The sequence below is a fragment of the Sphaeramia orbicularis genome, chromosome 21 (genome assembly GCF_902148855.1).
Source record: "Sphaeramia orbicularis chromosome 21, fSphaOr1.1, whole genome shotgun sequence".
Taxonomy (NCBI): Eukaryota; Metazoa; Chordata; class Actinopteri; order Kurtiformes; family Apogonidae; genus Sphaeramia; species Sphaeramia orbicularis.
In genome coordinates this window covers 43,421,199-43,491,006 of record NC_043977.1, presented here as the reverse complement: position 1 = coordinate 43,491,006, position 69,808 = coordinate 43,421,199, and the positions used below count along the sequence as shown (strand labels likewise).

The window sequence follows — 69,808 nt, the reverse complement described above, 5'->3', positions numbered from 1 at the left end:
CCCTATGCATGTGTAGTTCAGATGACCGTAACTCTGTCATTATTTGTCCGATCAGAAAAATTCCAACGGTTTCTGAAACCTGAGACTGTGCTTTATGGACATTCTCGGGTCAGTGCGAAAATTTCACGGGCACCTGTCCTAGAAGACGCAAAATAAGCCATTCGGTGACTGGGGACGCACACAGCAGAGTGGATTCACGGAGCGAAGAACCGAAGCGCACAACGGAGTGGATAACGGATTAGATCTAGTTTTGGAAAATGTAGGCAAGACGGATATCCCAAGTCCCATGACCTCCCTGGAGATTTACAGATAGATTTATGACCGAAGGAGCGACTGATGGAGCAACATCTGAAGAAGAAAGGTAAAGTTCACCCAGTTCCATTTAGTGGATTTTCTACATGACTGAAGCACTGTCTGGTTTTTTCTATGGAGTTTTTACTTGTTTCACTTTAGTATATGTGTAAACTGACGATTATACTGCATCGTGGTTTTATAGAATAAAGTACGAACCGTGTAGAGTATGTGTTAGTTTGGAGTATGTTGGACTTTCTGTGCATAAAAGTGCGCATGACAGTCTCCAAAATAAGAGCGCATACGCTGATGTTCGGTGACTTTTTTTCTTCAATAGTACAATTTGACCTTGTTTTGTTTGTCTAATACATTGTTCTATGTGTGTTATTTTTCCATGTGTCCACCGGTAGTTACATTCAAGGATGAAGAGAGAGAAGTCACGGTGATGCGCAAAGGCTCTGGTGATGAGAGCAGAGACTGAAGACAGTCCACACACAGATGAAGGATGGAGGAAGAGCCTGATGATGATCAGTCCAAATACCACAGACATTCAACACATCCACAGGAGGATGGACTTTTGGTTTCAACAGACTATTTTCCATGTGCGAACTGTGCCATAGGAGCACTGCCTTGATCAGAGCTGTGAACTGACACAACTGTTTTTGCAGAACCACGAACATGAAGGCACTCTGCAGCCACAGAACAGACAAATGCCCTGTGTGTGGTGGTGGTGGTGGTGGTGGTGGGGGGGGGGGGGGCGGGACACCTGTAGAGTTTGGATTTTTACCCTGTTTTTGCACAATAAAAGGCAAATACTCACACAGCTTGTTTTAAACACTTTTTATACTTTTAAAGTTCATATTTAACTTTCAAATGTTGTATCCATGTCTAATTTCAGTGTTTTTCTGCTAAAACTAAAAAAACAAAAAAAAACTAATTCCGTTTTTGTGTTTTTTGTCATTTTAAATTGTTATTACAGTATTAAAACAAATAGTGATTGCAAAATTGAACGTTCGAAGTGGTCTGCAAAAATTGACAAAACGACTCAAAGCATATTTTCCGACCTTTTTATGATCAAAATAAGAAAACCAGTCCAGGTGGACCATCTGAGGCTCAGGAGTGTAAAGGATTTTAATACAATGTGCACATCCTCCTTCTCATGCGCAGATCATTCACACTTGGCGCACATACATCTGTATCCATGAAGCTGCACACAGACATGAAGCTGGGCAAATAGGAATTTAATTCAAAAACCGTTGGAATTTTTCCGATCGGACTAATAATGAAAGAGTTATGGTCATACTACACAGGACAGGGGGGCGTGTCAGACCTGGCACGGTCGGACCCGAACTGGATTACAATGTATTATGTACGGACCTCAATCAAGAGAGAGCATATATGATTGCGTTATAACGCAAAACTATTGCGTTATAACGCAATACTTTTGTGTTATATCGCAATAGTTTTTGCGTTATAACGCAATACTTTTGTGTTATAACGCAATAATTTTTATTTTTTGCATGTCCCCTCCTGGGCTCCGTATACTATATCAACATAAAAGGACAAAAAACACACAAAAAACAGAAAATCCGATCTGAAAAATTTATATAATTTATTACAGACATATCACAAAGATGCTTAATGAACCTTTTCAAAGACTTTAAAAGTGAATACTGCTTCCAGATAATAGGTATATTTAATTAAAATGGTAATAAATTAAAACTATACTCAAATATTTGACATAAAATCATATCTTTACATAAGCTGTTTTCTCAGCCCCCCTTTTAGCTTCCACTCCATAGAAAAGGTTTTAAAAATATATACAGAGTTTTGCATTGCCTTACATCCCCAGACTTTGAACCAGGGCCAGTATAACATATTAAACACACTATTGACATAACTTCAAAGTACATGCATATATTTCTCATGAAAAACATGTGATTGTGAACATGTAACTTTTTTTTTGCAACTATATACCATGCATGTGAGACACACTTTTGAACACGACATTAGGTAACAAACTCACAGCTCTACTCAGAAAAATATGAGAAATGAAAAAGAAGACATAAATAAGTGGTTTTTGACCAGTGTGTACTTGTGTGTCTCTTACCAGTTCATGAAATTCTGGAGAAACACACATCATAGGCTCAAAGTGACCAAACAGCTTCTCTTCATGTGAAACACTCAAAAATGTCCTTTTTACCTGTTTCTGTTCAATAGTGTTGGAAAATAAGTTTATTATTAGGGATGCACCAATACCACTTTTTTCCAGACCGAGTACTGGTACGAGTACTTACATTTGAGTACTTGCTGATACCGAGTACCGATACGAGTACTTAATAATCCCATTCCAGTTCTTAGCTCCTTTTGTAAATGTGCTTTATTGTCGTTGTCATTAGTCTGACTGGAACAAGGTGCTGCTACTGACATTTAATGTGTTGGAATGAGCGTTTGTCAATTAATCCACCAGGGGGTGCCGCTCTTAATTAACCATACTGGACAAATACCATGAAGAAAAGTAAAGTTTTTTGAGAAGAAGAAAGTCAGTAATAACAAACATGGAGATGACAGAGGTAACACTAATGTGATACTAATATTGCAGCGTTTTTGCTGGTAAGGTTTAAAAGCTTAGCTTCAGCAGGTAGAGAAAAGAGAAATGACTGACAAGTTTCATTTTCACTTCGGCTGGCGGCGGTCCGCACTGTTCCATACCTCCATAGTATTATAAGTAGGATGGAAACCGGCCAAGCCCTGGGTAGCTGTCATAAATATGTCAGTAGTTTTTAGCTTATCGGCCGACAGGACATAAGCTATTATCGTCATGTGGCATCTGACGTTGTCTGTCGTCGTCGTCTGTCACAAAACTTTCAATCGTCTTCTTCTCAGAAACTACAATTCTGATTGACTTCAAACTTGGTATACAGCTTCTTTATGATGCTGTCAACACAAGGTATTGAAATTATTTTGATCTGGATCTGATTCTGGATTTGGTGCGACTTTGAAAAATTTTCCCATTATAAGAGATAGGAAGTGGATTGATCCAATAAATCAGGAAGTATCAATGATATCAAGTTGGAATTTGAATTTTTTACAGATCTGATTGGAATATGACCAAAACATGGGCTATTTCTGTAATATAATAAATACATGTAACTGGGTGATAATAAATGGCATCTGGATACATTTCCCAAAGCTTTTAATTTGGCCGGTAAGCTACAGGGCCATTGGTCCTATTTTTCTGTAATTCACACAGTCGCTCTTTGAACAGATCCTCTACCTCCATGGTTCTCAGTGGTATTCTCCATCTGGGCACACATCTGTGAGCACCTGGAAAACGGATGGAATGTATGCAGAGGACGGACAGAACGCTCCATCCATATCTGTCTGTGTCCTTAATGTTCCTTGCAGTCATTGTTACTTTTATCACCATCATTTATTTTGAAAAATCTCCACACTCTTCACATTCTCGACACATTATTCCACCGCCACGTACCTGTTGCACTTAACTGTGAATGTCACACGGCTGTAAGTGGTATCGGTGCAGTTGTATCAGATTTGTTTTACGAGTATGAGTACATGTACACACACTGAGTATCGGAGCCGATGCCTGATAATGGTATCGGATCAGTGCATTCCTATTAGTATGGTCACAAGTGTATGATATAGTGAATATCAGTTTAACTATGCCACTTTTCAAAACAATTTCTGTCTGCAATGAGACAGAGAGCCACATTACAGCCCCTGCATTTTCAGGGGGTGAGGTTTCTTTTTTGTCCACTGTGCTGCAGTGGTGACAGACCCTGCGGCCTTGGGTTCCAATCAGGCTTGGATCTGTTGGCTGGGCGATGGCAACAGGAATGTGGTCACATTTTCTGTTTTTCGGCCCACCTGTGTTGTCCACCTCACACAGCTTAGACACCAGTTCAGTCATGAAGTGATTGTGTGTTAGGGGTTTTGCAAGTTTCAGGGCACTAATGTCATAGTGGAGAATGTATGTATCAGGGTAGAGACTGCGATCTGGTAGGATCGGCGATTCTACCAGTAGAGACTTTGATCGTAGTCTCTACCAGTAGAAACTCTGATCAGAGTCTCTACTGGTAGAAACTCCGATCCTGCCAGTAGAAACTCCGATCGGGTTGGGTTAGGGTTAGGGTTAGGGTTAGGGTTAGGGTCACAGACTCTGATCGGAGTTTCTACTGGTAGAGACTACGATTGGAGTCTACTGTTAGAATCGCCGATCCTACCATATCGCAGTCTCTACCCTGACATATGCATTTGTTGTGTCAGTGTCAATAAGATGTAGGAACAGGGTACGTTACCAACGTGCTGTTCTGCGGTGGGTGGAATAGTACTCAGCAGCTGGTCTGAGAGATCAACCCCACCCATGTGCTTATTGTAGGCAATGATGAGGGTGGGACAGGGTATGCTTTTCACTGTCCATTTTCCACCTTCTTTCACTCTCCTCTTGATCACTCCCCCAGAAACAGCTGTATGGATTGTAGAGCACACTGACGCCTCCCTTGTGTCCATCCACTTCACAAAGACCAGTGGGTCCTCCCTGATCCACTTCACATCACTTGTATCTGACTTTCTGGTCAGGGCATTTCCTCTTCCAGTGGGACACCCTTTCCTGTTCTTTCTGTATGTCCTTCAAGCTCCAAATTTCTTTCTAGCTGTTGAGGAACAACTGGGGGCTTGTGTAAAAATTTTCCATATAAATATGGTAACCAGTCCCAAGATATGATGGCTGTATGAGGTTCATCACTGCATCATTAAACAATCTATGAACTGTTTGTTGTGTGTGTTTTACCTACATAAATGTTAAAATTTACTGTGTAGCCATTTCTTGACTCCACCAGCACAAAAAGTTTGATCCCCCACTTTGTGGGTTTGTCCTTCATATACTTGGTCATACCACTTTTAGTCTTTGTTGAAACCATCCTCTCATCAATAGCTAACTCTGTCCTCAGATGGTAGCAAGCTTGGTAAGCGTTGCGGATGTCATTCAAAAGTGGCTGGAGCCTGAACAGTTAATCAAACTCCAGTGTTCCCTTCTTCTGGTCATTTTGAATTGCTTCCTCTGGATCACTGGGGTGAATGTTCCATCCATGTGTCTCCCCCTACTTCCCCCCTTCTCCTCCTCTCTCCCAGTCTCTATCTCCATCGCTCTCTCTTTTCTATTTCTTTACCCTCTCTCTTTAACCCCAACTGGTCAAGGCAGACGACCATCTTCCAGGAGTGTGGGTCTGCTCGAGGTTTCTGCTGTTAAAGGGAAGTTTTTTCTCACCACTGTCACCAGTCACAAGTGTTTGCTCCTGGAGGATTCTGTTGGGTTTCTGTAAATTGGCTTAGGGTCTGGTTTTTGACCAACTCTATATATAAAGTGTCATGAGATAAGTTTTGTTGTGATCTGGCGCTATATAAATAAAATTTTGATTGATTGATTGATTGATTGATTGGTTTTCCCCTGTAAGTCACTTTGGAAAAAAGCGTCTGCCAAATACATAAATGTAAATGTAAATAACAGCACCCTGAATCTATCCCTTGGCATCACAGTGGCTGCAAACAGAACATATGTGATCTTGTTCGTTGTCCAGAAGTCTTTCACACTTGACAGGGATACCAAAGAGGTATAATCTAGGAGCCCAAGGACCTTGTAAAGCTCCTCTACTGTAGTGTCAGCCCATTTATTTTTCTTTCCCATTGCTAGTTGTCTTGCTGCATGTTTGTTGGTGTTCTGGCAGAGTGTCTTCATTGTGTCGGTGCTGAAGTACAATTTGAATAAGTCCAAAGATGAGTGGTCTGCATGGGAGTCCATCCTGGTTTCTGGTGTTTTTCAGGGTGTGAACCTGCTGGTTTATGGGGCAGTGTCAGGGTCACTTACTGTTCTCCAGGGCTCTGCACTGTGATTTTGCTGATTATGTGAAGACCTAGACCTCATCTGAGTCCCCCTCCAGTGCTCTCTTTGTGCAGGCCTCCGTGTTGAGGGTCTAGGCCGCTCTTCATCTCTGTGCATGACAATGGCAAGTGTAAAAAGATTAGCTAGCAATTGTTCAGGGTACAGTTTATCCACCACTGTATTTACCATTTCAGTCATTCTGTAAACATTTATAGATATTACATTATTATCCTTTGAACAGTTCCACATCACATGCTATTTTTCTACACTTTATTTATTTTAGCATATATTTCCTTCATTCTGTGTATATTGTTATACATAATATGTAAGTTGTCTGCATATATTGTGCATTTACTAGTGCATTCTGGAGTCACCAACAAGCACACATTCCCTATGTGTGTTTACATACATAAATCTGATTCCAATATGCATAAATAATAATAATAATAATAATAATAATAATAATAATAATAATAATAATAACAATAATAATAATAATAATAATAATAATAATAATAATGTTAAAATAACAACAATACATTTGTACATAAGAGGTCATAAAGTTCACAACAGAAGCAAGACAAAACTAATAAATGTTTGCCTCCTTACCTCTTTGTCATCAACTTCAAATGCTAGACTGTCAGCAGCACCATCATATGGAACGAGGTGAAACATAGATCATTTATATAAAGTGGAAACAATTATGGCCCCAAAATAGATTACTGGGGCACACCACAAGTGATGTGCCTCCAAACTGATATACAGTCCTCCAGGTGAACAAACTGCTGTCTTTCAGACAAATATGACTTAAGCCAGTTTTGTGGAACTCCACAAATACCATTCTTTAGCAGTATTTGATGGTCCATGGTATCAAACGCTTTTTTTCGGTCGATGAAGATTCCCAATACATGTAATTTTTTAATCTATATTGTATTTTATTTCCTCGATTACTTTTCTCTGTTAGAGCCATAGCTGTCGACATGTTTTTTCTAAATCCATATTGTGCTTCATTAATTAGATTAAGCTCCTCTATAAACTTATCAAGATGTGCTGAAAAGAGCGTTTTGAGGATCTTGGAAAACTGAGGCAAAACAGATGAAATGTCGTGACTATCTCCGTTATTGAATATGGGTCTAACCTTTGTAATTTTCATTAAATCTGAGAATCTTCCTGTTTGGAAGGATAAGTTACACATGTGTGATTATTGCAATTTCATTAATTACTTTTTAAATTATTGTTATGTCAGTTTCATTCCATTCAGTTGACTTTTTGCTCATACATTGATTTACGGTGTCTTTTATTTCTTTTTCATTTGTCAGTGTCAGGAATTATGATTTTTTATTGTCGAAAGCCTCACTTAACACACCCCATTTGCCACTGTCTGAATTTGTGATTTCATTTGCCAATTCTGGTCCAATATTAACAAAGTAGTCATTAAATGTGTTTACAATATTTCCCATATTTTCTTTTTTTCCCCCATTTTCTATGAGGTAATCTGGGAGAGTTTTTTTCCCCAGTATCCTGTCTAATAACTCTATTTAATATACTCCAAAGTCATTTCATGTTGTTTTTATTTTCTTCAAGTAAATTCCTATAATAATCTTTTTTTTTCCAATTTCTTATTGTGTTAGTTAATTTGTTCCTATAATTTTTATATTTAGATTCTGCCTCTAGAGTTCTTTTTCTATAATTTTTTTTGTATAGAGCACTTTTCTTTTTGTAAATTTTGATGGGGCACTGTAAATCATACAGAGGTTTAAATATTTGTTGGAACTTAGCCCACAAAAAAAAACAAAAAACATCCAAACTTGATTTTTAAGACACACCTTAGGGGAAATACATATATTTTGTAACTGGTCATAGAAACGGAAAATTAACTCCTATAAGCCCATTGTAATTTTAAAAACAACTAATGACTTCAAAAGTATTGGTCATATCAATACGCTGTTTTGGCCTGTCTGATTCTTGACCCAAAATACATAAATACTGCAAAAGACAAAGGCTAATTCTGTCCAGTTTTTCAGTTATAAGGCAGATACACATACATGCACGCATGCACACAGAGGTCACTTGGCTTTTATAACATAGATGTTAAGTGCAAATGGCCATCAGTCCACTGTTTTTTTTTTCTTTGACTTTCTGTGTGTGTGTTTGCTGTTGTTTCACTGATAGAGAAAACACTAGTTGATTTTATTTGTATTTCTTTCATCTGGTGAAATGTGACCAGTCAGTAAAGGCATCTTACATGAAAATCACAAAAGGCAGCTCCATTAACAAAAGCATGACATAGAGATATTTTAACACATAACCTTCACTTCCTGGAACAATTTCAGCACTGAAAAATGAATAATTTAGTCACTGTTCACTATAGAAACAGAACAAAAAATACTGTTTATAGTTAATAGGCACAATAAGTCATAGCCAAACATGAATTTGAAGTTTATTATTTTAATTCATATAAAGAGAGTATGCCTGAACAGAAGTTGAGATGTCCATGACTGTAAATATATACATATTCTTCAGTAACATAATCATTTCAGTACATATTTTCTTGCATTCCTCTTTGTGATTGTTTAGGTTAAACATTATGTGTCACGGTCCGCTCCGCGGTGGCTGCCAGCTTCTCTCTCTATTTTTCCCTCCACTATCTCACTCGCCTGTTGCGTGCTGCATGGCTGTGCATCTCATTCAAGCCAAAAAAGGATTGTTTGTTTGTTCGTCTGATTGTGAGCAAGATAACTCAAAAAATTATGGACGGATTTGAATGAAATTTTCAGGAAATGTTGATACTGGCACAAGGAACAAATGATTAAATTTTGGTGGTGATTTGGGGGGGGGGGGGGGGGGGGGGGGCACTGATCTGCCTTGGCGGAGGTCTATGCTCTCAGAGTGCATTTCTAGTTCTGGTAAAACATCCTTTCTCCCTTCAGCACTGTGCGCATGAGTGCTATCTTTCACACCACCATCCCTCCTGACATTATCAATGATGTTTATTCTTTGTAATCGACAAACAACATGTATTTTAAATACTGCATGAAGAATTTAGTTAATATGCACTAGTGTAAATACATTAACCCATTCTAGATGGACAGAACAACCTCTTGAGGTGTTTGGAAATTTCTGTCATTTTTAGTCCATATATGATTGGATTAAATAGTGGATGATACGAAACTACTTGTAACGTCATTATTAAACGTGCAAGTTTTGGAAGTTCAGTCTCCAACCGAGGTATACTGACATCAAATACGCATAAACAAGTACAACCGACTAAAACAAGCAAGTGGGGTAAACAGGTCTGTGCAGCTTTTTTCCTGACTTCACTACTACTTTGAAACGATATTATAAATATTTTAGAGTATGTAAAAATTATAAAAAGAAGAGGAAACACTACAATGTTTGAAAAAGTAACTGCACCAAATATAGACCGTACTTTGGAATTCACACAAGTAAGTTGGTAAACTGAATTGTTGCAAAAAATTCCTTTTAACGTGAACTCACAAAGTTTCATATCAGCACTGAGTATCACTAGCACTAAAATCAAACACACAGGTAGAAGCCATGATAAAACCAGGACAACAGTGACTGTTGTTTGTGTCATTATAGTTATATACTGCAACGGTTTACATATAGACACATACCTGTCATAGGACATGGCTGCCAACAATAAGAATTCTGAAGCACCCAAAGAATAAAACAGAAAAAACTGAAATAGACAGGCTGAATAAGTTATGACCTGTATTTCAGATAAAAAGTCAATCAGTAGCTTTGGATAGATAGTAGTGCTGAAAAGAATAGAGTTCCATAACAGAGCTGCAATAAACATATACATCGGCTCATGGAGGTTTTTGTGAAGGAATATAAGACATACAATAGTAGAATTACAACATATTATTAGAATATATGTTATTAACATGATCAGAAAATAAACATATCTGTATTTTTCCACTTCAACGTGCCCAGTAAGAGTAATATATGACAAATTATATTCATGATCCATTAATGCAAATGTTAATCAATTAAACAGGTGAAAAACATAACCAGGTGCAAAAAATAAACTTCTAAAGACTCAGTTTGGACAAACACTGTAGCATCTACTGTGTAGTGTGACCTTTGCTGATACCTGACTCAAACGTGTTTGTCGTATATGCACCTCACCTTCGATCTGGAAATGGAACTGTATGAGGAAAGTTTTATTTATAACTGCGTCATCCTCATTACAAAAAAAAAAAAACAGGAAGAACATCACTGGAAGCCTGAAATCATATCCACACTAAAATGTTTATTTTTCTATGCAAATGTTTACCCCCTATATAAAAAAATCAAAAATAAATTTAAATAAATCTGTCCTTACAGTCTTTGTATTAAAATATGCCCATCCACACTACAGTGCAAGCACAACAACAATAAAATCCTTGTACAAATACCCAGAACATTTATTGTTTCTGTTGGACTTAAAATGTGGACACTACAGACTTCTAGATAATACTGGACATTCCAGATGCAGAGGTTTTCATCTGTCATGAAGTTTAACTACAGTGATAATTTAAGTTACCTTAGATGATGGACAAGATCATCAAAGTGCACTCTTTATTCACTATTCAAAAAGGTTTTGACACTGTGAAATGTAAATAAAAACAATACAAAGCTTAAGTCTCATAAACCCATATTTTATTCACAGTAGATCTAAAAAACTGAAATGGGAAATTCTACCATTAAGAGAATAGTAAAATGTAAACAAATAAATAAATACATTTTGGATTTGTTAATGGAAACACATCTCCAAAAAGTTTTGACAGGGGCAACTAAAAGCTGGAGAAGTACCTGGAACTAAAAAGAAACAACTAGATGAGCATTTTTGCAACTAATTCCGCTATTTTCCTGGGCAGCACGGGGGTGTAGCGGTTAGCACTGTGGCCTCACAGTTAATCTGAATCCATAAACCCCATATTGGGGTCATGGCCTTCCCTTCTGTCTAGTGTATAATAATGCCTCAGTTGAAACAATAATACGAAACTACTTGTAACGTCATTATTACACGTGCAAGTTTTGGAAGTTCAGACTCCAATCGAGCTATACTGACATCAAATACACATAAACAAGTACAACTGACTAAAGCAAGTGGGGTAAACAGGTCTATAGATAATAAACATTTGATATAATTTATGATTTGTACATTAGAAATCCATGTTACACATAATTTTACATTATGTTTGCTGATAAATTAATGAGATGGTTGTGTTTTATGTAGAGATGGTTTACTTCATTCCCCTGGATGAATATACATACATTCACACACACATACACAGTTCTGGAAATAAATTAGAGACCACTGCAAAATTATCACATTCTCTAATTTTACCATTTATAGCTGCTGGCGGAATTGTACCTGTGGTGCCATTGTACAATAGTATGATAAGTAGAAATTGTCTGCCACCACTATCCATTTGTAAACTACCATTTAATCATGCATTGTGCAGGTACTAATTTGAGCCAACGTGCGAGGCATGAAGGGAAGAGGATGCATTTGTTTGGCCTGTCAAGCATGATGAAATTCATACAGCGGTAGTGAAGTGCAGCCTTCACATTGTAGCATGGTCTGGTAGGAGTAGAAATGTCATGAACGGCAGCATAACCACCAGCACTGGGCAAATGACTTCTAAAAAGTAATTAGTTATAGTTACTAATTACTTGTCAAAAAAAAGTAATAGAATTAGTAATGGAATGACTCCTTCACAAATGTAATTAATTACCAGGGAAAATAATTATTGTGTAAGTTTTTTTAAAAACCTTCAAATATGTAAAAGGAAAGGGATTTTTGAGCGTGTTTCATGGCCCGTTGCAGAGAGTAGAACAGCAGACAGGTACTTCATACCATAACTGTGGTGAGGCTGGGGTCCACCAGGGCCCGGCTTTTCTACCACATGAATGCATTTGTGCATTTACAGGAAGAAGATTCTCCTCCAGTTAATCCCACAGCTCCACTTTTTTCAGTCGCTCCTCCTGGATACAGCAGTAAATGTCTTCAGTCCAGTCAGTCGGACTCTCACTGATTAACTCCTCCCCTAAATTAGCTGCGCACATAACTTCGTTCAAGTGAATCGGCTGTGCTGCAGACAACTCAAACTCAGACATGTCATTAGTCGTTCAGGTGAAGGCAGTGTGGACAATTCAGACTCGTGGTACACAGGTGAAGCATGAAGGCAGTGTGGGCAATTTGAATATAAGAGCAGCACGTAAATGAACGGCTCGCAACGAATCGGTTGTTATCGTTCACTTAAAAGAGCCGTTCAAAACCGTCGACTCGTCCACAAATGTCACATCTGTCGTGCCTGGCTGAGTGAGCCAGGATGGATAAAATTGCCCAGAATACCTGACAACATTTGAATACGGACATAAAATTGTGCTTAGTAGATAGCCGGGTAATGTTTCTATTCATTTGGCGAGTATGGTGGCGATGGCGCCTGTGAAGGCAGAGGAAAACGCATACAGACGCCCTCCTGTGCTGCAACAAACATCGATCACACATTGATGGGACACGGGGCGGGGCCGAAACGCGCATTATATAGTAGGATGTGTTTGAGTAAAATGAACATTTTTGTTTTATTCTCTAAACTACCAACATTTCTCCCAAATAAAAATACTGTTATTGAGAGCATGTATTTGTAGAACACGACACATGGTCAAAATAACAAACAGATGCAGGTGTTTTCAGACCTCAAATAATGCAAAGAAAACCAGTTCATATTCATTTCTAAACAACACAATACTAATGTTGTAACTTTGGAAAAGTTCAGACATCAGTATTTGGTGGAATAACCCTGACTTTCAGTGACAGCTTTCATGTGTCTTGTCTCTCCTCTATTACTGTTGGATGACTTCATGCAGCTCCTGGCAGAGAAATTCAAGAAGCTCAGACATGTTCGATGGCTTGTGACCAGCCATGTTCCTCCGGAAGTTTTCAAAGTGGGTTCAGGTCTGGAGATTGGGCTGGCCATGACAGGGTCTTCATCTGGTGGTCCGTCATCCACACTTTATTGACCTAGCTGAGACTAGGAGCATTGTCCTGATAGAAGAACCAGTCCTCAGAGTTTGGGAACATTGTCAGAGCAGAAGTCCAGTAGTTTTCAATACTTATTTTTGAATTCCAATTCCTTTTACAGTACTAATAGTACTGTTTTTAGTCCTATTGTAAGAAGATAGTGATGGCCACAGTAGTGGTTTTTATACTTCTCCGTCTTAAATAAGACATGGATCAGGTGTTTATTCAGTAGAATAAAGTGTGTTTGTGTTGGAATTCAGCAGACACAGGAATGGAATGGCTGTCATACATGCAGACATGCTGATTTCACAGGAAATTGCAGTGGTCTCTTCATTTTTTCCAGAGCTGTATATTCTTCTGATACATGTAGATATTTTCTTCAGACAATCAGGTCCAAAAGTATCTTGATGTTGATAAAAAACTTTTTAATTTTACCTTTGTACTTCATCACAGTAGTTTTGAAATGAAGCAACCAATGTGTGATTGAAATGTCGAAAACTCAAGAGGTTTAATAAAGACATTAGGCAAGGCAGGTTTATTTCTATAGCACATTTCATGTACAAGACAATTCAAAGTGCTTTACATAAAACATTAAAAGCATTACAACAGAAGCAGTAAATAGTATGGGCATGAGAAAAACAAACAAAAAATCAGATAAATGGATAAAACAGATAAAACAGACAAGCAGATAAAACAGATAAAAACTTTTATCTTACAAGGAACAGTGCAGATCTGAACTGATGAATAAAAACTCTATTCAAATGCAGCTGAGAACAGGTGGGTCTTTAACCTGGATTTAAATAAACTGAGGCTTTCAGCTGATCTGAGGTTTTCTGGAAGTTTGTTCCAGACATGTGGAGCAAAGAAGCTGAATGCAGCTTCTCCGTGTCTGGTTCTGACTCTGGGAACCGACAATAGACCAGATCCAGATGACCTGAGGGGTCTGGTGGGTTCATATTGGGTCAGGAGGTCACTGATGTATTTTGGTCCTGAACTATTCAGGGCAGCAACAGAACTTTAAAGTCTATCCTCTGATGGACAGGCAGCCAGTGTAAGGACCTCAGAGTTGGACTAATGTGGTCCACTTTTCTGGTCTTAGTGAGGACTCTAGCAGCAGAGTTCTGAATGAGCTGCAGTTGTCTAATGGATTTTTTACATAGACCTGTAAAGACACTGTTACAATAATCAAGCCGACTGAAGATGAATGCATGGACTAGTTTTTCCAGGTCCTGCTGAGACATCAGATCTTTTATCCTTGAGATTTTCTTAAGGTGATAGTTGGCTGATTTTGTAACTGCCTTGATATGTTTTTCAAAATTTAGGTCTGAGTCCATCACTACACCCAGATTTCTGGCGTGGTTGGTGTTTTTTAGGTCTGTAGACTAAAGCTCTGTGGTGACCTGCAGTCATTTCTCTTTGGCTCCAAAGACAATTACTTCAGTTTAGTTATTTAGGTTTTTACATTAACCAAAAACCTAAATACATCTTTCAGAGAGATAACAAAAACTTTAGGAGTGGCCAAATCAACAAGATTGGTAGATGGAATAGGTAGGCAGGAATTTAATGCATTCTGCAATGTTATAAGTGAAAGCAACTAATGAAAGACAAGGAGGCAACTTTGAAGAGTTCTGATCTTTACTCTGTAGTGTGGTGCTGTAGTGCAACGGTGCATCATACTGCTAATTAACATATTGTCCATCAACAACACTGGAAATACATAAATACAATACAACATTGTAAATATATATAAGTGGTTTGTCACTAATATTCAGTTACAACAGGTTAGTATCCACTGGTTGTTCCTATTTGAAAGAACCAAACACAGACCTACGCCGGTCTGTAACAAATGAATTGCTTGCAGGCTTCTGTCAGGTCAGTGTTGTCCAGTTTTTCCTGATGGACATGGTACACAGCATGATTGTTCAGTCTTACTTGTGTCATGGTGGTTCTAAGCTATATTTTAAGTCTCCTAAGAGCACTGAAACTTCTTTCAGTCTCAGCTGATGAAACTGGGATGATGTGATGTCACTCACACTGGTGTATGGATGCGTATGAATTTTTGGTGGTGGTCAGAGGGGAGGTTGGGTGTGTAAAGGCAGCCATGCTTCTGTCAGCCTGCCCCAGGGCATCTGTGGCTATAAATTAAGTTTACCACCACCAGAGTGAGAATGTGAGAGTGAATGAATAATGGATCAATAATGCAAAGTGCTTTGGGTCCCTTGAAAAGCGCTATAGAATTGAATCCATTAAAAATGTAAACAATTGCAAATTTTAAGTAGAAACATTTCGAGAAAAAAAAAGGTTCAGTTACACTTTGAATGTATAAAATAATTGCCAATGGGGGGGGGGGGGCTTAATATCAAATACCACATTAGCCCTGATTTTCTGATGCAACAAGATGGGTTTAACGGGCTGGGTCTGACCGGGTACTGATGTTGTGGAACTGGGCCACAGTAAGAACCAGACTGACCTTATTAGTATGTGATCACAGCTGGACCCGGTACTGCAAAAGGCAAAGGCTAATTCTGTCCAATTTTTCAGTTATAAAGCAGATACACATACATGCACGCATGCGCACAGAGTTCACTTGGCTTTTATTGTGTAGATGTTAAATGCAAATGGCCATCAGTTCACTCTTTTTTTTTTCTTCGACTTTCTGTGTGTGTGTTTGCCGTTGTATGTTTCACTGATAGAACAAACACTAAAATGAGTAAACATCATCACACTAGAGCACTGTGGTTTAAGTTGATTTTATTTGTATTTCTTTCATCTGGTGAAATGTGACCAGTCAGTAAGGGCATTTTACATGAAAATCACAAAAGGCAGCTCCATTAACAAAAACATGATATAGAGATATTGTAACATATAACCTTCACTTCCCCATGGACCAATTTTAGCACTGAAATATGAATAATTTAGTCACTATTCACCATAGAAACAGAACAAAAAATACTGTTTATAGCTAATAGGCACAATAAGTCGTAGCCGAATGTGAATTTAAATTTTATTATTTCAATTCATATAAAGAGAATATGCCTGAATAGAAGTTAAGATGTCCATGTGACTGTAAATATATACATATTCTTCAGTAACATAATCATTTCAGTACATATTCTCTCAGATTCTTCTTTGTGACTGTTTAGGTTAAACATCATCAATAGTTTTCATTCTTTGTAATAGACAGAAAACATGTATTTTAAATACTGCATGAAGAATTTACTTAATATGCACTAGTGCAAATACATTAACCCATTCTAGATGGACAGAACAACCTCTTGAGGTGTTTGGAAATTTCTGTCATTTTTAGTCCATATATGATTGGATTAAATAGTGGATGATACGAAACTACCTGTAACGTCATTATTAAACGTGCGAGTTTTGGAAGTTCGGACTCCAGCCGAGCTATACTGACATCAAATATGCATAAACAAGTAAAACTGACTAAGACAAGCAAGTGGGGTAAACAGGTCTGTGCAGCTTTTTTCCTGACTTCACTACCACTTTGAAAAGATATTATAAATATTTTAGAGTATGTAAAAATTATAAAAAGAATAGGAAACACTACAATGTTTGAAAAAGTAACTGCACCAAATATAGACCGTACTTTGGAATTCACACAAGTAAGTTGGTAAACTGAATTGTTGCAAAAAATTCCTTTTAACGTGAACTCACAAAGTTTCATATCAGCACTGAGTATCACTAGCACTAAAATCAAACACGCAGGTAGAAGCCATGATAAAACCAGGACAACAGTGACTGTTGTTTGTGTCATTATAGTTGTATACTGCAACGGTTTACATATAGACGCATACCTGTCATAGGACATGGCTGCCAACAATAAGAATTCTGAAGCACCCAAAGAATAAAACAGAAAAAACTGAAATAGACAGGCTGAATAAGTTATGACCTGTATTTCAGATAAAAAGTCAATCAGTAGCTTTGGATAGATAGTAGTGCTGAAAAGAATAGAGTTCCATAACAGAGCTGCAATAAACATATACATCGGCTCATGGAGGTTTTTGTGAAGGAAAATAAGACATACAATAGTAGAATTACAACATATTATTAGAATATATGTTATTAACATGATCAGAAAATAAACATATCTGTATTTTTCCACTTCAACGTGCCCAGTAAGAGTAATATATGACAAATTATATTCATGATCCATTAATGCAAATGTTAATCAATTAAACAGGTGAAAAACATTAAACATAACCAGTCACAAAAAACTGACTTTTAAAGACTCAGTTTGGACAAACACTGTAGCATCTACTGTGTAGTGTGACCTTTACCGATACCTGACTCAAACGTGTTTTGTCGTATATGCACCTCACCTTCGATCTGGAAATGGAACTGTATGAGGAAAGTTTTATTTATAACTGTGTCATCCTCATTAAAAAAAAAATACAAGAAGAACATCATTGGAAGCCTGAAATCATATGCTCTGTCCACACTAAAATGTTTATTTGTCAATGCAAATATTTACCCTCTATATGAAAAAATCAAAAATATATTTACATAAATTTGTCCTTACAGTTTTTGAATGTCCATCAACACTACAATCCAAACACAACAACAATAAAATCCTAGTACAAATACGCAGAACATGTATTGTTTCTGTTGGACTTAAAATGTGGACACTGCAGACTTTTAGGCTATGTTCAGACAGCAGGTCTTAATGCACAATTCAGATTTTTTGTGAAATACGATTTTTTGTGTGCTCGTTCATATTCCAAATTAAATGCGACTTCTATCAGTTTTGAGTCTGAACTGAATGCGACCCTGAAGTGACCTGCATGCACAAAAGAGATTCTGACATAATACGTGACCACGCAGCACGCACTGTGTTTACGGAAGTAAATACGGAGGCATCTTGTATCGGCTTGTGTGTGGCACTGATAAAGTTTCTCTACAACCAAAATCAGCACCATTACAGTCAAATCATTTTAAGTAGAAGATTAAAAAAGAGGAGAGCCAGGTTTTTTGCTCTGGCCTTTTGTGGTGCAATGGCTGCTACGTCTGTACAACAGAGTATTTGGATGCAAAGTTGGAGTCAGGAGTGGTGGGATAGTGATGTTTGCAGCTTCACTGAAACAGACTTCATTCATAATTTTCAAATGAGAAGAAGAACATTAAAATATATCTGTGACCGCCTCTCCTCAACACTCTCACGACAAGACACTCATCTCCGGCAACCTATATCCGTTCGCAACCATGTTGCAGTCAGGCTGTACTGGCATTTCAATGACGTAAGGTCGGATAAATGTGACCTGACCATTCAGACTGACGTTGCATTGCAAAATATCCAATCTGTATCGGATTTAGGACCACATATGAAAGTGACCTGGGTCGAATTTGAAAAAATCGGATTTGTGCCGCTCAAACCGTCTTTAACAGGTCAGATACAGGTCAAATAGTAGCAAAAAATCTGATTTGGGCCACATTTGGCTGCAGTCTGAACATAGCCTTACATAATACTGGACACTGCAAACAGAGGTTTTCATCTGTCATGAAGTTGAGCTACAGTGATAATTTAAGTTACCTTAGATGTTGGCTAATGTTGTCAAAGTGCACTCTTTATACACTATTCGAAAAGGTTTTGACCCTATGTAAAATGTAAATAAAAACAATACAAAGCTTAAGTCTCATAAACCCATATTTTATTCACAGTAGAAGATCTAAAAAATGGAAACAGGAACATCTACCGTTAAAAGAATAATAAAATAAAAAATAATAAATGTTGGATTTGTTAATGGAAATGCTTCTTCAAAAAGTTTGAATGGGGCAACAAAAAACTGGAAAAGTACCTGGAACTAAAAAGGAACAACTAGATGAGCATTTTTGCAACTAATTCTGTTATTTTCCTGGGCAGCACGGTGGTGTAGTGGTTAGCACTGTGGCCTCACAGTTAATCTGAATCCATAAACCCCATACTGGGGTCATGACCTTTCCTTCTGTCTAATGTATAATAATGCCTCAGTTGAAACAATATTTTAATAAGTGGACTTGTTTGCTTCATTAGTCCAAATAAAACTGATGCAGTTACATTGTATTGTATACAGTCGCAGAAAAAAAAATATTAGACCACCCTTGTTTTCTTCAATTTCTTGTTCATTTTAATGCCTGGTACAAATAAAGGTACATTTGTTTAGACAAATATAGCCTAATGATAACAACAAAATAGCTCATAAGAGTTTAATTTCAGAGCTGATATCTATCCATTTCCATGATTTCTTGATAATAACCAAAATTACTTCAGTTGTGCTCCGTGATTGTTGGTCATTGCGGGGCTGGGGAGGGTGGGGTGCAGGGGTCAGATATTGTCGTCTTACTATTCCTCTAACTCCATACTCAGCCATAGGTGGCAGTATGGATCCAAGTTGTTATTCCAAGAATGACCGGCTTCCACGACTCACGTCGGAGAACACATTGCGGGTTCAAGTTTGAGGCCGGGAGTACCTCCAGCGGAAGAGTTTTCCCCACCCTTCCTCTGCGTCTTGTCGGCCAGAGCCATCGCAAGCGAGACCAAGAGTCTTCCCCAGGGGTTCGCAAGACAGAGCTGCCCTCGCCTCCGTGTACTCCTGGTCCTGCTCTGAAAAATCAATCTCATCCACTATTAATCGATTACGATTTTTTTACCCAGCCCTACCAATGTCCCTGTATTTCACTAGCATGTTCTATCTAGAATCAACAACAATTTGAATTTGCGAGGTTGTCAGGTTTTGTCTGTATGTTAGAGTCCTATGGTTTGGATGCAGGAGATCAATCTCCCAACAGAAGTGGGTGGTACTTTGACTGGAGGAGAACTCGACTAATTAAATGAAAGTCCATGTTTGACTTCCTATCAGTGATCAATAATAATTGATCAACTGATCGATAATTGATATCTATAACTATTTGTATGGTATAAGCCATAAAAATATGGCCCATTATAAGTAAAGCCATGGACACAACCTCATTAGTGTAATGTAATGTTGTGTTGGACCACTTTCCTTTTTTAGCTCATTGGCTGACAGACTATGAGCTCTTGTGAAGGCGTTGTGTCTCACGTGGTTTCAAAAAATTCCAAAATCAAAGTCTCTCAAAACCTTGAACAAACTTTGTAGACATTGTCCCAAGGAAGACACATATAATATTTGATATTTGAATGGACTCTATGCACAGCCTCACTACTTCCTGAACTTCAGGTGGGTCCTCTATTTCCTGTCTTTTATTTTTGGACAAACTGATTAATCCAGGTGTGCCTAATTAATCAGTAGTCACAGTCAGAAGTAGCAGACACACCTGGATTAATCAGTTTGTCCAAAAATAAAAGACAGGAAATAGAGGACCCACCTGAAGTTCAGAAAGTAGTGAGGCTGTGCATAGAGCCCACTGAGTCTCAGCAGTAGTTTTTTCAGAGAAGATGTTTGAAGAAATTGCTAACGAAGACGAGGACAACAAAGCCGATGCTGGACACAATGCCTTCACACTAGCTCATAGTCTGTCGGCCAGTGAGCTAAAAAGGCCAATGGTTCAGCACAACAACATTACACTAATGACATTGTGTCCATGCCTTTACTTATAATAGTCCCTATTTAGATGGTTTATGATATCACTGATAGGAAGTCATATATGGACTTTCATTTAATTATTTGAGTTCTCCAGTCAAAGTGCCAGCCACTTCTAGATTCTAGATTGATCTCCTGCATCCAGACCCCAGGACTCTAATGCCCGGGTTCCACCATGTGGTATCGGCTTGACTCGACTCGACTCGGCTCGGTCTTTTTGCATTTCCATTATGAAAAAGGACCTGGAATCTGGTACCCGGTACTAGTTGTTTTAGGTATCACCTCCGCTTAGGTTCCAGGACCAGATACTAAAACGTGACATGTAAACACTGCAGACCACTGATTGGTCAGAGAGTTGTCTCTGTGACCCACCATGTCACAAAAAACAGATGTGGAAGTGGACAGTAAATATAGTGATACATTAATTCACATAATAACAGCCCAAAACTACACCATGGCCGGTCAAGGAGATTCAGTCTTTGGTGGCTGACGTAAAAATTCAGACGAGACAACACGCAACGAGCGAGTTTATCAGCAACTCTATGAGCAGACGACACGGAAGTAACGTGCCGCATCGCTATGACGTCCAGGTACTATAAAGTCGGTAGTATCTTGTAATGGAAACAGTCTCCAGGAATACTGAGTCGAACCGAGCTGAGCCGAGCTGGTTCCACATAATGGAAACGCGGCATAACATAGCAGCAGAACCTGACAACCTCACAAATTCAACTAGTTCTTGATTCTTGGTAGAACATGCTGGTGAGATACATGGACATTGATCCTATTTTTAGCTTACCGGCCGACGGGCCGTAAGCTATTGTCGTCATGCGGCATCCGCCATCATCGTCGTCGTCTGTCGTCCATTACAAAACTTGCAATCGTCTTCTCCAAAACTACAATTTCAATTTACGTCAAACTTGGTATACAGCTTCTTTATGATGATGTCAACAAAAGTTAGTGAAATTGTTTGGATCCGGATCTGATTCTGGATTTGGTGCGACTTTGAAAAATTTCCCCATTATAAGAGATAGGAAGTGGATCGATGCAATAACTCAGTAAATATAAATGATATCCAGCATAAATTTCTACAGTCCAGCCCTGATGGGGAGATGACCAAAACATAATGGCCACATGCTGATCAGGATCTTCTTCTGGATCCGGGAACTTAAAAAATTTTTTAACATGGGCTCTTATGGGGAAAAAATTTCAGTCGTCTTTTTCTCCCAAACTCCAGTTCTGATTGACTTCAAATTTGGTATACAGCTTCTTTATGATGATGTCAACACAAGGTATTGAAATTATTTGGATCCGGATCTGATTCTGGGTTTGGTGCGACTTTGAAAAATTTTCCCATTATAACAGATAGGAAGTGGATTGATCCAATAAATCAGTATCAATGATATCAAGTTGGAATTTGAATTTTTTACAGATCTGATTGGAATATGACCAAAACATGGGCTATTTCTGTAATATAATAAATACACAGAACTGGGTGATAATAAATGGCATCTGGATACATTTCCCAAAGCTTTTAATTTGGCCGGTAAGCTACAGGGCCATTGGTCCTATTTTTGCTATTGTCAAAAGGTTAGAGTTCATACGAGTTTGTGACGTCATTAGTGAGTGCGAGTGAGAAGAAAAAAAAGAAAGAGCTGCATAGAAAAAAAACTGTGTGTTAGTGGGTGAAATAAGATACCTAATGTAAACTCCAACACCAAACTGTGAGCAATAAAGTTGCCAGAAGGAGGATAAGTTGTGTCTCTTTGAGGGTGCAACACATCATTAACAAGTTATTTACAGATTAGCAAACAATTCTTTACACTTGACGGAATGGTAATGAGATCCATGGAGGCTGACGACATCTGATAAAAAAACAAAAAAACAGACGCACATTCAAACCAAACCAGTTTTCCATGTTGATGTGTGCTTGTAAATTTTATTCAAGGCTCAGATCATTTTCACTGAACAAGGGAGTCTAGTATACACTCACGCAATTCTGTCTTAGTCTTTTAATTGACTGTACCATTCATCATAATATTATATTAATATTTGACTTTGATAATGGATGAAGAATTAAATGTCACATATATAACTTTGGGCGGGTATGTGAATGTGCAGCAGTACAGATATGTTTATTTTCTGATCATATTCATTGCATATATTTTAATAATCTGTTGTAATTCAACTATCATTTGTCTGATCTGTATTCACCGAAACCTGCATGAACCTATGTACATTTTTATTGCAGCTCTGTTAGTGAATTCTGTTCTTTACAGCACTGTGGTCTACCCAAAACTATTGATTGATGTTTTATCTGAAAATCAGGTCATATCTTATTCAGCCTGTCTGTTTCAGCTTTTTACATTTTATACCTTAGGATGTTCAGAAATCCTCCTGTTGTCAGCCATGGCCTATGACAGGTATGTGTCTATATGTAAACCTCTGCAATATCCAACTATCATGAGAAAAACTACGGTAACACTTCTACTGGTTTTAGCTTGGCTGATTCCTGCTTGTCACGTTGTAGTGTCGGTAATATTGATTGATAATCAGAAGTTCTGTAGATTTACTTTGCAATCTTTTTTTTGCAATAACTCAGTTTTCAAACTCCATTGTGTAAATTCACAAGCATCAACAATATATGGTTTAGTTGTTTTGTTAAATGTTTTCCTTTTCCCAATGATATTCATACTTTTTACCTACACCAGAATATTCTTAATAACCCATCAACGTTGTAAAGAAGTCAGGAAAAAAGCTGCACAGACCTGTTTACCCCATCTGCTGGTTTTAATTAGCTTTTCTTTGTTAGGTACATATGATGTTCTAATAGTTCGACTGGAAGCTGATATTCCAAAAACGGCACGTTTAATTTTGACTTTACAGCTTGTTCTGTATCATCCTCTCTTCAATCCAGTCATATACGGACTAAAAATTCAAGAAATTTCTAAACACCTGAAGTATTTGTTCTTTTCACCCACAGTGAAATAATCGAATTTTGTAACCTCATAATTTTGCAGAGATTGAACATAATAATGTGGTACTCAGTAGAAGCTTTATATTTATGAACTGTCACAAATTTTGAGACTGTTAAGAAACAGATTTTCTTTTTTGTTTTTTCAGGATTTTAATTGTCAAGTTTAAAAATAATACCACAGATTATTTTGTGATCAGGTGGTCACAAATTTCTTGAATTGATACTTTTGTTGTTTTTGCATTGTTGTGTCTTGTGTCTGCCTGTATCAGCTCCACCTTGAAGGTTTATCCTGTGCTGCCATAATGAACAGTCATTTGTCGCAGTTTTCTGGGTCAAATTTGGACATATTCATGAGTTTTGGGGTATGCAGCTCACTACATGTATGACAGTGGTTCTCAAACTTTTTACAGTGGAGTACCCCCTGAAATATACTTTTTTTAGCCAAGTACCCCCGACTCTTGCTTCAGCATTTTTGATTGGAAAAAAAAAAAAAAGGCAACATTTGTTCCTGTGTCAAAGGTGTCTGTTTTTATTTTTAAAACTTTGTAGGCAAACAACACATATTGAACTGTACTATATAAAAAACACATTTTTATAAAGTAAATTGTGTGTGCAAAATATAAACTGAAAAGCGCCCTCTTTCATTGATAAGAAAAATAAGTAAATTGCTCATTTATCCATAAATGAACCTTTCATCAACAAAAAATAATTACCTAGCTATTCAAACTCATTTAAATAATATAAAATAAAAATGATCTTAAAATGTTACCAAAGCTTAAACAAGATGATTGACAACAAAAAATATTATATGTATGTATTTATTGTTTTATATTTCAGCATTAATTCTCATTTATTTTGTATTTTATACATGCTGACTTATTTAATGTATTTTTCCAAACAAATTTCAAGTACCCCACTTTGGGAACCCCTGATGTATGATACTGATACGTGGTCGATGGTATCGAATCTATACTATTACCATATGACAGGGGTGTCAAACATACATCTCACAGGCGAAAACCGGCCCGTCAAAGGGTCCAATCCAGCCTTTGGGATGAATTTATAAAATGCACATTCAGTCCCATTTGGTTGCATGTGGAACAGACCAGTAATATAATAGAATAATAGCCTATAATCACAACTCCAAATTCTTTTCTTTAAAACTGTAAAATTACATGAAAATATTTACTTTTACAACCTATGATGTCACAAAAAATGTTAACCTGAATGAATATGAAGTATCTGAAATATCTTAAGAGAATTAAGGGCAATTTTAACAATATTCTGCCTGTTACTTAATGTTTTGTACATTTGTGTGTCTACTGTGATCTGTAAGTTGGAATGCATATGTGTAAATGCGCAACTGAGCTATAATATTGTTAAAATGGCACCTATTTTTCTTAAGAAATTTCAGGTTGTTCACGTTATTCACATTTTTAAAGAATAGTTTGCAGATGTGAATATTTACATATTGTAGTTTTGCTGTTTTCAGTTTAGAGCTGACATTATTTATAGGCTATTATGCTATTATTTTACTGGTCTGGCCCACTTGAGATCAAATTGGGCTGTATGTGGCCCCTGAACTAAACTGAGTTTGACACCTGTGGAATAGATGATGAAATTAAGATGACTGGCATGTTTGTGTACATCAACATACAGCACCTCCCAAACTAAGCCAAACACAAAACACTTGAATATTCTGTAAATTCTTTCCTGAAAACTACCTTCAGGGCCTTGATACACATCTTTGGAACTGCACCATACTGATTAATGTTCTGGATAGTAGGCCTGTAACGGTACACAAAATTATCCGTTTGGTACGCTTTCTGTTTTGAAAGACACAGTTTTTTTTTTTTTCCCCAGTTCGGTACGGGAAGAAAGAAAACCCCTCAAAATGTCTTTAATGCATTTATTATGAATTTTTGAACATTTTTCCTAAAATTTTTGGAGACAGTAGAATATAGAAAAACAGCAGTAATATAATTGTGCTGCGACAAATTAAATAAAAAATAAAATAAATAAAATATTATTAAATGTATTTTAAACATTAGTATTGCACTTTTCCCTGAAAGGTAGTTTCAGGGATCACATTTAACAATGCACTTTTTCTCATTAGCTTTTAATCAGTGAGTGACATGTCTGTTTTTTTTTTTGTTTTTGTTTTTTTTTATGCTGTTTTTAACAGATTTTAATTTGTCTTTGTTTTTATGATGTTTGTATTGCGTTGTTCGTAGCCCACTTAACACCCTGTGATTTCACTAGTTTTATTACCTCCGCCAAGGAGGTTATGTTTTTGCCAGGGTTTGTCTGTCTGTCTGTCTGTCTGTCTGTCTGTTTGTTTGTCTGTCTGTCCGTTAGTGTGCAACATAACTCAAAAAGTTATGGACAGATTTGGATGAAATTTTCAGGGTTTGTTGGAAATGGGATAAGGAAGAAATGGTTAAATTTTGGTGGTGATCGGGGGTGGGGGGGCCCACGGGGGGGGGGGGCACTGATCGTTAGTGTGCAACATAACTCAAAAACTTATGGACAGATTTGGATGAAATTTTCAGGGTTTGTTGGAAATGGGATGAGGAAGAAATGATTAAATTTTGGTGGTGATCGGGGGTGGGGGGCCCACGGGGGGGGGGGGGGGGGGGGGGCACTGATCAGCCTTGGCGGAGGTCTGCGCTCTCCGAGTGCTTCTAGTTTACTTATTTAATCCCTTGTTTTATGTTTGGTGTACGGCACTTTGGCCAGCTGTAAAGTTCTTAAAGTGCTTTATAAATAAAGTTGGTATGGTATGGTATGGTATGGTAGTTTTGAACAAACAACAAAAATTATAAATACCAGTTCTGTCAGTTCACATGCTGCATAAAAATAACAACCAAAAAAAAAAAAAATTCCACATGAAGTGCAACTTTAGCCCTTTCATGCACTGTCCACTCCAGTGGACAGTTCTTCTCCAGCTGTTCTCTTATATATTAATGGGTTTTGTTGTTTTAGTTCCATATCAGCCAACACAATGGATGCTTATGCACCATCCCATACACTGTAATTCAGATCATTACTGTAACTTTACTGTTCTTGATAAACCTGACCTGCACTAACATGTTTGAGTGTGAATCAATTGTTATTTGTTAGTCAAGAAGGTTTTTTTTTTGCATATTATCTCCATGAAGTGAGTAATTACTAGCATTAGAATATGTTAAAATGTGAGAAGACATCAGATTAGCAGCATTAAAAATGTTTTTATTTCATTGTCTTCATATCCCTTTCTGATATTGGGTTTTAAACACATGTTTCTTTACTTCAAAAATTAAATGCATGGATATTTTTGTAACTCCATAGAAAAAAAAAACTCAATCGCATTGTTTTTTTCATGGCTAAACAGTGAAGAAAAAAATCTTGACGAAGGTTCTCATAATTCGTGCATGAAAGGGTTAAGAAGAGAGCAAACTTGTATTCTCTTTGAACAAATTTAAGAGCAACACTGACAACAAAATTAACCAAATTATTTATTTTAGGACAGTGAGCAAACTGTTTAGGCCACTTTGTGTATTTGTGTGTGTGTGTGCAGGGTGTAATTTGTCAAAAAAAGGGTCGGGGGGGTATTATTATTATTTTTTAATCGGAGCGGGGGGGGGGCAGTTATATATGTGGTAGGTTCGGTTCGGTATGTGTACTGTTACAGGCCTACTGGATAGTATTCATGTCCAATGCATTTTTGGATAAATCCACCATTTATCTCTGTAAGAACATGTGTCTGTACACCTGTCCATTTTACTAGGTGATGTGTCCAGAGCTGTTTAGCAGAACATTGTAAAATTTGTCAATAATAATCTATTTGACTCAGCAATGAACTGAGATTCGGTAGCTAAATGTCAAGGTTATTTTGACCTCACAAACGCAATTAGTGAACTAGTCATAAGATTTGCATGGGCAGATTATGAGTACAGATAGTGGATGGATCTTTTTCAACTCATTTGTGTTTGTTTGGGGAATTCGCCTTTGTACTGCACTACTTACACCATCTGGAGTCAAATTTCCCCATAGGGTTTGTTGTTATAATTAAAAAAAAAAAAAAAAAAAAAATCTATCTCAACATTATCAATCAGCATGTTTCCTTGGCTTTGGATTTTCCTTTGAAGTCTGACAATGAACAACCTTCTACACCCTCCAACTCATTCAGCTGGCCATATAATGGTGACGTCTCATTGTTTACATCCCAGAATGCACTGTGCAGTGATGTCGGTTGCGAAGCCCTATTGGCAAAATTTAAAAATGGCTCAAAAATCTTACTTTTGTATTTACTTGATGAACAAACAGACAAATATCAAGCCATTGAATTTAATATTCCAATTGTCATTTTTATGTTTTGAAACTCAAAAATATAGTCTAGCTAAACATTAAATGGACCACATTTATTAATCTTGTGAATTTCCTGCACCTGTTATAGATGCCAAATTGCCTATCTTTCTGTCCGACGTCCATTGTTTAGTGGGGAGCAGTTGCAGGCTGCAAGTCACACAGACAGCGACGTGCACAGAGAGAGAAAGAGAGAGAGTGAGAGAGAAACCTGTAAAGTGCCCCCCCCCCCCCATTCTTGCACCAATGGCTTGGACTGAAGGCCAAGGGTTTTCAAGTGCAGGCACGTTATGTTTTTAATAATGCATTGTGCAGTTCTTAAGTCAGTTTTAATAGTTTTAGCAATCTCATTAGATGTTTTCTTTGCTTGAATAATCTGACTCTTATGAAACAGATTAACATCTTTTCCATAACCACAAAATGTGTCTTCTGTCATGGTTGTTTAAGAAATGTTTAAGACACTTGTTGCCAGCTGAAGCATAATCACCCAAGCAGTAATTATTAAATGGAAGGCATTTATGTATTTGTTTAGATAAGTCCAGGTGGTGACATTTTTTGTGTGCATGAAAAAAAAAAGTGAGAAATATATCACTACAAATGGCCTCGTATGGCATATTTGCTTTGCATGAAGTCACTTTTATGGTGATAAAATGCTGGATGTTGGGATTCAGCAGGCTGCTGTCTGTTAACTGAGGCTGCATTCATTTGTCTGATACCTTGTACACCACTCTTTTCATCTTTCTACAAAATCTTCTCCTCCACTTTCCCAGCCTCTAACACGTTATATGGATTTATATGTATATTATTGTTTATTTTATTATATTATGTCTAGTTGTTCACATATTATGCATCGTATGGAGGGCAAAGGGGTAAAACTGTGATTTCATTCCTCAAGAGTCATGTTTGTTGTCATTTACTCCCTGGTTGGAGTAATGAGGTCCATGTGGACAGCAGAAGTCGCATATAAACATCTCCTAAATCCAAACAGTTCACTTTGTGGATCTCAGAAATGTGTACATACTGAGGTACCTGCAGATATATTCATATTCAGATTCAGCCAAATGAAACTGTTTTCTGTTTGACTTCTGTTTCTTAAATGGATGATGAATCAAATGTGACATATATAATTCTGGATGGGTATGTGGGAGTGCAAAAATACCGATATGTTTATTTTTTCATTACATTGGCTGTATATGTTTTGATAATATGCAGTAACAGCATAATAATATACCTGATTCTAATTCATCAAAACCTCCATGAACCTATGTACATTTTTATTGCAGCTTTGTTGCTGAACTCTATTCTTTATAGTACTAATATTTATCCAAAGCTTTTGATTGACTTTTTATCTGAAAAGCAGATTATATCTCATTCATTTTGTCACTTTCAATATTTTACATTTTACACTTTAGGTTCTTCTGAATTCTTACTGTTATCAGCCATGGCTTATGACAGGTATGTGTCTATATGTAAACCTCTGAAATATCCAACCATCATGACAAAAAAAACTGTCAGTGTTTTCTTGGCTTTAGCTTGGCTTGTGCCAGCTGCTCAGATCGCAGGGTCAACCATGCTGAGCGCAAAAAGAAAAGTCTGCAATTTCACTTTAAGTGGAATTTTTTGTAACAACTCAATGTACAGCCTTCACTGTGTAAGGTCAAGGGCGCTCTCTGTGTATGGTGTTGTTCTTTTGGTAAATCTTGCATTTTTCCCTGTGATACTCATACTTTTTACATACACCAGAATATTTTTAATAACCTATCAAAGCTCTAATATAGTCAGGAAAAAAGCTGCACAGACGTGTTTACCACACCTGCTGGTTTTAATCAACTTTACCTTGTTAGGTGCGTATGACATTATTATACTGAGACTGGAATCTAACATACCAAAAATTGCACGGTTACTCATGAGTTTGCAAATCATTTTGTATCACCCTTTGTTTAATCCAATCATATATGGGCTAAAAATGACGGAAATCTTTAAACACCTCCAAAGATTTTTCTGTCAAGTTAAAATCATCTGATGTAAAAAAAAAAAAAAAAAAAAGTTTGTGAAAGAAGTTGTTAAATAACTATCAAAAGACAAAATGGACAGACTGATTAATATTTGATATTACACCAACGAGGGTCCTGTAATGGTCCAGTCTGTATCTGTTTGTGCTTGTACCTCAAAATCTACAGCATATTCTGATGAGAAAATGTTTTACAATGTAGATTGCTACCAAATCTCTGTCTTTATCAAAGGCCTTGATCAGGATTTGCTTCCAGGTCTCTTTTTTTGATGATCATATTCAGTCTGACAGTACTAACAGTGAATTTACATCCACACCACCCCAGGACAACTGAAATTAAGAGTGTGGTCTTGACCAGCTCTAAATGTAAAGTGCCATGAGGTAATTTTTGTTATAATTTGATGATTTGGGATTATATCTTAAGGGTCATATTCACTTAGAATGTCACTCTGATTTGTGCACATGCAGTCTTTGGACAGGGCCCATTTCTGCACATGACTGTTCTCCTAGAACTGCAGGTGCGTTCTTTATGATATCAAACTCCCCGTCGTTTTATCCTTGTACTGAAAAGACATGATTGTGCCATTAGCTGGAAATGGAAATGAGGTTACAATTATCTCCAGTATCTTGCCTAACTTTCAAAAGTTTCTTGTTGGCAAAAAAAGATATTTGTGCCACTTCTCTTTCTTTATCTCCACAGCATTAATCTGTGAGGGTGAGTGATCATGTATTTCTTTTTGGATTGAGCCAATAAATAATTCTTGATCATCTGCCTGTTTTATTTGTTACACCCACCGGTTTTCAGTGTGGCTGAGTAATTTGCACATTTTTTGCTTTTTCCCATAGCAAGCTTTGCACATGTGTAGGCAGGACATTTCCTTGGCTCATGCCTGTAGCTACATCTTGTGCAGTTTCCTTGATTCCTGATCTTTCCATGCTGTGCTGTAGCACCACTGTCTTTATTTTTGTCACATTGTTGCTTGGTGACTTTATTTACAGTTTGTACCTCCTCATGTAGACTCAGGGTTTCACCAGGTATCAGCAAATCTAATATAATGCCCTTTTTAATGCCACTTGAAACAAATTTAATGCCCATGTCCAACTGCAGATACAGTGTTATATATAGCTTTATGACAGTTTACCATCGACGGGCTTTAACCAGGTTCTGAATAGTTCCTCCTCCAATCACTTCTGCTGAAACTTGCATTTTCTCATTTATCCGACAATTGCTAATATTCCCTCCACTCTTTCACCACGGCATGAGCACGCTCACAGCACGTTGCATTCTAAGCATCCGGTGTTGTGACTTCATGCACAGGCCATAAACAATAGCCAATTAAAGGGTTTCGCTTGTCAATCATCACACGACACTTCCTATCGAAATTAGGAAAGGTTTATAGATTTAAAATAAATCGTGAATAACAATGCTTTTTTTCTGTTAAGTGTATTTCATTATTTAATGCCTCTGGACACTGAATTGAATGCTTTTTAATGCCATGTAAGGCCTTAATTTTCACAAAATATATTGAATGACTTGTAATGCTTTTTAATGACCCGCAGAAACCCTGAGACTTTTGAGGTGACTCTGACTCAACTCACTGACTAGACAGACAGACAGACTGACTGACTGACTGACTGACTTACTTTATCCCAAACTGAGAAATCGTAGTGCAGCAGCATGACAAACAGAATATAACAATAAAACTACAATACAAGAGCAAACACACTACACATAACAAATTACAAGTATAAAACAGAACTGAGAATCTGGACAATCATACAATAAGCTGCTGTAATGTGCAAAGTAAAAGGGAATTTCTTCAGTAAGATGGAGGTGCATACATATCAATAAAATGCATGGTGGAAATATGTTTTATGACCAGGTTTAAACATCAGGCATGTGGCAGGAAAGATTTCCTGTATGTGTCTTTTCAACAGCAGAGCTGCAGTGGTCTATTTTAGAAGGTGCTCTGCTGTCTGTCCAGTGAGTATTGGAGAGGGTGCTCATCATTGTCCATGATGAATATCAGTTTTTTTTAGCATCTACATGTCTATTGCTTTGTCTAGTGTGATGTCAGGTTCTCAAAGTAGTCGTCCTCTAAGTCAGTCATTCGTGATTCCACACACAATTGGATCCTGTATCAGTAAGTTGGTACGGTTTCCAAACTCAAAGTCTTTTGCTTTCTTCTTTCAAATTAGTCACATATGTGTCTATGGTCTCTGATTTTCCTTGCATTCAAGTGAGGAATAGGTGCCTAATATGCCGATTCATTCATTCATTAATTATCTGAACCTGCTTTATCCTCACTAGGGTCATGGGGGTCGCTGGACCCTATCCCAGCTACCTATGGGCGAAGGCGGGGTACACCCTGGACATGTCACCAGTTCATCGCAGGGCTGACACATAGAGACAAACAACCAATTACTCTCACATTCACACCTATGGGCAATTTAGATTATGATTAACCTATCAGTGCATGTCTTTGGATGGTGGGAGGAAGCTGGAGTGCCCAAAAAGAACCCATGCAAACACAGGGAGAACATGCACACTCAACACAGAAAAAAAACAAAACAAAACAAAAAAAAACCTCTGCCTGTTACGTCTAATAGGTGCCAAATATGTCACATTTTTTCTTGGCTCACAATGTCGGCAGAGCAACTCTACCAATGCATCAGCGTCTTCATCAAAATCAAACATATTATATGCAATAATTTCTTCACTCGTGGACATTATCACAGCATCAGACTTTTGGTTGATTCCTCTGGCGATAAGGAAAAGTTTAAATCTCTGAATCTAGTTTTCCCCTAAATTCCCTTCTAGACTGAATGAGGTTGGAGTTTTCATCTCCATTTTCTTTTTTTTTTTTTTTTCGGCAAGTAAAGTTTTACTCTGACACCATGTAATATACAAAGTGGAGGAAGCCATGTCTAGTCAGTCAGCAAAAGTTTATTGTTCTGTGGACTCAATACCAACAAAGTAATACAACCATAAAGCTGCAGGGCCACTTACCGATAGTTGTTCAGGAAATGGCCAACTCAGCAGTTAAGATAAGCTAAGATAAGGTTAAGACTTTTTTGATCCCACCATGGGGAAATTGAACAGTTTACAACAGCAATATGCAACACACCAGTGCAAAAGAAAGGCAGGTAGAAATAAACATTCTTCAAAGTATAAAAATTTAAATATAGAGTTTGACGATATTTACATTTGTACATAGGGATTGCACATATATATGATGTGATATGTGGGTGGTGGAGGGTCACTGTGTACTGTTATACAGTCTGATGGCTGTGGGAGGAATGACCTTTGGAAGCGCTCCTTCTTGCACAGGGGATGTAAAAGTCTGGTGCTGAAGGAGTTATTTAAAATATAATAATAGACAGACTACTATAACTGATATGGCATTCACCCAGTGTCTGTATGTATGATTGATAACTGTTTTTCTTTTACTCAGTGAAAGAAAAGCGGTTGTCTGATGTATTTCCTAACTAATTAGAACTGAGGAAAAGTTTATGTCTGTCATGAGTGAGTGATATATTAGTATTATCCACAGAGAGAACGTACGATGTGAGGTGACTTGTAACTTTCACTTATTCAGAGTTCAGGTCACAATTTGTGAAAAATCCTAAAAGTGATCTGAGGTCTTGTTCTGCTGACTCTGAGTGTCTGTTCCTCTGAGAATGCAATGGAATGTCAGTTACAATTAGCATCATGTAACTAACGTGGATACTACCATCACAACTGGTCACAGAAGCCCAGAGCTGATGTAAGGATACTGTAATGAGTCATTAACTGTCCTCTCCTGCGATGTCCCCTTTGTGTCAACTGTGCTGTGGTGAACAACAAGACCAGGCCTCAGGGAAGTGGTCGGATTACAGCCAAGCTTTACACAGATAATTATGACCCAGTGGTCAAAGTGCTGGTCTCAAGAGATTCTCAGCCCAAACAAATACTCTGTATTATGCAATCAGAGCCACCTGATGAAAACTCCCAAAATATTACACAAGTGCATGGAGTCTCAAAAACAAGAAAAAGTTTAAGCTTCTATAATGTGTATCTAATATAGCTACATTATTATCCCACCTTAAATCTACTCCAACACATCCTGTGTAAAAAGAAACATTAATTATTCATATGTAAACAAAAAGAATTGCCAGAAATAATTTGACTTGTAAAGTAAAATTAAGAATTTTATTTCTATGTGAGGAGCTGGTGACATGTCCAGGGTGTACCCCGCTATCGCCCATAAGTAGCTGGGATAGGCTCCAGTGACCCTAGTGAGAATAAAGTGGGTTCAGAAAATGAATGAATGAATGAATGAATTTCTTTGTGAGACCACTGGCCATGCAAACTCAGCAGCAGAAGTGAATGAAGTTCACCAAAGATAAAAGGTGACATCATGTAAAAGCACAGAGAAATACATTTGTATTTATATAAGATACTTAAAAGAGTGTTTTGCACAGATGGATCAGCTGTGTGTGCTTTGAAGACACTAAGAAGTGAAACTTTTTTTTCCCCCAATGACTTAAATCCAGCCATTTATCATTTTCAACTTTGCTGATCACACATGGAAGAAGTAGAAATAAACATTCTTCAAAGTATAAAAATTTAAGTATAGAGTTTGACGATATTTACATATGTACATAGTGATTGCACATATACATGATGTGATATGGGGGTGGTAGAGGGTCACTGTTTACTGTTATACAGTCTGATGGCTGTGGGGAGGAATGACCTGTGGAAGCGCTCCTTCTTGCACAGGGGATGTAAAAGTCTGGTGCTGAAGGAGTTGTTTAAAATATAATAATAGACAGACTACTATAACTGATATGGCATTCACCCAGTGTCTGTATGTATGATTGATAACTGTTTTTCTTTTACTCAGTGAAAGAAAAGCAGTTGTCTGATGTATTTCCTGACTAATTAGAACTGAGGAAAAGTTGATGTCTGTCATGAGTGAGTGATATATTAGTATTACTCATATAGAGACAACATATCGTCCCTTGAGAATCAGCTGGTTCTATGTCCACTTTTTGCAGAAAAGGAGTTACACTATATTGCCAAAAGTATTTGCTCACCTGCCTTGACTCGAATATGAATTTCAGTGACATCCCATTCCTAGTCTATGGGGTTCAATATGACGTGGGTCCACCCTTTGCAGCTGTAACAGCTTCAACTCTTCTGGGAAGGCTGTCCACAAGGTTTAGGAGTGTGTTCATGGGAATTTTTGACCATTCTTCCAGAAGCACATTTGTGAGGTCACACACTGATGTTGGACAGAAGGCCTGGCTCTCAGTCTCCGCTCTAATTCATCCAAAGGTGTTCTATGGGGTTGAGGTCAGGACTCTGTGCAGGCCAGTCCAGTTCATCCACACCAGACTCTGTCATCCATGTCTTTATGGACCTTGCTTTGTGCACTGGTGCACAGCCATGTCAAAGTTGGGAGCATGGAATTGTCCAAAATGTCTTGGTATGCCGAAGCATTCCCAGTTCCTTTCACTGGAACTAAGGGGCCAAGCCCAGCTCCTGAAAAACAACCCCACACCATAATCCCCCCTCCACCAAACTTTACACTTGGCACAATGCAGTCCAACAAGTATCGTTCTCCTGGTGACCGCCAAACCCAGACCCGTCCATCAGATTGCCAGATGGAGAAGCATGATTGGTCACTCCAGAGAAGGCGTCTCCACTGCTCTAGAGTCCAGTGGCGGCGTGCTTTACACCACTGCATCCAGCGCTTTGCATTGCACTTGATGATGTATGGCTTGGATGCAGCTGCTCGGCCACGGAAACCCATTCCATGAAGTTCTCTGCGCACTGTTCTGGAGCTAATCTGAAGGCCACATGAAGTTTGGAGGTCTGTAGCGATTGACTCTGCAGAAAGTTGGCGACCTCTTCACACTATGCGCCTCAGCATCCGCTGACCCCGCTCCGTCAGTTTACGTGGCCTACCACTTCGTGGCTGAGTTGCTGTCGTTCCCAAACACTTCCACTTTCTTATAATACAGCTGACAGTTGACTGTGGAATATTTAGGAGCGAGGAAATTTCATGACTGGATTTGTTGCACAGGTGGCATCCTATCACAGTTCCATGCTGGAATTCACTGAGCTCCTGAGAGCGACCTATTCTTTCACAAATGTTTGTAAAAGCAGTCTGCATGCCTAGGTGCTTGATTTTATACACCTGTGGCCATGGAAGTGATTGGAACACCTGATTCTGATTATTTGGATGGATGAGTGAATACTTTTGGCAATATAGTGTAAGCACATCAGAACATTCTTAAACCATTTAAGTTTATGTCCCAAAGTGCTTAGCTCCAAGCTAGAGCCCAACCGATTAATCGGCCGGCCGATTAATTATAGCGTATCACCAATTAATCAACATCGGCCAATTAATTATAGCGTATCACCAATTAATCAACATTGGCCAATATGTAGCCAATGTAGCCGATATATTAACTTTTTTTGCTGATTCTGTCGCTCGCTGCTCCTGTGTGTGTGTGTGTGTGTGTATGTTGCCCAGAGAATAAGAGGAACTTTAAAGTGAATTAGTTTCACTTTCACTCCTGCTTGGACAATGACGCTATCACCCCGCCACACACAATCACATAATCACGGAGCCACCCCCCCACACTCACACACCCACGCTTACCCCCCCATCTTATGAAGTATTCACCCCCCACACACACCCATGATGTCTGTCTACCTCACAGTTTCATTCTGCCAGCAGGCCTGGGTGTTAATAGTGTAGGGGAGACTGGGGACAGTTGTAACGCAGGTCACTTATAACTCTTGCAATTGCTCCAATCAGGAACAACTTAGGACTCACCTAATTCATTCTGCACATGCGCAGTTTAGTCCTTAGTTCACGTAAGAAGTTGTAGTGCCGTGAGGCAGATACATCAAAATTCGGGAGTGAAAACATAACTGTGTGGTAAGTAATATTTTTTGCTCTGATTATTTTTGTGATTGCATAGTTTGCATTTGAAAGTTGTGTAAATTATATTTGTGAGATAAACAAAGATTTATGCAACTGTTTGTCCACCTGCCTACAATTATCTAATATAAGATTATTATATCCTGTGTAGATCAGTGTTCTTATTTCATATATCGGCCAATATATCGGTTATCGGCTGATATCGGATATCGGCCGATATATTGGATATCAGCTTTTTTTAGCCCCCAATATCGGTATCGGCATTGGCCCCAAAAATCCCATATCGGTCGGGCTCTACTCAGAGCTAAACATCTACACACACTCATGCCTAGAAACATTTAGTTCTATGTCCTGAGTGGCGCTCATTTCAAATCAGGTAGTTCTATGTCCAAGAGGAACCAATCAGGGGCCATACCTGGATCATGTGACATTCGCTCAAAAAAGATGTATGCTCAGAAAATACATAGAGGGGGTCTCAGATTGACTGAGACATGTTTACTTTATGCCGTTGATGCCTAAGTAAGGCATTTTGATACTGGTAAAAGTTTTAAATGACTGGTCTGAACAGGGCTATCATGTAAATAGTTTTTTTTAATGTTTGTTCAAAGTAGTTCAGTGTTCAAATTTGGCATTTTTAGACGGGCAAGGCTGTCCCAGAGTCAGGTCTGAGAGGGTGGCTCATTGATAAACTTGTGTATTTGATAGTCATTTTATATTTGAGTATATGAGGCATTTTGATGTAAAATTTGGCATTTCTGGATAAGTTTTATTTTTCACACTTTCATTCTTTCATACTAGATTTTGGTCAAGTGGCCAATATTGTTCCGGCCTCAGGTTCAAATGAGAATTTGGCTCATTTACAGGCTTGTCATCGATTTGATATAGTCGTATAATTGCATTTTATACACTTTTTTTCTAATTTTTCTCATTTATGTTATAGATTCTGGTCAAGTGGGCAATGTTGTCTGGTGTCAGGTTCAAATGAGAATATGGCTCATTCATCAACTTTTATCTATGAATGTATGAAGAATTTTCAATACTCGTCAATCCTCAGTCTTAAATAGATGGTTCATGGTGTTACTCATCATTTGCCTACACTCCACAACTAATTATCCTGCCTTTGAGGAAATGGCTGGAAAATGGTTGTTTGCCATGAAAACTGAGGTAACACAATTTACTCAGGGACTCCAGGTGTCTTAACACGTTTATTCACCATTCTACCTTTAATGAAAAAGGGTAGATGTGCTCATTTTAGTTGTCAACCTTAAATACATGTGGATTGGAAAAAAATAGCAAAGGATGGTTTTTAATGTTGCATTTTGTGACATCAGTATAAAATACATGTAATCACTGACTAAAACATTCTTAGTTTGTTCATAACTTTTTTAAAAACAACTCTGGTGGACATAGAACTTCCTGATTTTGATCGTAAGTGAAACCTGTAAAGGCACCAGGTCCTATGTTGGACAGAGAACTTGTTGACCAGGGGCAACTTGCATACCTTGGAATCAGAAAGTTCTATGTCCATTTTTGACTTCTTATATCTCTAAGCCTATGGAGATTTAGAACATGTTTACAATATGTTTAGGGTATCTTCCACAGTCAACACTATTCCACACAAAAAGATGATTGATAACTCTCCAAATATCAGAGATCAGACAGGTGAAATTTTGAAATTCCATTTTCTCAAAATGAGAAAAAGGGGACATAGAACCAGCTGATTCTCAAGGGGCGATATGATGTGAGGTGACTTGTAACTCTCACTTATTCAGAGTTCGGGTCACAATTTGTGAAAAATCTTAAAAGTGATCTGAGGTCTTGTTCTGCTTACTCTGAGTGTCTGTTCCTCTGAGAATGCAATGGAATGTCAGTTACAATTAGCATCATGTAACTAACGTGGATACTACCATCACAACTGGTCACAGAAGCCCAGAGCTGATGTAAGGATACTGTAATGAGTCATTAACTGTCCTCTCCTGCGATGTCCCCTTTGTGTCAACTGTGCTGTGGTGAACAACAAGACCAGGCCTCAGGGAAGTGGTCGGATTACAGCCAAGCTTTACACAGATAATTATGACCCAGTGGTCAAAGTGCTGGTCTCAAGAGATTCTCAGCCCAAACAAATACTCTGTATTATGCAATCAGAGCCACCTGATGAAAACTCCCAAAATATTACACAAGTGCATGGAGTCTCAAAAACAAGAAAAAGTTTAAGCTTCTATAATGTGTATCTAATATAGCTACATTATTATCCCACCTTAAATCTACTCCAACACATCCTGTGTAAAAAGAAACATTAATTATTCATATGTAAACAAAAAGAATTGCCAGAAATAACTTGACTCGTAAAGTAAAATTAAGAATTTTATTTTTAAGTGAGGAACTGGTAACATGTCCAGCTATGGCCCATAAGTAGCTGGGCTAGGCTCCAGTGACCCTAGTGAGAATAAAGTGGGTTCAGAAAATGAATGAATGAATGAATTTCTTTGTGAGACCACTGGCCATGCAAACTCAGCAGCAGAAGTGAATGAAGTTCACTAAAGATAAAAGGTGACATCATGTAAAAGCACAGAGAAATACATTTGTATTTATATAAGATACTTAAAAGAGTGTTTTGCACAGATGGATCAGCTGTGTGTGCTTTGAAGACACTCAGAAGTTAAACTTTTTTTTTCCCCCAATGACTTAAATCCAGCCTTTTATCATTTTCAACTTTGCTGATCACACATGGAACCGAGTGAAGAACATGATAAAAAAAATCATCTTTAATTGTCTCATCGATTCATTATGAACAGGATGCTGTTAGATATTTTATATTTTCCACTCATAAATATATAACAGTGAGTATTGATGGGATTTCCTCATGGAGCGTTGCCTCCTTTCACTAAATTCTAAATGCAGATACAAACCTTTGTCTTCCTTCATCCACCAGCTTGGGCAAATATTCAACTGCAACCGTCATGTCATTTTCAGTCCATGCCCCATAGATCTGTTAGTTGTGCCCTGATGTGATCAACCAATTACCATGGACACTTGGACGTGACCTTTAACCCTCAGAGCTTCAGTGGGTATTTTCTCAATTTTTACATACTTTCTTAGATTCACCATTGTCAGGTGCCTGCAAATGAAGCACCTGAAACACAAAACCCAAGTGTTTTATATCAAAATGTTCAGGAAAATCTCAGCTTTATGTCCCCTGAGGCCTATCTTTGTCCTAGAGCACTGTAGAAAGTCATCATTTGGCCCAAATGCTGAAAGTCTGAAGTCAGATTTGTGGAAATACTCAAATTCTCTTGTGAACAAACACCTTCACTCATGAGGACCAAGAGTTTTGGTGCTTGAAATAGGTTTACCAAAGTCTTAGCTCTCCAAAAGTAATGGAATACATTAATAAAACCTTTATAAAGGTTCATTAGATGTTTGTGAATGATAAAGGAGCATTATGTTATATATATTTGCTAAGCACATAATAGATACAGTATTTTGTTCATGTCATGCAGTAAAACAGTTCCCGTCCAGCTGCACACAGAGGGTAACATCACATTTTCACCATGTTTAAGATATTTCTCTCTTGTCTTTCCCCATATCTCTTCAACTAAAACTGGAATATGAAGGGCCTTAGTGATTCCAGAGTCGGAATTGTTTGGTAACGGTCAACATATGGGATTCAACCCATTATATTTGCACAAGTTGAGGGACAAAGGCCTGATCCAGTTCTGTACAGTAAGAAGTGAAGATATGATCTGTGACTGGCCTCTAACTCCAGCTGTAAATTACATGGAACGTCAGTGGTCTTCTGTCCTTAGCTATGTGGCTCTACACAGCCTAGACAGTGAGCTAAACAAAATGGCAACTTCTGAAGATGGTTTTCATAGTGTTTACTGGAACTACAATTTGTAATATAATGTGCGCACACTTGAAAACCCATGGCCTGACTTATCAGGCACACTACTGCCACACAGTGGCCTGACTTATCAGTGCATGCCAAAGTTTTTGGACAGACGGACGGACCACCAACTGATGAAACTGATGAATTGATGAAAATACAAAAACAAAGATATGGTTCAATAAACAAGGCATCATTCTGTGCTTAAACAATGACAAATATTTCTAAATCATATACTCCAAGACTAACTCCAGCATTTAAGATTAGCGAACAAGGTTACCTAGATAAACAAAGACATTCCATTCATTTTCTACACACCAACCAAAGCTAATCATAGCCTAGCATTGATAAGTATATGGCTGTGACCTCAACCTGAACCATTGCTGAAACATTCAAACTGTCATACAAGATGACAATTAATGTCTAACGCTTTATCCTTAATATTAGATGACATAACACAGACTCTGGTGTTGAAGCACAATACGTATCACAGAACTTTCACTGTCTTCACTACACTGAGAGCTTGAACTTCCTGTAATTCCTTAAGCATAACACCGCTGCATGTTTGCACCACGAGATGGCAGTGTTCACCCCAAAACTACACAATAAACTGAGAGGCAGAGTAAATGGAGCAGGTAAAGATGAGATTTGCCGTAAAATGGCGAAAATATCAATAAAACATAGTGAAACTATTGCAAAAACATGTCAATTCACGTGGCACCCTTAGAGTATTTTTAAAATGATCATATCTTGTGTTTCGAAGATGAAAAAATGCTGGGATGTCTATACAGTGCTGGGAAAAAGTATTTGCCCCCTTCCTTATTTATTACAATTTTGCATATTTGTCACATTTAATGATTCAGATAATCAAAGAAAATAAAAAGATTAATTGCCCCTCATTCTCAAATTAACTGGGATTAACTACTACTACTACTACTACTACTACTACTACTACTACTACTACTACTACTACTTTTTACTTTTACTACTGCTACTTTTTATTATAGTTCAATTTCACTCTCCACATCCAGGCCTGATTACTGCAAGAACAGCTGAATCAAGAAATAACTTGTCTAATAAAACATGTCTGACAAAGTGAAGTAGGCTGAAAGATCTCAACCAGCAACATATCAAGCCATGATCTATAGAAATTCAAGAACAGATGAGAAACCATGATGAGAAAGTCATTGACATCTATCAGTTTGGAAAGGGTGAGAGCCATTATCCACAAATGAGGCAAACTTGGAACAGTGATGAATCTTCCTAGGAGTGGCCAGTCTACCAAAAGGTTTAGAGTGGTTCAGATCCTATTTAATAGAGAAGTTTTTGTGTCCATGTTGGACCTGTTGAGTCTGACGCTGCACCTCTCACATGTGGAGTGCCTCAAAGCTCCATACTTGGCCTTCTTGTCATCTCCCTTTATTAACTTCTTCTAGGATCACTTCTCCATAACCATGACATCTCATTCCATCTTTACACTGACAATAGTCAAATTTATGCACCACTGAAACAGGAAGATGCGTACTTGGCAAAAAACTAGTCCAGTGCATTGCAGAAATTAAAACATGTATGTCACTAAACTTCTTACACCTGAATGATGAAAAGACTGAGGTCATGTTGTTTGGGCCTGGTGATGCCTCCAAAGTTGATGTTGACCTGGGTCCTTTGTATCAATATTTGACACATACAGCAACAAACCTGGGTCTAAGGCTGGACAGTGATCTCAAACTTCATGCACAGATTAAATCAGTGGTAAAGTCCAGCTTTTTTCAACTGAGACAGTTGGTCAAAGTTACATAATTACTTCCTCTGCATCATTTTCAGATTTTAATCCATGCTTTTGTCACAACTGCCTTAGATTACGGTAATGCACTTTATGTTGGGTTTAGACACAACTCACTTACTCGGCTGGAGCTGGTCCAAGACACAGCTGCTCGACTTTCAACTGGTGCCAAAAAAGTAGACCATATCACCCCAATTTTAAAATATATTCACTGGCATCTGCTTCGCTTCTGAAATTATTTTAAAATTCTCTTCTTTGTTTTTAAATGCCTCAATGGCCTGGCCCCCCAGTATCTGTCTGACCTGCTCCAGCTGTACCCTCCTTCATACTCTCAGATCAGCAGATAAGTCATTGTTAGTCATCCTCAGGCAGGGGCGCCTCTACCAATTATGGGCCACATGAAAGCATGATTGTTGTGGTCCCTACAGAAATTTACTATCTTCTCAATCCGTCGAACCAGGGGGGTATAAACGTCGGGGTGCTGTCCATGAACAACGTCACTTGCAATACCATGAAAATGCAAACGAAACTTAACGTTCTTTCAACCAACTTTTACACCTTACTTATACAGTGGATCTTACACAAAATTTTCAAAACTTCTATATGCACTGGGCCCCCTCCACTACTCTATGGGCTCCCCACAAATACTGGGCCCCATGAATTTATCATGTTTACCACCCCCTTATTGGCGCCCAGGTCCCTAGGACACCGAGGAAGCTGAGATGTGACCAGGCTTTTCCAGTCGCTGACTCCATATTGTGTGGCCAAATGTGTTGTTTTTGAAGTGCTTTATGAATAAAGTTGAGTAAATACTTCCATGAGAAAAAAAAAAAATCCATGAGAGGAAAAGTTAGGAAAACACAGAGAATAAACAACACATTTCTGACAAAATTAAAATGATGAAATATTACTTTATTTTCAAAAGGTAGAAAATAACCTGACTTGTTACACAATAGCGTTCAGAAAAAAACCCCAATACAAAATAAAATTTGATAAATGTATTTACAGACTGACAAACAACTCCTCTGACTCTTGAGGGAAACTTTAATGAGATCCATGGAGGCTGATGACCTTAATAAAAGCATTTCACTGACTCAAACATTACTGTCATTTAGTGATGACACATACAATGTGAAATTCCAGGTCAGCTATTACTTTTAATGAATAAGTGAAGATAATATACAGTCTATTATAGCTTTAGCATTCTTCAAGTCTTTCTATATCATAAACCTGTTTTCTTTTTTTTTATATTTAACTTTATAAATGGATGAAAACTTTACTGTCACATATATAACTTTTGGTGGGTATGTGGAAGTAGAGAAATATAAATATGCCTATTTTGCGGTAATATTTATAACATACATTCTTATAATCTGCAGTAATTCAACCATCATTTGTCTGATCTGTATTCATCCAAACCTCCATGAACCTATGTACATTTTTATTGCAGCTTTGTTGGTGAATTCTGTTCTTTACAGCACTGTGGTCTACCCAAAACTATTGATTGATGTTTTATCTGAAAAGCAGGTCATATCTTATTCAGCCTGTCTGTTTCAGTATTTCATGTTCTATGTTTTAGTGTCATCTGAATTTCTATTTTTAGCTGCTATGGCCTATGACAGATATGTGTCTATATGTAAACCTCTGCAATATCCAACTATCATGAGAAAAACTACTGTTACAGTCCTACTGGTTTTACCTTGGCTGATTCCTGTTTGTGAGCTTTTGTTAGCAGGGATACTGATTCTTAACGAAAGGGTGTGCAAATTTACTTTACCATCCATTTTTTGTAATAACTCGGTTCACAAACTTCACTGTGTAAAATCACAGGCAATAACAATATGTGGTGTTTTTCTTTTGATAAATCTGACATTATGCCCTGTGGTATTCATACTTTATACATACAGTAGAATATTTATAATAACCTATCGAAGCTCTCCAGAAGTCAGGAAAAAAGCTGCACAGACCTGTTTACCCCATCTGCTGGTTTTAGTCTGCTTCTCTTTTTTATTGACATATAATGTGGTGATTGTTCGACTGGAAGCTGATATGCCAAAAACTGTATTTTTAATCATGACTTTACAGCTTGTTCTGTATCATCCTCTCTTCAACCCCATCATATACGGACTAAAAATGACAGAAATTTATAGACACTTGAAGAACTTGCTATGTCCACCCAAACTGAATTAATGTCATTAATATATGTAATTATGGGATGTTTTGTGTTAAGATTTAATTACATTTTTAGTGCAGCAAAAAAAAAAAAAAAAGATCAGTAAGATGCAAATTTATGCTTATCCCACAGTAGTCACTAACATGAGCATCTAACAATATGCATATCCCATGATCGTCATGGAAATGTTTCTCTGCAGTGGTAGAAGCTTCAATGTCCTTTAAAATGTTGAACTCCTAAAATGTCTTCTGTCTATAATGTGTCTTTGATAGATTGTCAATAACAAAACATGTAATAAACACAAACGTTTCTCATTTTGATGTGTTTATTGTTTTATTCTTTAGAAATAGAAGTATGGTCAGAGGACATACAACAGACTGTTTAGTTCGAAAAGACAATATGAAACAAATATACAGTATAATGACTTATATCAGTGCAACCTGTCAAACTGTGAAACTGTTCAACTTATCTTCATCTTTAATCCTCTACAGGCCTCACTCCTCTGTCTCCACATGCACATACATTTTCGTTGTATTGCCCACATCTCCTCAGTCTCAGTTTCGCTGCTGATGACCTGTCGCCTCCATTTATTTGGCCTTAGAGTTATTTATTTATTTATTTTTACTCACTCGTGTTAATGTATTGAGGGAGTGCAACTGTTTTTACTGACCTATTAAATTAGTGGTGTTTAACAGTATGAGTAAAGTACTCTGCAGGGTTGCCATTGATACTGATGTATATAATAATAGAGTAATGTTCTTCGATCTGTAGAAAAGGACAGCAGCTGGAGAAAATGAGACACACTGGTTGTTTAAGTTTTTATAGAGTGTTTCCAGCGTCTCCTCAATAACCCTGTAGAAGCCAATAACGTAATAATGACCCATAATGTAATACATTTGCCAGTTTTTAAAATGTAATAGGCCAAGAACGTAATAACCGGCCAATAATGTAATAAAAGTCCTGAACCAACGACATAATAACTTTTGGCCAATAACATAATAACTTATTACGTTATTAGCTGGTTATTATGTTATTGGTCTGGTAAAAAAAAAAAAAAAAAATCTTTGCAAATGTAATAACTGAGCCAATAACGTAATAATATATTGATATCACTGTATTTAAGTTTCATTTATCAGATATAACTGTCATAAAATCTGTCTCTCTCTGTCTCTCTCTCTTTCTCTCTCTCTCTCTCTCTCTCTCTCTCTCTCTCTCTCGCTGTATTTGTCTATTTCACTTGATGGTTAAAATGATCTCTAGTCCTTTCTGCTGCTCCTTAGCCTTTCAAACTATCTCCAAATGAAGTGGAAGCACACATTTACAAACATAGGCAATGGTATGACATGAAATATTTAGGACATTTATGACATGTAACTCACTCTTGAAGATAGTAATTATTTTTTTTCACTGTTAACCCTGTAAAGCCTGAACCATTAAATCACTGACAGAAAATTCCAGTTCTTTAAAACTGGAGCCTTTATTGGTCCTTCTGAACAACCAAAAAGAAAAAAAAAAAAAATTCAAATACTAATTTCCATGTATGAGTTTAAATTTGTATCATATTTGATACAGTGCGTCTCAATGCTCAAATATTATTTTTGAACAAACAAAAACATAATGTAATAAAAACATATCTAACAAATTGGTAATTCCAAACATATATAAGAACATTTTCCAGTGCTACTGTCATGCAGCAATGAGGAATCCACCAGTGGAACTGGTACAGTGGAAGTCTGGAAGACATAACATTTCAGTTATCTTTACTAATTTCGTGGTTCACAAACTTTTTATTTTGCATGGTCAGAGGCCTGAAAACAGTTCCTGTCCTTATTGAGACACAGATGCACTCAGCATTTCTTACTGTACACATGTGAGCTCGTAATTATATCATTATAATCATAACATAATCAGTTTTAACACTTCTTCAACACTATTTTTTTCCATCTAAAAACACACGCACACACACAAAAACAGGTTATTGTGTATTTTTTCCTCTAAATTGGTTAGTTTTTAGTGAAAATCAGTAAGAAAAGGAAGTTACTAGCAATGGTACCATGGCAACACCCACCTTAGTCATCAATCATCATGATACAGCAAGTTGAATATGGGTTCTTCTATGGAACTGGTCCTAAAAACAGGACAGAGGGGCTAAAAATTTAAACCAGTTGTAGAACAATGTTATGAGGCATGTTTTTGGTTATTTAATTGTTGTCTGGTTGTTATACCTCAAACCCACACAAAGGATGCAAGTCTAAATTAAACAAACACCCTACACATTAAATGACAAATAAATAAATAATTAAATCTCACATTTAAACCAACTAAAATTCAAAATCATGTATTGAAACAATTAATGCAAAAACACACAAACTCAAATGCACAGATTCCCCCCCGAAAGTCCAACTCAAAAAAATCCACCAACCAAGCAAAATCAAACTCAAAATTTCCACTTTAGGTTTTGTAGCAGTCTTTTAGAAGAAAATGGAAAAAAAAAAAAAAAAAAAACAGTTCAATTTGTTTCAAATAAAAATTCCACTCTGGGTTTTCCAGAGTTTCTCAGAACAAAAAAAGGAAGAAAAGAAAAGAAAAATTCAGTAATCTCAGTTATTTAGCAAAATATTAAAAAAACCCAAAAAAACAAGTGCACAGTTCAAATTCAGGGCTTTGAGAAAAAAAAAAAAATTAAGTAACTCATGCCCTGTCTCCACTGTCCTGTCATTTAGTCAGTCAGTCCAGTCCAGTCAGTTTCGAGTCCGGTCCGGGTTATGGCTGCTGGAGTTCTGGTATGGGGAAATGACCGGTTTCTGCTGCAGTGGAGAGAATGGATGAGTTGAACCGGCGGGAGAATGGAACAGAGATGAATGCAGTATGGGCGAGTGAGCTAGCAAGCGAAATGGACCTAGTGATGGGGTTTACTGCCGTACTTTTGACGGGACTATGAGCGATGCTTCTGACACTCTCCGTGCTGAGCCGACCGTGGAATGCGAATGTGGGGGTATTTAAAAACTGCTGCAAACTAGGAGTGAATGGGATGAGTGAATGACAATTTCCGGGGTGTATATGGAATGTGCCAGGCATGTTACGGGGGTGTGTGGATGTTTGGTGAAACTTAACTAAGTTGGCACAGTGCGTTCCCAGAAGCTTGGAGCACTTGTACAGGAAACAGAGCCAGCTCTTGGCTATATGAGCTATATTAGGATGGAAAGTTCACCAGCAAACTGTTTTGTCACAAACATAAATCACTAGGTAATGTAACATTACCAGCTTAGGTCGAGCGAATTCATGCTGTGCAGCTCTCAGGAACCCTCAGGAACAAACATTGTGTGTTCCGGTACTCTGGAAGCGTGACTTGGGGGGTGGGATGTCTGAAGAAAGGAGTTTGGAATTTTGAATTGTGTATTTTCAAAATGTAGCTTGCTCGAACTGTTTTTCCAAGATCTCCCACCTTACTTTTAAGGGTTGGAGCAGGTTTTATAATAACCTGTTTGATTATGAACTGGAAAGTGCAATGCTAGACCAGAGTAACTGAGTTAATGAAACTATAAAGGTCTGTGGAGTATATACTCAGCAATGATGTAGAATGACTTTAAAAGATCAATGCAAATTGTTAGCTTCATTTTTTATCCATCCATCCTCTAAAACTTGTCAAGTTTGGCTTTATTGAGGGTTCTCAATGACAGTCTTTTAGCCACAGACTCTGGTCACTGTGTAGTTTTGGTTTTGTAGGACCACATTGCTGCCATTGATACAGTTGTCATGGGAAGAGCTCATCAAACGTTGTTACATTTAAAGCCATGAACCAGCGTTTAAAGTGAGTGGATAAATCTCTAGCAAATTCGACATACGTTTGGCCGTTCTTTGTATCCCAGCATCTAAAACGTTGTCGATAAGCTTCTGGAATCAGCTCGTAAGCTTTGAGCACTGCAGATTTAATTGTATTATAATTAAGACAATCTTGCTCATTTAAAGAAGAATATGCCTGTTGCGCTCCTCCCATTAAAACTGACTGAAGCATTAACGCACATTCCACATCCGACCAATCTTTTGCCTCTGACACACGCTCAAATAAAACGAAAAAAAGTGTCTGGGTCTTTTTCATTAAATGGAGGGAGCCACCGCAGGTTACTCACATCCACCTGGCGTGTACAAGAGCTGCTTCCACTCCTCCCCGACTGCTCACGTATTTTCTGAATTTCTATTTTTCTCCTCAACTCGGACTCACACTTCAATCTATCAAGCTCTAATCGCATTTGCAGCAACTCTTTCTGCTGCTCAACCATAAATTTTGAGTTTGCAACGAAAATCCATGATGGCCAGGTTGCTCTTCCACAGAAGATAAAAGCCCCAAATCAGCCAATTTAACCTCCAAAGCATCCTGAATGACTTCCTTATTAGGATTATCTTCTTCCAGATTTACCTTATAAAGAGTAACCAATTTCAACAAAAATTCTTTTTTCAGTCTCAATTTTTTCCAACTAGGTGTAGAAATAAAGGCATCCACCTCTGATTGTGGCTGTTCAGACATTTTAATTTACGCACAACCCAAATAACACAATAACCAAATGCACCCAGGCTCAGCCAGACACTGCAAAGAATCCGGTGCACATAGAGGGGACAAAACCTCGGGGATAGAGCTTCCCTGCTAAACTAACACAGAAAACACTAAACTAAGCTTCCCCTCTAGTCTTCATGTGGTCACATATGGAGGGTTTTTATGCGCTGACTCTCGCTGGTCTAGAAAGGCGACTAGCAAGCCAGCAACCATAGCCGACCTGCTGGATCGCTTCACCCGGCTCTATCACCTGTCGTTGCTGCCGCTATGTGGGCCTGCAAGTTTTATGTTTGTTCCGCAATCGTCTGGCTGTTGCTGAGGACATTTCATCATCCTGCCTCAGGTCTCCGTCAATACACTGCCATTGAGCTCCTCTGGCTCCGCCGTCAACTGCTAATCCCTCCCCCTCCAGTGCTGCACCACCACCCGGACGTCGCTCTTCTCTCACGCAAGAAATACATCCATTGCGGGCCCCGCAGGAATCATCAATACGGCAGCTCAAACCTGGTAAGGTCCTTCTGGTCCGCTTCTCGCCTCCATCCCAGAAACCCCGGCCGGAATGTTGACCACCTAACGTTAGCCAGCCAAGCCAGGTCGGCTAACGCCCCCGCTAAGCACAACAACACCGCTGTTAACTTCGGTCTCCTTAACATCCGCTCACTCACGAGTAAGGGTCCTCTGATCTGTGTTTATGCTCCCTGGCCACACTCCATCAATTGTTGCAACTGTTTATCGCCCTCCCAAGTACCACAGTAACTTTTTAAATGATTTTAACACCTTACTCACCCACTTATCTGCACTCTCACCCAATATAATACTGCTGGGGGACTTCAATATCCACATGGACAACAGTAACTTACCCCTCTCCAAAGACTTCTCTTCCTGTTTGGAAAGTTTTGGATTCTGTCAAGCCATTGACTTTCCTACACACAAAAAAGAACATACCCAGGATCTAGTCTGCTGTTCAGGTCTCACCCCCTCCAACTGTTCAGTAAATGAAGTTCACATCTCCGACCACTTCCTTCTGTCCTTCAACGTCACACTCTGCCTCACCGGTCTCAAGCCATCACGTCTCATCTCATTTCGAAATATCAAGAACATCAATCTACACACACTCTCCTCCAACATTAACAATATTCTACTCCCGGACTCCCCCTCAACTCCTGATGAACTGGCTGCATTATACAACAACAATGTAACCCACATCCTCAATTCTCTTGCCCCACTGAAAACACGGTCTGTTTCCTTCTCTTCAACGGCCCCCTGGTACACCCCCGAACTCCGTCAAATGAAGGCAAAAAGTCGACAGCTTGAGCGACTCTTCAAAAGAACTGGTCTCACTATTCACATGGACATGCTCAAAACACATATAAAGCACTATAAGGACTTAATCACTATAACCAAGTCTAACTATTATTCTGGCCTAATCATCTCTGCAGAAGGAAACACCAAAACACTGTTCACCCTACTCAATAAAACTTTCCAGCCACCTGACTCCCTGCCCCCCCACATGTACTTGTCAGGCACCTGTCAGTCTCTACTGCAATTCTTTAATGACAAAATCCACAACATCCACCAGCACCTCTGTCCAAACTCACCGCCTGCCTCTCCACCTGAACCACTCACACTCCAACAGTCCTTTTCCAGTGTCCAACTCCCTGACACCTCTGTAATCGCACACCTTATCAAAAACTCCAAGCCCTCCACCTGTCACCTTGATCCGCTCCCCACACCTCTGGTCAAATCCTGCCTTCCCTCTCTCCTTCCCCTCATATCTGCCATCACTCATTCTTCCCTGACCGCTGGAACTGTTCCTCCACAATTCAAAACTGCAGCCGTCACCCCCATCCTCAAAAAACCTGGTCTAGACCCCAACAATTTCAATAGCCTCCGCCCCATATCCAACCTCCCCTTCATTTCCAAAATTGTTGAAAAAATAGTCGCCACTCAACTCCACACACACTTAATGACCAATAGTCTCTACGAGCCCTTCCAGTCCGGTTTCCGCCCACACCACAGTACAGAAACCGCCCTTCTAGAAATCTCTAATGATCTCCTCTTTGCAGCTGACTCCGGTTCATTATCCATCCTGATTCCTCTCGATCTGAGTGCAGCCTTCGACACCATCTCACACCCCATCCTCCTCAGTAGACTATCATCTATTGGCATCACCCATACTCCCCTCCGCTGGTTTCATTCTGATCTGTCAGGCCGCACTCAGTTCGTTCAGCTCAAATCTTTCAGGTCAGATCCCTCCCCAGTTAACTCAGGTGTGCCCCAGGGCTCCGTCCTAGGGCCCTTTCTTTTCATCATTTACCTTCTCCCCCTTGGCAATATTTTCAGAAAATTTAAAATCCATTTTCACTGCTTCGCGGATGACACCCAGCTCTACCTAACCACCAAACCTTGCTCCACACTCCCACCCTCCTCCCTCACCTCCTGCCTCTCTGAAATTAAACTCTGATTGACCTCCAACTTCTTGAAACTTAATAGTGATAAAACAGAAATGCTCCTCATTGGCATAAAATCCACTCTCTCCAAAACCAACACCTTTTCCCTCATTATCGACAGCTCCTCAGTCTCCCCCTCACCTCAGGTTAAGAGTCTGGGTGTCATCCTCGATGGCCTACTGTCTTTCAAATCCCACACCAATAACGTCACCTGGTCTGCATATTTCCACCTGCGCAACATCAACCGTCTCCGCCCCTCCCTCACCCCCCATACCACCTCCCGCCTTGACTACTGTAACTCCCTCCTATTCGGTCTCCCCCAAAAGTCCCTCCATAAGCTCCAACTGGTCCACAACTCTGCCTTATCACCAAAACCCCCTCCTACCACCACATCACCCCTATCCTCCAAGAACTACACTGGCTCCCAATCAAACAGAGAGCTGAATTCAAACTCCTCCTGTACACATTTAAATCCATCCACAATCTCGCTCCTCAGTACCTGTCTGACCTCTTCCATGTCACCACTCCAGTCCGTTCTCTCAGGTCCTCCTCCTCTATTCACCTCACCGTGCCCCATTTCCGCCTCAGCACCATGGGAGGCCGAGCCTTCTGCCGCTCAGCTCCTCAGCTCTGGAACTCCCTCCCACCATCCATCCGTAACTGTGACTCTCTCCCCACATTCAAATCCAGACTCAAAACTCACCTTTTCAGAATAGCCTACCCCCCATAAGCTCTAATCTCCATTCTACAACTTCATTTCTATATATAGTAATTTTTTTGTTTTAATCTGTTTATTTCTTTGTATTTTATGGATTGTTTGTTTTATCTTGTTGTACAGTGTCCTTGGGTGTCTTGAAAGGCGCTTATAAATAAAATGTATTATTATTATTATTATTATTATTATTATTATTATTATTATTATTATCATCATTATTATTATTAACCTCCACGGATGAGCTCCCAAGCAAAAGCTTTAACCACATTCACCACAACTCTACCCCCTAATGCAACGACCCAAAGGGGAACGTTGCCAAGCCTAACCAGGTCAGCACCACACCATACGACATGTGGCACAAGATCCCCGCAGGTGCCCAACCTGCCAAATGCAACCAGAGCTTTCTCTTACGACTGAACCACACCATTTATTTTCAAACTTTCTTTTTCCCTAATACTACCAAGACCACAGCACAAAACAACAAAATAGTGCCGTTAACATTATTTTGTTAATGAAAATGTTCTATATTAAGCCAACCTCCCTGTTCAACCCTGCCACAAAAGTTTACCGCCACAGTAAATGAAACAAAGGAGCCACGGTGTGCCAAAAGCCGCTCCAAACATTACGCACATAGAGCGCACGACTGAAAGACACACAAGAGAAGGTTACACATAAAAGAAAGACTTATCAAGAACATACAAAAGTGGCTTAATGGCAATTTAAAGTGCATCAGTGAAATTACCTCCAAAGAAAGCCAACTATAACCAAAACGCACCTTTTACACACGAGTAAAAGAAGCAAACAAAGGCGTCCACCAAACAAAACTACCGACCCAAAAACCAGCCAAAGACCGGCAACGAGCCCAGTTTATCCCGGATGAGCCCCCAATTTGTCATGGCCCGGCTCTAGGCATGACAAAAGGACGCCGACAACAAAGTATGCAATAAAGAATGAAGTGATTTATTTACAATAAATAAAGAGAAATGTGTAAACAATAGAACGCGTATGTGATGTGGCATCTGTAGCATCAGTAATGGGGTGAGTGTTGAGGTGAGTGAATGTGATAAGCATGAGTGTTGTGTAGCAAGAATAGGATACCGAATTATTTATTAATTTAGTTTTGATTTATTGATTAATTTAATTATAGATTTATAACTAAGCTTAAACTTAAATCAACCCAAAACAATAATTTAGAAATCTTGCAAAGGTGATAGTTTGTGGACTGCACAGATGAACCCGAGTGTGAAAAATAGTACACAAAGCACAACTGAGGCAATGGATTTATACGCATATAAATAATTTATTAACTAAACTAAGACACAAATAACATAAAGACAAGAGACAAATACCACACAAGGAGCAGGAGATTATGGACAGGAGAATATGTAGATTAAGTTGGCAGATAGCTATATTCAAGATATTCTAACGTTAGTGAGGTTACGTTGAGGTAAACCTACTTAAATTCGAATAATACCAACTCAGATAAATCAGGAGCAAGTTTTCTTACAAGTTAGAGGCCTTCTGAAGGATACAGGCTGGAGAGGCCTTGACGGAGAATGGATGAAGTCTTCTGACATAGTTCGAAGCAGGAACAGGCTGTGAAGCGACGTGCTTGCACTGGAGGCCTGAAGGTCCGGAGGTCTGAAGTTCTGAAGTTCTGCTGGCTGGAGGAGGTTCACAGCTGGCTCTGGCGGCTGGTTCTGGAAAGCTCGCCAGGAGAAGTGGAGAACAGCGAAGATGGTAAAGCTCTTTGGAGAGCTTAGAAGGTGGAACAGTTCTGTGAGAGCCCAGAAGATGGACAAGACTCTCTGGAGAAAGCTCTTTGCGTAGGTGAGAACCCAGAAGAGGTGGAGAAAGCTCTGCTCTGCTCTGCTCTGTGAGAGCCTGGGAGATGGGAAAGACTCTGTTGAAAAGTTGGTTTCATTTACTTTTTATAGTTCTGTCCAAAAACCAACTCGGCACGCCTTCCTCGTGCATATTGATGAGTCATCGATGCCTTGGGGCGTTGCCTTCTTTGTCTGTTTTCGGCGGGAAACCAACCCACTTCGTGCATATTAATGAGTCGTTTGCATATCTCAAAGTATCACGTTTCTTTTCCCTCTTGGGAAGACAGAGGGGGAGAGGACGTTTTGCAAGACTTGTAAGAAAACTTTGCATCCTTAAATAAGATCCTTAAATAAGATCACTCAAACTTTATACATCACCTGTAACCTCACTTAAGCATCAGTAAAATAATAGCATGATTATTCAGACATGCTATAAGCAGTGATACTCTTACTTTCACATAATTCACTGTGAACATGATCAGGACACACATATGTGAAACCACAGGTCAGGCAAATGGCTTAAGTATTACGTGCATAAAAGAGTTAATGTGCTGAGTTAATCAACATTAACACATAATGTAATACATTATTTACATGACACATGTAGTGTTTTTCTCATTCAGTCTATTTCTTCTTCTGGGTTCATCTTCACCTCTGGATAAGCAACATGATAAAACACAGATGTTGAGAGGACGAAGTCAGCAAAGTGTGAGCACAAGTTCCGGGGTGCTCTCAATTACCACGACAAGGGAAATGGCTCGGTGTAAATAGGCGTGGCGCATCGGGCCCAGACATGCCACGCATGTGCGCTGGTCCACCCCTAACTCCACCTGCAGACAAACGTTAGGAGAGACCAGCAGCCCACATGACCAGATGGGAGGGGTCATGACACAGTGGACCATCAGATTCTGCTGTCTCACCTGGAGAACTGGGTCAGCATTCAGGGTGTAGGTTTAGAGTGGTTCAGATCCTATTTAATACAGAAGTTTTTGTGTCCATGTTGGACCTGTTTAGTGTGATGCTGCACCTCTCACATGTGGAGTGCCTCAAAGCTCCATACTTGGCCTTCTTGTCTTCTCCCCTTATTTACTTCTAGGACCAGTTCTCCACAAACATGGCATCTCATTCCATCTTTACACTGACAATAGTCAAATTTTTGTCCCACTGAAACAGGAAGATGCATACTTGGCGAAAAACTACTCCAGTACATTGCAGAAATTGAAACATGGATGTCACTAAACTTCTTACACCTGAATGATGAAAAGACTGAGGTCATGTTGTTTGGGCCCGGTGATGGCTCCAAAGTTGATGCTGATCTGGGTCCTTTGCATCAATATTTGACACATACAGCAACAAACCTGGGTCTAAGGCTGGACAATGATCTCAAACTTCATGTACAGATTAAATCAGTGGTAAAGTCCAGCTTTTTTCAACTGAGACAGCTGGTCAAAGTTACATAATTACTTCCTCTGCATCATTTTCAGATTTTAATCCATGCTTTTGTCACAACTGCCTTAGATTACGGTAATGCACTTTATGTTGGGCTTAGACACAACTCACTTACTCGACTGCAGCTGGTTCAAGACGCAGCTGCTTGACTTTCAACCGGTGCCAAAAAAGTAGACCATATCACCCCTATTTTAACAACAATTCACTGCCTTCCGTTTCACTTCCAAATTGATTTTAAAATTCTCTTCTTTGTTTTTAAATGCCTCAATGGCCTTTCCCCCCGGTATCTGTCTGACCTGCTCCAGCTGTACCCTCCTTCACACACACTCAGATCAGTCCTTGTTAGTTATCCTTAGACGGGGGCGTCTCTTCCAGTTATGGACCCCATGAAAGCATGATTGTTGTGGACCCTACAGAAATTTACTATCTTCTCAATCTGTTTAAGCAGGGGGGTGTATACGTGGGGGTACTGTCCATAAACGTCACTTACGATACCGTGAAAATGCAAACGAAACCTAACATTCTTTCAACGTTCTCTCAACCAACTTCTATACCTCTCTTATACAGTGGATGTTACAAAAAATTTTCTCAACTTCTATGTGAACTGGGCCCCCTCCACTACTCTGTGGGCCCCCCACAAATACTGGGCCCCATGTTTACCCCCTCTTATCGGCGCCCCAGTCCCTAGGACACCGAGGAGGCTGAGATGTGACAAGGCTCTTCCAGTCGCCTCCAAACTGTGGAATGAACTAGCTTTACACATCAGGCAGGCCGACTGTTTCTGTTTTTAAATCTTTTAAAACATATTTTTTCATCTTTAGCTTTTAACTCAGTGAGAGTTTGGCTTTTATTGTTTTAATATATAATTACTTTTTTTATGTGTTTTTTTTATGTCTATGGACAGCAGTTTGGCCTATGTGTTGTTTTTGAAGTGCTTTATGAATAAAGTTGAGTAAATACTTCCATGAGAAAAAAAAATCTATGAGAGGAAAAGTTAGGAAAACACAGAGAATAAACAACACATTTATGACAAAATTAAAATGACAAAATATTACTTTATTTTCAAAAGGCAGAAAATTACTTGAGTTGTTACACAATAACGTTCAGAAAAAAAAAAACCCCAATACAAACAAAGTTCAATAAATGTATTTACAGACTGACAAACAACTCCTCTGACTCTTGAGGGAAACTTTAATGACATCCATGGAGGTTGATGACCTTAATAAAAGCATTTCACTGACTCAAACATTTCTGTCATTTAGTAATGACACATACAATGTGAAATTCCAGGTCAGCTGCTACTTTTAATGAATAGGTGAAGATAATGTACAGTAAATTATAGCTTTAGCATTCTTCAGGTCTTTCTATATCATAAACCTGTTTTCTTTTTTTTTATATTTAACTTTATAAATGGATGAAAACTTTAATGTCACATATATAACTTTTGGTGGGTATGTGGAAGTAGAGAAATATAAATATGCCTATTTTGTGGTAATATTTATAACATACATTCTTATAATCTGTAGTAATTCAACCATCATTTGTCTGATCTGTATTCATCAAAACCTCCATGAACCTATGTACATTTTTATTGCGGCTTTGTTGGTGAATTCTGTTCTTTACAGCACTGTGGTCTACCCAAAACTATTGATTGATGTTTTATCTGAAAAGCAGGTCATATCTTATTCAGCCTGTCTGTTTCAGTATTTCGTGTTCTATGTTTTAGTGTCGTCTGAATTTCTACTTTTAGCTGCTATGGCCTATGACAGATATGTGTCTATATGTAAACCTCTGCAATATCCAACTATCATGAGAAAAACTACTGTTACAGTCCTACTGGTTTTACCTTGGCTGATTCCTGTTTGTGAACTTACATTAGCAGTGATACTGATTGATAATGAAAGGTTCTGTGAATTTACTTTGCCGTTCATTTTTTGTAATAACTCAATTCACAGACTTTACTGTGTAAAATCACAAGCATTAACAATATATGGTTATGTTCTTTTCACAAATCTGACATTATGCCCTGTGGTGTTCATACTTTTTACATACAGTAGAATATTTATAATAACCTATCGAAGCTCTACAGAAGTTAGGAAAAAAGCTGCACAGACCTGTTTACCCCATCTGCTGGTTTTAATCAACTTTTTCTTGTTAATGACATATAATGTGGTGATTGTTCGACTGGAAGCTGATATACCAAAAACTGTATTTTTAATCATGGCTTTACAGCTTGTTCTGTATCATCCTCTCTTCAACCCCATCATATACGGACTAAAAATGACAGAAATTTATAGACACTTGAAGAACTTGCTATGTCCACCCAAATTGAATTAATGTCATCAATACCTGTAATTATAGGATGTTATGTGTTAGAATTTAATTAGATTTTTAGTGCAGCAAAAAATGATCAGTAAGATGCAAATGTATTCTTATCCTACAGTAGTCACTAACATGAGCATCTAACAATATGCATATCCCATGATCGTCATGGAAATGTTTCTCTGCAGTGGTAGAAGCTTCAATGTCCTTTAAAATGTTGAACTCCTAAAATGTCTTCTGTCTATAATGTGTCTTTGATAGATTGTCAATAACAAAACTTGTAATAAACACAAACGTTTCTCATTTTGATGTATTTATTGTTTTATTCTTTAGAAATAGAAGTATGGTCAGAGGACGTACAACAGACTGTTTAGTTCGAAAAGACAATATGAAATAAATATACAGTATAATGACTTATATCAGTCCAAACTGTGAAACTGTTCAACTTCATCTTTAATCCTCTACAGGCCTCACTCCTCTGTCTCCACATGCACATACATTTTCTTTGTATTGCCCACATCTCCTCAGTCTCAGTTTAGCTGCTGATGACCTGTCGCCTCCATTAATTTGGCCTTAGAGTTATTTATTTATTTATTTATTTTTACTCACCCATGCTAATGTATTGAGGGAGTGCAACTGTTTTTACTGACCTATTAAATTAGTGGTGTTTAACAGTATGAGTAAAGTACTCTGCAGGGTTGCCAATGATACCAGTGTATATAATAACAGAGTAATGTTCTTCGATCTTTAGAAAAGGACAGCAGCTGGAGAAAATGAGACACACTGGTTGTTTAAGTTTTTATAGAGTGTTTCCAGTGTCTCCTCAATAACCCTGTAGAAGCCAATCACGTAATAACGACCCATAATGTAATAAATTTGCCAGTTTTTAAAATGTAATAGGCCAAGAACGTAATAACCGGCCAATAATGTAATAAAAGTCCTGAACCAACAATGTAATAACTTATTACGTTATTAGCTGGTTATTATGTTATTGGTCTGGTAAAAAAAAAAGAAAAATTCTTTGCAAATGTAATAACTGAGCCAATAACGTAATAATATATTAATATCACTGTATTTAAGTTTCATTTATTAGATATAACTGTGATAAAATCTGTCTCTCTCTCTCTGTCTCTCTTTCTTTCTCTCTCTCTCTCTTTCTTTCTCTTTCTCTCTCTCTCCCTCTCTGTATTTGTCTGTTTAACTTGGTGGTTAAAATGATCTCTAGTCCTGTCGCTGCTCCTTAGCCTTTCAACCTATCTCCAAATGAAGTGGAAGCACACGTTTACAAACATAGGCAATGGTATGACATGAAATATTTATGACATGTAACTCACTCTTGAAGACAGTAATTATTTTTTTTCACTGTTAACCCTGTAAAGCCTGAACCATTAGATCACTGACAGAAAATTACAATTCTTTAAAACTGGAGCCTTTCTTGGTCCTTCTGAACAACCAAAAAAAAATTCAAATAATAATTTCCATGTATGAGATTAAATTTGTATCATATTTGATACAGTGCGTCTCAATGCTCAAATATTATTTTTGAACAAACAAAAACATAACATAAACATATCTAACAAATTGGTAATTCCAAACATACATAAGAACATTTTCCAGTGCTACTGTCATGCAGCACTGAGGAATCCACCAGTGGAACTGGTACAGTGGAAGTGTGGAAGACATAACATTTCAGTTATCTTTACTAATTTTGTGGTTCACAAACTTTTTATTTTGCATGGTCAGAGGCCTGAAAACAGTTCCTGTCCTTATTGAGACACAGATGCACTCAGCATTTCTTACTGTACACATGTGAGCTCGTAATTATATTATTATAATCATAGCATAATCATTTTTAATGCAACGTAATAACTTTTGGCCAATAACGTAATAACTTATTACGTTATTAGCTGGTTATTATGTTATTGGTCTGGTAAAAAAAAAAAAAAGAAAAAATTCTTTGCAAATGTAATAACTGAGCCAATAACGTAATAATATATTAATATCACTGTATTTAAGTTTCATTTATTAGATATAACTGTGATAAAATCTGTCTCTCTCTCTCTCTCTTTCTCTCTTTCTTTCTCTCTCTCTCTCTTTCTCTTTCTCTCTCTCTTTCTCTCTCTGTGTATTTGTCTATTTAACTTGATGGTTAAAATGATCTCTAGTCCTGTCTGCTGCTCCTTAGCCTTTCAAACTATCTCCAAAGTGGAAGCACACATTTACAAACATAGGCAATGGTATGACATGAAGTATTTATGACATTTATGACATGTAACTCACTCTTGAAGATGGTAACTTGAAGACAGTTCTTCAACACTATTTTTTTTGCCATCTAAAAACACACATGCACACACAAAAACAGGTTATTGTGTATTTTTTCTCTAAATTGGTTAGTTTTTAGTGAAAATCAGTAAGAAAAGGAAGTTACTATCTATGGTACCATGGCAACACCCACCTTAGTCATCAATCATCATGATACAGCAAGTTGAATATGGGTTCTTCTATGGAACTGGTCCTAGAAACAGGACAGAGGGGCTAAAAATTCAAAGCAGATGTAGAAGAATGTTATGAAGCATATTTTTGGTTATTTAAATGTTGTCTGGTTGTTATACCTCAAACCCACACAAAGGATGCAAGTCTAAATTAAACAAACACCCTACACATTAAATGACAAATAAATAAATAAATAAATTACACATTTAAACCAACTAAAATTCAAAATCATGTATTGAAACAATTAATGCAAAAACACACAAACTCAAATGCACAGATTCCCCCCCGAAAGTCCAACTCAAAAAATCCACCAACCAAGCAAAATCAAACTCAAAATTTCCACTTTAGGTTTTGTAGCAGTCTTTTAGAAGAAAATGGAGAAAAAAAAAAAAACAGTTCAATTAATTTCAAATAAAAATTCCACTCTGGGTTTTCCAGAGTTTCTCAGAACAAAAAAGTAAGAAAAGTAAAAAATAATTCAGTAATCTCAGTTATTTAGCAAAATATTTAAAAAAAAAAAAAAAAAAGCGCACAGTTCCAATGCAGGGCTTTGAGGAAAAAAAAAAAATTAAGTAACTCATGCCCTGTCTCCACTGTCCTGTCATTTAGTCAGTCACTCCAGTCCAGTCAGTTTAGAATCCGGTCCGGGTTATGGCTGCTGGAGTTCTGGCATGGGGAAATGAGCGGTTTCTGCTGCAGTGGAGAGAATGGATGAGTTGAACCGGCGGGAGAACGGAACAGAGATGAATGCAGTATGGGCGAGTGAGCTAGCGAGCGAAATGGACCTAGTGATGGGGTTTACTGCCATACTTTTGACGGGACTAAGAGCGATGCTTCCTACACTCTCCGTGCTGAGTCGACCGTGGAATGCGAATGTGGGGGTATTTAAAAACTGCTGCAAACTAGGAGTGAATGGGATGAGTGAATGACAATTTCCGGGGTGTATATGGAATGTACCAGGCATGTTACGGGGGTGTGTGGATGTTTGGTGAAACTTAACTAAGTTGGCACAGTGCGTTCCCAGAAGCTTGGAGCACTTGTACAGGAAACAGAGCCAGCTCTTGGCTATATTAGGATGGAAAGTTCACCAGCAAACTGTTTTGTCACAAACATAAATCACTATGAAGTGTAACATTACCAGCTTGGGTCGAGCGAATTGATGCTGTGCAGCGCTCGGGAACCCTCGGGAATAAACATTGCATGTTCCGGTACTCTGGAAGTGTGACTTCGGGGGGGGGGGGTGTCTGAAGAAAGGAGTTTGGCATTTTGAATTGTGTATTTTCAAAATGTAGCTTGCTCAAACTGGTTTTCCAAGATCTCCCACCCTACTTTTAAGGGTTGGAGCAGGTTTTATAATAACCTGTTTGATTATGAAGTGGAAAGTACAATGCTAGACTAGAGTAACTGATATTCATTTGCAGTAAAAGTGTAAAAATCGACGTGAAAACTTTTGAATAACGCAAACATTAAACTTCGTTTAAATGCCTAAAACATGTTGTAATGGCGCTAGTACAGGCACAGAATCCAAAAGCAGAACTCAGAGTCAGGATGTTAAGTTCAAGAGATTTATTAGTCACACACAGGTGTAGGAAAAATATAAATGACAAAATCTTGAGGAGAATAGGTGGTAATTTCCTCTTCAACTCAGTCCTCCGGACCGAGAACGACAACCCGTCTCCCCATGTGGTTAGCGGGGTCTTTTTCCCGACTGGGGAAAAGCAAAGGGAGGTCAGGGACGGAAACAGGTCATACACAGGTAAGCTATAAATCAGGCGACAGGACATAAGGGAAAGGCAAAAACTCACGTACCAAAAGTCAGGCAAGGCGATCAGAACCAGGAATCAGATGAGGCAGAAAAACCAACAGGGAGCAGGCAGTAGGCAAAACCGGGTAAGCAATACGGGTCAAAAAACAGGAATCCAAAAACAGACAGACAAGATCAGAACGCTGGTAAGTACTGCAAGAGTAACAAACTGGCGTCTGACAGGGGGAAGAGACAGGGTTTAAATACACAAAAAGGAGGGAAGACAACTAGACACAGGTGGAGCAAATCAGGGCGGAGACAGGTAATCAGGTAAAAGGTGAGAACGATCAGGGAACAGGAAGTAAAGACGACAGACAAGACACATGAGGGGAAACTTAATAAAATAAAACAGGAAGTGACAAACAAACATAAAAGACAGACAAAACCAGACTAACGTCTGGCTGCAGGCATGACACATGTTTATTTAATCAAACAAATAGAAAATAATAACTCCAGAAGTGCATGGATTTCCTAGACTCAGAAGCATCTCTTATAAAGTTGAATAAAAGCTTAAATAAATAGCTCCCTTAAATTTTTCCACAGTAAATAAAGTAAAATTGAAATATAACTATAATGACTTATCTTTGTATTAAGTTCAAACACAACAAAAATACAGGGAGACTCTTGTAAACTCTTGGGACACATGCTGACATATGCTCAACTCATCATGCTTCATTTATTACAGCATTTGGGAAGCCTTTAGTTGATTTCATTATTAAATTTTATATTTTACCACGTGACAGCAGGGACCCTGTCATTCAAAACTATGTTGCTACATTATTAATAATTAATATGACAAAAGCTATATAAAAAGTATAATAGTTGCTATGAGTGCCGTTAAACTCCTGACAGAACACAAACAGCCTTTAGGGCTTTAATGAGCTCACACAGGATTTAGAATGTTCCACCATGTTCAGATAAATCACTTCTGAATTTGACTCTGTCTTATCTTCACTTTAATTTTCAGATCATAGGACTAGAAAGCTCACAGCAACATTAGTAGCTGTGAGTTGTAGAGTTCTTCATGTGACTTTAACGCAGACACACACTATTACATTACATACCAACACAGTCTCATCCCAAATAGTCAGAAATCGACGCATATGGTCAGAGCCCCACAGCGGCACTATTTGACGCAGAGGGTACCCCTTCCGTGTCGGATTTCGACGCGGAAGGGTACACACCGCAGAGAGGCAAAGTTTTCTGGTGTGAGAAGCTCTGGAGAGAAAACACATGTGTCAAAGGTAAACGCAGAAAACTCTTCTGAAACTGTACTAAACATCCCTGTGCTCTACATCTCACAACTACTACTAATGTTTCAGAAGAACGTCAGAGCAGAGTAAACATTAGCGGCAGCTCTGCTAACACAGATTACCTCCTGACGTGTGTGAATTAGACTGCTGATAATATGGAGATGGAAACAGTCTGTGATAGAAAAGCATGTGTGTGGGATTAAGAGAGAGCGCCGAAAAAACTCAGTTCACTTGTTTTAGGGAAGCACGCTAAGGTGAAGTCTGACGAGCTTTTACCAGAACATTAGTTCATCTGTCTGGCTCAAAACGCTCTATGTATTAGTAATGGAGAAAATGTATAGAACACAGTCTCATCGCAAGTCAGTCCCAGTCTGTGTGTGTGAAGACAACTTCCACGTCAACCAATCAGAGGGCGCGGGGTGGATAGTGCAGGAGACAGAGAGAGAGAGAGAGAGAGAGAGAGAGAGTGAGAGACACGCGGCTGCATCTAAACCGAAATAACCCAGTTTTAAATTGATTTCTTAATATCGGCCTGTCGGATTAAAAAAAGGCCAATACCGATATATGTCAAATTACCAAATATCGGTGCCGATAATCGGCCCGGCCAATAATCGGTCGATCTCTACCAGATTGCTGCCGTTGATACAGTTGTCATGGGCAGAGCTCATCAAACATTGTTACATTTAAAGCCATTAACCAGCATTTAAAGTGAGTGGATAAATCTCTAGCAAATTCGTTTGGCCGTTCTTTTTATCCCAGGATCTAAAACGTTGTCGATAAGCTTCTGGAATCAGCTCGTAAGCTTTGAGCACTGCAGATTTAATTTTATTATAATTAAGACAATCTTGCTCATTTAAAGAAGAATATGCCTGTTGCGCTCCTCCCATTAAAACTGACTGAAGCATTAATGCACATTCCACATCCGACCAATCTTTGGCCTCTGACACACGCTCAAATGAAACGAAAAAAGTGTCTGGGTCTTTTTCATTAAATGGAGGTAGCCACTGCAGGTTACTCACATCCACCTGGCGTGTACCAGAGCTGCTTCCACTCCTCCCTGACTGCTCGCGTATTCTCTCAATTTCTATTTTGCTCCTCAACTCGGACTTATACTTTAATCTTTCAAACTCTAACCGCATTTGCAGCAACTCTTTCTGCTGCTCAGAGATAAACTTTGAGTTTGCAACGAAAATCCGTGATGGCCAGGTTGCTCTTCCACAGAAGATAAAAGCCCCAAATCAGCCAATTTAGCCTCCAAAGCATCCTGAATGACTTCCTTATTAGGATTATCTTCTTCCAGATTAACCTCATAAAGAGTAACCAATTCCAACAAAAAATTATTTTTTCAGTCTCAACAATTTTTTCCAATTAGGTGTAGCAATAAATGCATCCATCTCTGATTGTGGCTGTTCAGACATTTTAATTTATGCACAACCCAATTAACAAAATAACCAAATGCACCCAGGCTCAGCCGGACACTGCAAAGAATCCGGTGCACACAGAGGACAGAACCTCAATGATAGAGCTTCCCTGCTAAACTGACACAGAAAACACTAAACTAAGCTTCCCCCCTAGTCTTCATGTGGTCACATATGGAGGGTTTTTATGCGCTGACTCCCGCTGGTTTAGAAAGGCGACTAGCAAGCCAGCAACCATAGCCGACCTGCTGGATCCCTTCACCCGGCTCTATCGTCTGTCATTGCTGCCGCTGTGTGGGCCTGCAAGTTTTATGTTTGTTCCGCAATCGTCTGGCTGTTGCTGAGGACATTTCATCATCCTGCCTTGGGTCTCCGTCAATACACTGCCGTTGAGATCCTCTGGCTCCACCGTCAACTGCTAATCCCTCCCCCTCCAGTGCTGCACCACCACCCGGACGTCACTCTTCTCTCACGCAAGAAATACATCCATTGTGGGTCCCGCAGGAATCATCAATACGGCAGCTCAAACCCGGTAAGGTCCTTCTGGTCCGCTTCTCTCCGCCATCCCAGAAACCCCAGCTGGAATGTTGACCACCTAACGTTAGCCAGCCAAGCCAGGTCGGCTAACGCCCCCGCTAAGCACAACAACACCGCTGTCAACTTCGGTCTCCTCAACATCCGCTCACTCACGAGTAAGGGTCCTCTGATCCAGGAGCTCCTCACCGGCCGTAAGTTCGACTTCCTGTGTCTCACTGAAACTTGGCAACAAGCCAATGATTTCTCTCAACTTAACGAATCCACTCCTCCCGGCTATGTTTACATCTGCCGTCCCCGTGGCAATGGTCGGGGCGGAGGTCTCGCGATAATTCACCGCGAGAAGTGGAAGGTCCTACCCGTGTGTGTGCCTGCCTTCAGCTCCTTTGAATGCACTGTGTTTATGCTCCCTGGCCCCACTCCATCAATTGTTTTCAACTTTTTATCGCCCTCCCAAGTACCACAGTGACTTTTTAAATAATTTTATCACCTTACTCACCCACTTATCTGCACTCTCACCTAATATTATAGGGCTGGGGGACTTCAATATCCACATGGACAACAGTAACTTACCCCTCTCCAAAGATTTCTCTTCCTGTTTGGACAGTTTTGGATTCTGTCAAGCCATTGACTTTCCTACATACAAAAAAGGACATACCCTGGATCTAGTCTGCTGTTCAGGTCTCACCCCCTCCAACGGCGCTCTCAAGCCATCACATCTCATCTCATTTCAAAATGTCAAGGACATCAATCTACACACACTCCTCCAACATTAACAATATTCTACTCCCGGACTCCCCCTCAACTCCTGATGAACTTGCTGCATTATACAACAACAATCTAACCCACATCCTCGATTCTCTTGCCCCACTGAAAACACAGTCTGTTTCCTTCTCTTCAACTGCCCCCTGGTACACCCCCGAACTCCGTCAAATGAAGGCAAAAAGTCGACAGCTTGAGCGACTCTTCAAAAGAACTGGTCTCACTATCCACATGGACATGCTCAAAACACATATAAAGCACTATAAGGACTTAATCACTATAACCAAGTCTAACTATTATTCTGGCCTAATCATCTCTGCAGAAGGAAACACCAAAACACTGTTCACCCTACTCAATAAAACTTTCCAGCCACCTGACTCCCTGCCCCCCCACATGTACTCGTCAGGCACCTTCCAGTCTCTACTGCAATTCTTTAATGACAAAATCCACAACATCCACCAGCACCTCTGTCCAAACTCACCGCCTGCCTCTCCACCTGAACCACTCACACTCCAACAGTCCTTTTCCAGTGTCCAACTCCCTGACACCTCTGTAATCGCACACCTTATCAAAAACTCCAAGCCCTCCACCTGTCACCTTGATCCGCTCCCCACACCTCTGGTCAAATCCTGCCTTCCCTCTCTCCTTCCTCTCATATCTGCCATCACTCATTCTTCCCTGACCGCTGGAACTGTTCCTCCACAATTCAAAACTGCAGCCGTCACCCCCATCCTCAAAAAACCTGGTCTAGACCCCAACAATTTCAATAACCTCCGCCCCATATCCAACCTCCCCTTCATTTCCAAAATTGTTGAAAAAATAGTCGCCACTCAACTCCACACACACTTAATGACCAATAGTCTCTACGAGCCCTTCCAGTCCGGTTTCCGCCCACACCACAGTACAGAAACCGCCCTTCTAGAAATCTCTAATGATCTCCTCTTTGCAGCTGACTCCGGTTCATTATCCATCCTGATTCCTCTCGATCTGAGTGCAGCCTTCGACACCATCTCACACCCCATCCTCCTCAGTGGACTATCATCTATTGGCATCACCCATACCCCCCTCCGCTGGTTTCATTCTGATCTGTCAGGCCGCACTCAGTTCGTTCAGTTCAAATCTTTCAGGTCAGATCCCTCCCCAGTTACCTCAGGTGTGCCCCAGGGCTCCGTCCTGGGGCCCCTTCTTTTCATCATTTACCTTCTCCCCCTTGGCAATATTTTCAGAAAATTTAAAATCCATTTTCACTGCTTCGCGGATGACACCCAGCTTTACCTCACCACCAAACCTTGCTCCACACTCCCACCCTCCTCCCTCACCTCCTGCCTCTCTGAAATTAAACTCTGATTGACCTCCAACTTCTTGAAACTTAATAGTGATAAAACAGAAATGCTCCTCATTGGCACAAAATCCACTCTCTCCAAAACCAACACCTTTTCCCTCATTATCGACAGCTCCTCAGTCTCCCCCTCACCTCAGGTTAAGAGTCTGGGTGTCATCCTCGATGGCCTACTGTCTTTCAAATCCCACATCAATAACGTCACCCGGTCTGCATATTTCCACCTGCGCAACATCAACCGTCTCCGCCCCTCCCTCACCCCCCATACCACCTCTATTCTTGTACACAGTCTCGTAACCTCCCGCTTTGACTACTGTAACTCCCTCCTATTCGGTCTCCCCCAAAAGTCCCTCCATAAGCTCCAACTGGTCCACAACTCTGCCTTATCACCAAAACCCCCTCCTACCACCACATCACCCCTATCCTCCAGGAACTACACTGGCTCCCAATCAAACAGAATTGAATTCAAACTCCTCCTGTACACATTTAAATCCATCCATAATCTCGCTCCTCACTTCCTGTCAGACCTCCTCCATGTCACCACTCCAGTCCGTTCTCTCAGGTCCTCCTCCTCTATTCACCTCACCGTGCCCCCTGTCTGCCTCAGCACCATGGGAGGCCGAGCCTTCTTCAGCTCTGCTCCTCAGATCTGGAACTCTCTCCTACCATCCATCCATAACTGTGACTCTCTTCCCACATTCAACTCCAGGTTCAAAAACTCACCTTTTCAGAATAGCCTACCCCCCATAAGCTCTAATCTCCATTCTACAACTTCATTTCTATATGTAGTAATTTTTTGTTTTAATGTGTTTATTTCTTTGTATTTTATGGATTGTTTGTTTTATCTTGTTGTACAGTGTCCTTGGGTGTCTTGAAAGGCACTTATAAATAAAATGTATTATTATTATTATTATTATTATTATTATTATTATTATTATTAACCTCCACGGATGAGCTCCCAAGCAAAAGCTTTAACCACATTCACCACAACTCTACCCCCTAATGCAACGACCCAAAGGGGAATGTTGCCAAGCCTAACCAGGTCAGCACCACACCATACGACATGTGGCACAAGATCCCCGCAGGTGCCCAACCTGCCAAATGCAACCAGATATTTCTCTTACAACCAAAACACACTGCTAATTTTCAAACTTTCTTTTTCCCTAATACTACCAAGACCACAGCACAAAACAACAAAATAGTGCCGTTAACATTATTTTGTTAATGAAAATGTTCTATATTAAGCCAACCTCCCTGTTCAAACCTGCCACAAAAGTTTACAGCCACAGTAAATGGAACAAAGGAGCCACGGTGTGCCAAAAGCCGCTCCAAACATTACGCACATAGAGCGCACGATTGAAAGAGACACAAGAGAAGGTTACACATAAAAGAAAGACTTATCAAGAACATACAAAAGTGGCTTAATGGCAATTTAAAGTGCATCAGTGAAATTACCTCCAAAGAAAGCCAACTATAACCAAAACGCACCTTTTACGCACGAGTAAAAGAAGCAAACAAAGGCGTCCACCAAACAATATTACCGACCCAAAAACCAGCCAAAGACTGGCAACGAGCCCAGCTTATCCTGGATGAGCCCCCAGTTTGTCATGGCCCAGCTCTAGGCATGACAAAAGGACGCCGACAACAAAGTACGCAATAAAGAATGAAGTGATTTATTTGCAGTAAATAAAGACAAATGTGTAAACAATAGAACTCGTATGTGATGTGGCATCTGTAGCATCAGTAATGGGGGGAGTGTTGAGGTGAGTGAATGTGATAAGTGTGACTGTTGTATGGTGTGAAACGAAAGACAAAGGTAACAAAAGATACGGTGGTCTGGCGCTGGTGTCGGCCTGAGCGGTGAAGGAGACAGAGCCTTTCCAACACTTTATCGCTGGTGTAAATAGGTGTGGCGCGTCGGGCCAAGACGTGCCACGCATGTGCGCTGGTCCACCCCTAACTCCACCTGCAGACAAATGTTAGGAGAGACCAGCAGC

General features: G+C 39.0%; 6 protein-coding genes across 6 annotated transcripts; 4 read left to right on the top strand and 2 right to left on the bottom strand.

Moving 5' to 3' along the window:
- Positions 1–9,260: 9,260 nt before the first annotated feature.
- LOC115412031 (olfactory receptor 6N2-like) lies at positions 9,261–10,187 on the bottom strand. Its single transcript, XM_030124329.1, has one exon. It carries the CDS (start codon positions 10,185–10,187, stop codon positions 9,261–9,263), a length of 927 nt encoding a protein of 308 aa, XP_029980189.1.
- A 6,286-nt stretch (positions 10,188–16,473) lies between these two features.
- Positions 16,474–17,400, bottom strand: LOC115412030 (olfactory receptor 6N2-like). The gene has a single exon (XM_030124328.1). It carries the CDS (start codon positions 17,398–17,400, stop codon positions 16,474–16,476), a length of 927 nt encoding a protein of 308 aa, XP_029980188.1.
- A 5,425-nt stretch (positions 17,401–22,825) lies between these two features.
- On the top strand, positions 22,826–23,770 carry LOC115412632 (olfactory receptor 6N2-like). Its single transcript, XM_030125234.1, has one exon. The coding sequence runs from the start codon at positions 22,844–22,846 to the stop codon at positions 23,768–23,770; it is 927 nt and encodes a 308-aa protein (XP_029981094.1). The 5' UTR covers positions 22,826–22,843.
- Positions 23,771–29,199: 5,429 nt separating this feature from the next.
- Positions 29,200–30,126, top strand: LOC115412650 (olfactory receptor 11A1-like). Its single transcript, XM_030125265.1, has one exon. It carries the CDS (start codon positions 29,200–29,202, stop codon positions 30,124–30,126), a length of 927 nt encoding a protein of 308 aa, XP_029981125.1.
- A 13,858-nt stretch (positions 30,127–43,984) lies between these two features.
- Positions 43,985–44,911, top strand: LOC115412665 (putative gustatory receptor clone PTE03). The gene has a single exon (XM_030125279.1). The coding sequence runs from the start codon at positions 43,985–43,987 to the stop codon at positions 44,909–44,911; it is 927 nt and encodes a 308-aa protein (XP_029981139.1).
- Positions 44,912–57,296: 12,385 nt separating this feature from the next.
- Positions 57,297–58,223, top strand: LOC115412580 (olfactory receptor 11A1-like). Its single transcript, XM_030125161.1, has one exon. The coding sequence runs from the start codon at positions 57,297–57,299 to the stop codon at positions 58,221–58,223; it is 927 nt and encodes a 308-aa protein (XP_029981021.1).
- Positions 58,224–69,808: the final 11,585 nt, after the last annotated feature.

Coding starts and splice junctions, on each gene's coding strand:
- LOC115412031 (XM_030124329.1), bottom strand. CDS start 10,187: ATGGATCATGAATATAATTTGTCATATATTACTCTTACTGGGCACGTT.
- LOC115412030 (XM_030124328.1), bottom strand. CDS start 17,400: ATGGATCATGAATATAATTTGTCATATATTACTCTTACTGGGCACGTT.
- LOC115412650 (XM_030125265.1), top strand. CDS start 29,200: ATGGATGATGAATCAAATGTGACATATATAATTCTGGATGGGTATGTG.
- LOC115412665 (XM_030125279.1), top strand. CDS start 43,985: ATGGATGAAAACTTTACTGTCACATATATAACTTTTGGTGGGTATGTG.
- LOC115412632 (XM_030125234.1), top strand. CDS start 22,844: ATGGATGAAGAATTAAATGTCACATATATAACTTTGGGCGGGTATGTG.
- LOC115412580 (XM_030125161.1), top strand. CDS start 57,297: ATGGATGAAAACTTTAATGTCACATATATAACTTTTGGTGGGTATGTG.